The sequence below is a fragment of the Mytilus edulis genome, chromosome 12, assembly GCF_963676685.1.
Source record: "Mytilus edulis chromosome 12, xbMytEdul2.2, whole genome shotgun sequence".
NCBI classification, from domain to species: Eukaryota; Metazoa; Mollusca; class Bivalvia; order Mytilida; family Mytilidae; genus Mytilus; species Mytilus edulis.
In genome coordinates this window covers 72026246-72087072 of record NC_092355.1, presented here as the reverse complement: position 1 = coordinate 72087072, position 60827 = coordinate 72026246, and the positions used below count along the sequence as shown (strand labels likewise).

Here is a 60827-nt window from a genome sequence, read left to right as displayed (position 1 = left end):
CTGGACAATGTTGTGTAATAAATATAAATAAAATATATATCAAATGAATCAGTGGTCAAAACTGAATAAAATGACCAGTCATACTTGTATTTATATTGTATATAAACAATAAATAAACATGTTTTGTTGTAAAATGTCAAAACTTCCATAAAACCTGATATCTTAAAAAAATATTTTTTTCAAGAAATGTGTAAAAGAATTATATCAATGGATTCAGTAGAACAAAACAAACAAAATGAGATCCCACTTTATATGATTCTTACAAATATTTGTTTATTAAATCTGTCTGATTACCAACAGGAATTAGTGTAGATTCAGTATAATCATTCATTTTAATAAAAAAAAAAATTAAGAAACATGAAAAAAAGTTATATTTTCTGATTCAGAACAATAATACAAGTAAAATGAGACCCCACTTGATATAATTATTACAAATATTTGTTCATTAAACCTGTCTAATTAACAACATGATTTAGTGTAGATTAATAGTAATGTGATCAGACTAAGTAGATAACATACTGCTGTGATGTGGATCTTACATCCTCTATCAATGAGGAGTTTACAGATCTCCAGGCGTCCTCCCCAGGCAGCCTTCATTAATGCTGTCCATCCATATCTCTGGAATAATACAACTGACATCAAAACTTGTCTGATAAACTGGACAATGTTGTGTAATAAATATAAACAAAATATATATCACATGAATCAGTGGTCAAAACTGAATAAAATGACCAGTCACACTTGTATTTATATTGTATATAAAAATAAATAAACATGTTTTGTTGTGAAATGTCAAAACTTCCATTAAACCTGATATCTTAAAAAAAAAAAAATTTCAAGGAATGTGTAAAATAATTATATCAATGGATTCAGTAGAACAAAACAAACAAAATGAGACCCCACTTTATATGATTCTTACAAATATTTGTTTATTAAAACTGTCTGATTAACAACAGGATTTAGTGTAGATTCAGTATAATTATTCATTTTAATAAAAAAAATAATTTTAAAGAAACTTAAAAAAGTTATATTTTCTGATTCAGAACAATAATACGAGTAAAAGGAGACCCCACTTTATATAATTATTACAAATATTTGTTCATTAATCCTGTCTAATTAACAACATGATTTAGTGTAGATTCAGTATAATCATTCATTAAAATAAAATAATTTTTTAAAGAAAAATGAAAAACAGTTTTATTTTCTGATTCAGAACAATAAAATGATTAAAAAGGAATTACAGGTTATATGAATTTAACATTTTGTGCCTGTACCCAGACCATGTGTTGTTAGTTGTTGAATTTGTTTGTCTATTTACTCGAAGCAGTCAGGTATTTGTGGTTGGTGTGGTTTGTTTATTTACTCGGAGTAGTCAGGTATTTGTGGTTGGTGTGGTTTGTTTATTTACTGGAAGTAGTCAGGTGTTTGTGGTTGGTGTGGTTTGTCTATTTACTCTGAGTAGTCAGGTATTTGTGGTTGGTGTGGTTTGTTTATTTACTCAGAGTAGTCAGGTGTTTGTGGTTGGTGTGGTTTGTCTATTTACTCAGAGTCAGGTGTTTGTGGTTGGTATGGTTTGTCTATTTACTCTGAGTAGTCAGGTATTTGTGGTTGGTGTGGTTTGTCTATTTACTCAGAGTAGTCAGGTGTTTGTAGTTGGTGTGGTTTGTCTATTTACTCGGAGTAGTCAGGTGTTTGTGGTTGGTATGGTTTGTCTATTTACTCAGAGTAGTCAGGTGTTTGTGGTTGGAGTGGTTTGTCTATTTACTCGGAGTAGTCAGGTGTTTGTGGTTGGTGTGGTTTGTTTATTTACTCGGAGTAGTCAGGTGTTTGTGGTTGGTGTGTTTTGTTTATTTACTCGGAGTAGTCAGGTGTTTGTAGTTGGTGTGGTTTGTTTATTTACTCGGAGCAGTCAGGTATTTGTGGTTGGTGTGGTTTGTCTATTTACTCGGAGTAGTTAGGTATTTGTGGTTGGTGTGGTTTGTCTATTTACTCGGAGTAGTCAGGTGTTTGTGGTTGGTGTGGTTTGTCTATTTACTCGGAGTAGTCAGGTGTTTGTGGTTGGTGTGGTTTGTCTATTTACTCGGAGTAGTCAGGTGTTTGTAGTTGGTGTGGTTTGTTTATTTACTCGGAGCAGTCAGGTATTTGTGGTTGGTGTGGTTTGTCTATTTACTCGGAGTAGTTAGGTATTTGTGGTTGGTGTGGTTTGTCTATTTACTCGGAGTAGTCAGGTATTTGTGGTTGGTTAGGTTTGTCTATTTACTCGAAGTAGTCAGGTGTTTGTGTTTGGTGTGGTTTGTCTATTTACTCGGAGCAATGAGGTGTTTGTGGTTGGTGTGGTTTGTCTATTTACTCTGAGTAGTCAGGTATTTGTGGTTGGTGTGGTTTGTGTATTTACTCGAAGTAGTCAGGTGTTTGTGTTTGGTGTGGTTTGTCTATTTACTCAGAGCAGTCAGGTGTTTGTGGTTGGTGTGGTTTGTCTATTTCCTGGAAGTAGTCAGGTATTGTTTGTCTATTTACTCGGAGTAGTCAGGTGTTTGTGGTTGGTGTGGTTTGTCTATTTACTCAGAGCAGTCAGGTGTTTGTGGTTGGAGTGGTTTGTCTATTTACTCGGAGTAGTCAGGTATTTGTGGTTGGAGTGGTTTGTCCATTTACTCAGAGCAGTCAGGTGTTTGTGGTTGGAGTGATTTGTCTATTTACTGGAAGTAGTCAGGTATTTGTGGTTGGTGTGGTTTGTCTATTTACTCGAAGTAGTCAGGTATTTGTGGTTGGTGTGGTTTGTCTATTTACTCAGAGTAGTCAGATGTTTGTGGTTGGTGTGGTTTGTCTATTTACTCGGAGTAGTCAGGTATTTGTGGTTGGTGTGGTTTGTCTATTTACTCGGAGTAGTCAGGTGTTTGTGGTTGGTGTGGTTTGTCTATTTACTCAGAGTAGTCAGGTATTTGTGGTTGGTGTGGTTTGTCTATTTACTCGAAGTAGTCAGGTATTTGTGGTTGGTGTGGTTTGTTTATTTACTCGGAGTAGTCAGGTGTTTGTGGTTGGTGTGGTTTGTCTATTTACTCGAAGTAGTCAGGTGTTTGTGGTTGGTGTGGTTTGTCTATTTACTCAGAGTAGTCAGGTATTTGTGGTTGGTGTGGTTTGTCTATTTACTCGGAGTAGTCAGGTATTTGTGGTTGGTGTGGTTTGTCTATTTACTCGGAGTAGTCAGGTGTTTGTGGTTGATGTGGTTTGTCTATTTACTCGTAGCAGTCAGGTGTTTGTGGTTGGTGTTGTTTGTCTATTTACTCGGAGTAGTCGGGTGTTTGTGGTAGGTGTGGTTTGTCTATTTACTCAATGTAGTCAGGTATTTGTGGTTGGTGTGGTTTGTCTATTTATTCGGAGTAGTCAGGTGTTTGTGGTTGGTGTGGTTTGTCTATTTACTCAATGTAGTCAGGTATTTGTGGTTGGTGTGGTTTGTCTATTTACTCGGAGTAGTCAGGTGTTTGTGGTTGGTGTGGTTTGTTTATTTACTCAATGTAGTCAGGTATTTGTGGTTGGTGTGGTTTGTCTATTTATTCGGAGTAGTCAGGTGTTTGTGGTTCGTGTGGTTTGTCTATTTACTCAATGTTGGTGCGGTTTGTTGTAATATTCTATATTTAGACATTCCTGATACCCACTTATATATCAATGAATTATCAAAATAATAACAATTTCAAGAAAGTCAAACTCATTTTGAGTGTTGTTTTTATTAATGTTGGAAAGTAGTAACTAGTTTACACCGTTGTACTTTGATTACATATATGTTTTACATTTAGTGTTGTGCTTTGATTACATGTATACTTCACATTCAGTGATGTGCTTTGATTACAGGTATGTTTCACATTCAGTGATGTGCTTTGATTACAGGTATGTTTTACATTCAGTATTGTGCTTTGATTACAGGTATGTTTCACATTCAGTGTTGTTTAGATTACAGGTTTGCTTCACATTCAGTGTTGTTTAGATTATATGTATGCTTTGATCACATTCAGTGATGTGCTTTGATTACAGGAATGTGTCACATTCAGTGTTGTGCTTTTCTTACATAGTGCTTTGATTACATGTATGTTACACATTCAGTGTTGTGCTTTCCTTACATAGTGCTTTGATTAGAATAATGTTTCACATTCAGTGTTGTCCTTTTGATTACAGGAATATAGTGATGTTCTTTGATTACAGGAATGTTTTACATTCAGTGTTGTTCTTTTGATTACAGGAATGTTTCACATTCAGTGTTGTTCTCTTGATTACAGGAATGTTTCACATTCAGTGTTGTTCTTTGATTACAGGAATGTTTCACATTCAGTGTTGTGCTTTGATTACAAGAATGTGTCACATTCAGTGATGTGCTTTGATTACAGGTTTGTGTCACATTCAATGATGTGCTTTGATTACAAGAATGTGTCACATTCAGTGATGTGCTTTGATTACAGGTTTATGTCACATTCAGTGGTGTGCTTTGATTACAGGTTTGTGTCACATTTAGTGATGTGCTTTGATTACATGTATGTTTAACATTTAGTGATGTGCTTTGATTACAGGTATGTTTCACATTCAGTGTTGTTTAGATTACAGGTTTACTTCACATTCAGTGTTGTTTAAATTATATGTATGCTTCCCATTCAGTGTTGTGCTTTGATTACAGGAATGTGTCTCATTCAGTGATGTGCTTTGATTATAGGAATGTTTCACATTCAGTGTTGTTCTTTTGATTACAGGAATATAGTGATGTGCTTTGATTAAAATGTGCTTTGATTAAAATAATGTTTCACATTCAGTGTTGTTCTTTGATTACAGGAATGTTTCACATTCAGTGTTGTGCTTTGATTACAGGAATGTTTCACATTCAGTGTTGTTCTTTGATTACAGGAATGTTTCACATTCAGTGTTGTTCTTTGATTACAGGAATGTTTCACATTCAGTGTTGTTCTCCTGATTACAGGAATGTTTCACATTCAGTGTTGTTCTCTTGATTACAGGAATATTTCACATCATTGTTGTTCTTTGATTACAGGAATGTTTCACATTCAGTGTTGTGCTTTGATTACAGGAATGTTTCACATTCAGTGTTGTTCTCCTGATTACAGGAATGTTTCACATTCAGTGTTTTGTTCTTTTGATTACAGGAATGTTTCACATTCAGTGTTGTTCTTTGATTACAGGAATGTTTCACATTCAGTGTTGTTCTCTTGATTACAGGAATGTTTCACATTCAGTGTTGTTCTTTGATTACAGGAATGTTTCACATTCAGTGTTGTTCTTTGATTACAGGAATGTTTCACATTCAGTGTTGTTCTTTGATTACAGGAATGTTTCACATTCAGTGTTGTTCTTTGATTACAGGAATGTTTCACATTCAGTGTTGTTCTTTGATTACAGGAATGTTTCACATTCAGTGTTGTTCTTTTGATTACAGAAATATTTCACATCATTGTTGTTCTCTTGATTACAGGAATATAGTGATGTGCTTTGATTAAAATAATGTTTCACATTCAGTGTTGTTCTTTGATTACAGGAATGTTTCACATTCAGTGTTGTTCTCTTGATTACAGGAATATTTCACATCATTGTTGTTCTCTTGATTACAGAAATATTTCACATTCAGTGTTGTTCTCTTGATTACAGGAATGTTTCACATTCCGTGTTGTTCTTTGATTAAAGGAATGTTTCACATTCAGTGTTGTTCTTTGATTACAGGAATGTTTCACATTCAGTGTTGTTCTCTTGATTACAGGAATGTTTTACATTCAGTGTTGTTCTTTGAGTGTTGTTTTTATTAATGTTAGAAAGTAGTAACTAGTTTATACCGTTGTACTTTGATTACATATATGCTTCTCATTTAGTGTTGTGCTTTGAATCACAGGTATGTTTTACATTCAGTGTTGTGTAAACATTGTTATTTTTGAAGTATCTTATAGTTGGGTGTTTTATTCTGTTTATGCATGTTTTTACTGTCATGTTTTGAAGTGACTTTTAGTCATGTGTTTTATTCTGCTTATGTTCTTACTGTCATGTTTTGAAGTGACTTTTAGTCATGTGTTTTATTCTGCTTATGTTCTTACTGTCATGTTTTAAAGTGAATTATAGTTGTGTGTTTTATTTGGTTAATGTTGTATCTATCAAGTTTTGAAGTGACTAACAGGTGTGTTTTGTTGTTCAAGTTCTTGCTCTTGTGTTTTGAAGTGACTAACAGGTGTGTTTTGTTGTTCAAGTTCTTGCTCTTGTGTTTTGAAGTGACTAACAGGTGTGTTTTGTTGTTTAAGTTCTTGTTCTTGTGTTTTGAAGTGACTAACAGGTGTGTTTTGATGTTTAAGTTCTTGCTCTTGTGTTTTGAAGTGACTAACAGGTGTGTTTTGTTGTTTAAGTTCTTGCTCTTGTGTTTTGAAGTGACTAACAGGTGTGTTTTGTTGTTTAAGTTCTTGCTCTTGTGTTTTGAAGTAACTAATAGGTGTGTTTTGTTGTTTAAGTTCTTGCTCTTGTGTTTTGAAGTGACTAACAGGTGTGTTTTGTTGTTTAAGTTCTTGCTCTTGTGTTTTGAAGTGACTAACAGGTGTGTTTTGTTGTTTAAGTTCTTGCTCTTGTGTTTTGAAGTGACTAACAGGTGTGTTTTGTTGTTTAAGTTCTTGCTCTTGTGTTTTGAAGTGACTTATAGTTGTGTGTTTATTCTGTTAAAATTCTTATTGTCATGTTTTGTAGTGACTTATAGTTGTGTTTAAGTTATTTAAAGTACATGTTTTATACTGTTTATGTTCAACTGTCAGGTTTTAAAGTAACATGCAATTGTATTTCATTCTGTTACAATTTGCTGTATTTTGAAGTAACATGTAGTTATGTGATTTATATTGCTTAAGTAAGATCTACTATGTTCTGAAACTATCTGTAGGTGTATGCTTTTTTTACTGTACATAATTAATTTGCTCTAGTACTAATTTGGATGTTACTACTGTACCTAATGAGATGTTTTTACTTACATCTTGATAATCAATGTCTGCTTTATTCTCAAGACATTTTTTCACATCGTTTACATTTCCAGTCACAGCAGCTGTATGAAGTTTCTGTAAGTAAAAAATAGATTTTACATTTAATAGATTGTAATGAAAAATGAATGAAAGGGCTGTTAAATAAAGCAATAATTATTTATTCTCCTGCATGGCAAATAACTATATAAATCGTGGGTATCCTCACCTCAAATAAGTCATACTATCAAGCTTTTTTTATGGGAGCAGAGTGAATGAGTTCAGAGGTTTCATATTGTGTCGAGCAGTTGACAGTTTACAATATAAATATCATCAAAATGATGACAATCTGAAAATCGATTCAAAAGATAGTATTTGTGTATTTTGCATTATAGAAACAAATATTTTCTTTGTTTCACCAGTAAACTGGAAAATGACTTGATAAGTCGGGTCAAACTTATCAAAGTCGGTTCATTCATTATGCATTGTTATATTATTGGTGATATGTAGTTGTATTTGTCATTCATTAAAACCTTTAGTTGTCCCCTTGGTACTTTCTCATCATTTTCTTACTAATTTTATATCAGATAGTAGAAATACCACCATGCTTACTTATTGATAAAATTACATATGTAGAGTAAGACTGGATAAAAAGAGATGTTGATAATAAAATAAAGAGACAGTAACCTAACAAGAAAGCTAGACAAAGTGATGCCTCCACACTCCACTCTGAAGTAACTGTATTAAAACAAAGTCAATATATGACTTTCCTTGAGATATTATGGTGTCTGGGAGACACAAATTATCACATACATGTATTTTTGGTAAGAAAATGGAAATAAAAAGTCACATGACAATTGGCCTTAAATAGTAAATCTTACCGTATTCCAATTTTCCATTATAACCTAAAAATAGAAATAAAAACTATGTGTAGTTGTCATTGAGTTACAATTGTTAATGCCAGTTGAATATACATGATCCTTATGGACTTGTGAATTACTGACCTAATATTTTCAGATATGAATCTAATCCAAATACATGAAATACTAACATCTAAAAGACTATGTCCACTTTTCTGCACTATTTTGTGTCGCTCACCTGGTAAAAATATCACTAGCTTGCTAACTCAGTTTTTATATGCGCATACTGGTTACTCTTTGTGTTGCTGATAATTTTTGCAATTTACATATTTAACCTAATTCCTATACTGCTATAGTTTCTTAGTTAACAGCCAAAACTGCAAATATGAGTGCATACGCTGAAATTTCTCGCCTACTTTACTGACCATTTATGTTGATATTCCTAAATATAAAGTTTTACTACAAGTATCACATATATAAACTTAATATGATCAAATCAAAAATTAGGTCAAGGTTAGATAAACAAAGCCAGAAATACATGTAAACCTTACAATCATTCCATACACCAAATATAGTTGATCTTTTGCTAGTAGTATACAAGAAGCAGACAAAATCATTAAAATACTATATTGACCAAAGAACCATGAAAATTAAGTAAAGGTCAGATGATCCCTGTCAGACTGACATGTTCACCTTACAATCATTCCATACATCAAATAGAGTTGACCTATTGCATATAGTATTTTAAAAGAAACAAACTAAACAAAGAAAACTTCATAATGACCAATGAACCATGAAAATGAGGTCAACGTCAGATGATGCCTAGCAGTTGGACATGTACACCTTACAATCATTCCATGCACCAAATGCTTATTTCTGAGATATGGACTTGACCAAAAAACTTAACCTTGTCCACTAATCTGTGAAATGAGGTCAAGGTCAATTGAAAACTGTCCGACAGGCATGAGGACAGAAGTCGCAGGCAAAAACCTGTAAAAATCAATATTTCAGGGGCAATAACTCCAAAACTGGAAAATCTGAGTAAAAAGATCTCGTCATGCTGATCGTATTATAGTTTACACTTATAACCTATAGCTAGCTCCTATTTTTTTTAAATAACAGGCAAAAAGGGGAAAAAGTATCTTTCAGGGGCAATAACTCAAAAACACAAAATTTAAGTTGTTTACTTTAAAAATTTAGATCATAGATGATCGTTAATTGCATTTTTGCAGTAATCAGATATACCGCACGTTGCTATCCTTAACATGAAGAAAAACACCAGAGAAGGCCCAAAAATATATAGGTGGTGCTCCTGTCATTGGAAGGAACACAACACAGTTTTGTACACAAATATAGTGACACTAAACACGATGGGAAATTCATTTTAATAGATCTAAACATTTAGATACAAACCTGAAAATATTGTGCGCCACACTGGCGCTGACATTTGCAACTCTATCAGGGATGATTCCACTATAGAGGCCCCTCATGGGGGGGTCCTAGTAATCACATAATCACCATTTTTTTTGCCAATATAATCACATAATCATTAAATATTTGCTTATCTTTAGTAATCAAATAATCATAAACTAAAAATACAGTCCTAGGTAATCAAATAATCATGAAATATTTGGCTTAATAATCAAATAATCATTAAAAAAACGGCCAAGTAATCACATAATCAAAAACCCCATGTGGGCCCTCACTATATAGTTTAGGGCCGCTTAGCGGTCCCAAAAAAAATGTACATTAGGCCTAAAATAAAATTTCATTTGTTTGGCATTGCCGCCCGACCCACTGAAAAACTTGCCGCCCAAATAATTTTATTTGCGTTTCAGAAATTTTTTTATTTTTATTTAAAAAAATCGAAATTGTGCCGGAAATTGACCGTATCCGCCGAGTTTGTTCCTGGCTTTACTTATTTCAAATCACGATCTTAAAAGCGCTTGCCTTACACTGTATTGGGAGCAAACATTTAAATGACATGGAATAGAAAAAGTCTGCCAAAAGTAATGTCAAAGGGAAAACGGTACTATTTATTCTGCCATAGGCGACAATGTTAACATTTTCTAAATTTACCACTTTTTAAGATAAAAACCTGGATAAAACAGTTATATGTTGTGTTAGTACTTTATTATTCTGTTTTAAAAATTAAAGCCAAATAGTATCATGACCAACTTCCAACGGAGCTTGTTTATGTTATCCATGCCCACCGTCATTTTGCACCAAATTTATGAACATGATGAAATTTTGCAAGTCTTTTCGAATAATTCTCTAGAAAATATTTCAATAGGTTTTAAAATTTATATTGTAAATATACACACTGCAGTTATTCATAGATAAATAAAAAATATATTGTACCCTTACATCCAATCACAGCGCTCTTAATTTGACTTCCTTCACCTGCCTTGGGTACACAAAAGGCCAACCTAATGCTGGGAAAATTTAATACTACCGTTTTCCCCAAAGAGGCTGGCAGGGGAAGGCATCTCCTTATGCTGCAATGCATTGGTTAAGGGAGATGAATTTTATCAAAAATCAAATTTCAGCTATTCTTTGAAAGAAACGTTCTGAGAGACCTTGTAGAGGACTCAATTTTATCTTTAGTAAAGCAGAAACAGATGATTTCTGCTTGACTTTGTCGCTTCATGAGATAGAAGTTTTTCACCGGGACATCACGGAACAAATATGCGTGGCTCTTACATTTGTTGAACTTATTAAATATTTGAAATTTATCATTGACAAATTTTCCCTTGAACCAGAGAACAAAGTATCTACTATAGTCAGAACCACAATGATGCATTCAAGATAATTATGGCTGTAAGCACCAAAGCTTAAAGATCAAAATGATTTACAGGTTTATAGTAGTTTTGTAACAGTAGATGCTAGCCTGGAACAAAACATACATATTTTAAAGACTAGCATCTTGTGTCAATTGAAGTACTTCCCCCTTTTCTTGCCTTTCTTCTTAACACATAACATTCTTAAAACATAAAAGATACTGACAGAAACATATTTATAAATGTATCCAGTGTACTAGTGATGAATAAAATCCCCTCCTTTTCCACAATTCTAAGGGCTCATTAATGTATCTGTATTCATGTAATGCATGTCCAGATTTCTGTAAATCAAACAAGCATTACAACCTATAATTTATTTATCTGCAAAAATTGTCTGTCCTGCATATTTCCATTTTGAATTTATCATACGTTTTAAACCTATCCCTGAAAAACCTTGCACTTGGATAATATGAGTATAAACACCATGTCTATTTGTGCCAACCTTCCAAATTTTTAACATTTTGCTATCCTAATTTGGAACAGATCCTTTATCCTCAAAACTTATCAGGGGAAGTAGGCACGTTTGTATGGTAGTTCGTCACACCTTACATGTACATGTATGATTACTAGCCTCCAGGTATTGGTTTGAGCCCTAGTTGGGCAGTTGCAAAATTAAGGTTTGATTTTCATGTCAGATGTGATAAGGTTAGTCAGTTTCCTCCCACAGGTTGGCATTTTCCTTCTAGTACTACGGTTTAGTATGGCACTAAAACTGACTGCCATGAAATTACCCATATGGTGTAGAAAGTGATGTTTATAAAACCAAAGCAAAGTTTTAAATCTTTGTCCATTTGTACAAGGACCCGTAGTGGTTGAGCCATTTAACTTGTGGTAATTTTACCAAACTGACCACAACTTCAAGATGTGACATCAGGCCTCTGTTCAATGGGCAGTCCCACAATAAAAGTTCAATTTTCACGTCATACATTTTATATGGTTAATTTGTCAGTTTCCTGCCTCAGTTCTGTGTTTTTTTCTGGGTACTTTGGTTAACTTTGCCAATAAAACTGACTGTCTTACGTGAAATTATCCATATGATGTAGAATGTGACATTGATGGTTGACCCCTTTCAAAGAAACCACCAGCATGTACACAGAACAATACTGCAATGCTTTAGACAACATTGATCTGGAGACTTCATGATTTACATGTATAAGGCAAGAATGTGTCCTCAGTACACGAATGCCCCACTCGCACTATCATTTTCCATGTTCAGTGGACCGTGAAATTGGGGTAAAAACTCTAATTTGGCATTAAAATTAGAAAGATCATATCATAGGGGACATGTGTACTAAGTTTGAAGTCGATTGGACTTAAACTTTATCAAAAACTACCTTGACCAAAAACTTTAACCTGAAGCGGGACAGACGGACGGACGAACGAACGGACAGACGCACAGACGGACACACAGACCAGAAAACATAATGCCCCTCTACTATCGTAGGTGGGGCATAAAAATCCCTACCTACCTACCCACCTGCTGATAGTGTGGGTCGGCAATGCCAAACAAACAATTTTTTAAGGGTGGCCTTAAAATGAATTCCCAATTCAGGAAAATAAAATAAAAATCGATATTTCTGGAAAAGTTTCTGTCACCGATTAAGGCAACTATAACTTTTTCATAGTTTGTTGTCAAAACGTTTAAAAATTTGAATAAGAATGCTGTTTATGATCGCATCTTCGTAACAACGATTTAATTATGTCAACATGTGGGAAACAATTTAAGCAGCCGAATAGATTGATTACTATGTTATGGGAGTATTGGATCTTGTAAAAGCAGATCGCCCAGCAGGTTGATAAAAATGGATGTCAAAGGAGACCTCGGAAGAGAGCAAATTAAAATTTTGATATAACATTGATGGATAAGGTTTAATGGACGCCAATCTCGTAAAAGCAGATCGCCCAGCAAAGCCGGTTATATAATATGATGAAAATTTGTTTTGTAAAAGAAATTATTTCCTCAAAAGACAAAAGTTTGAGTGTTTTTTGAAAATAATGTTGATAATAGACCATTCATGAAATACGATGTCATCCTTTTTGAACTATTTCAAAAGTTTTGAAGATGATCCAAATAATTTTAAAGAACACTGGTTCAATGCTTTAAATATCTTATCAATTAAGTATATGAACTTTTGTAATTGCTTTTCTGAATTCCACAATTGACCAGTTCAATTTGAAATCCATTTGAATTAAGGTAAATTTATAGAGATGACCTGCTGTTGAAAAAATACCTGATGAATGATTTTTTTCAGTGGTTTATGTTAGCTGAAATATATATGTTTTTGTAATAGGAATAGGTAACTATAGCTAAGATGATAGACTAGTGCATCATGTTCAATGATATTCATGTAATAACAGTAGCCGATCCAGAATTATTCAAAATGTTACAACTTACATGAACATCAGTGTACATGTTAAAATTAATAATACACATTTTCCGTTTTTCAGGAAAATAATGTTATTTCGTCTTAGATTTTATGCTTAAAAAATTCCCAATTAGAATAAAAATTCCCAATTTGATGTTCAAGGGACCCATTTGAAAACAACTGGAATCATCCCTGTCTATGCGCCATTTCTCGTCAAAATGGGCAATTTGTGCAAGGCGCACGGCTTTGCCGATCACAGCAATAACTCAAAATAGGGTTGTCTGATTGGTTTGAAATTTTCGTTGCAGATAAATCTTTACATGCTTATCATTTTTATTTAGGTCACTTTTTGGTCTGGTGTTTTCAGAGAAGATCTCTGAAAAAGTTTACACTGGAAGAAAGACAGATGACCAACGCAAAGGGATGGCCAAAGCTCACATCACCTTTTAGGCCAGGTGAGCTAAAAACTAAACTCAAAAGCTTGTATATCTGATTACTTACCTAAATGAGGTATTCTACAAACAGGGAGTGATTTTTTCCATCAAACACAAGAACATCAATTGCACTTCCGCAGACCTAAAAATTTCAAAAGTTTTATTTACCAGCATTAAAACAATATTAAATTCATTAATTTCAAGCCTCTCTAAACTGTCAACAAATAAGCAAGGAAATGATGGCAATTACATTAAACAATTGATCTGTTTACAATCTGATTATGTGCCTGTCGAGGAACCTGTAGTGTAGTTGTTGGTAGCTGTATCCCCTGTCCATATCGAGGAACCTGTAGTGTAGTGGTTGTTGTTTGTAGCTGTATTCCCCAACCCTCTTCATTGTTGTAATAGGCTGTTGATTTTCTCTTTTGAATTGTTTCACATTTTATCATATCAGTGCTTAATTATCTACAAAGTTTCATGAAATTCTGTTGTGTGGTTTTAGAGAAGTTGATATGACAAGAACAGGACTAAGGGACAGATGGACTGACTAACAGACTGACAGATGAGTAAAAAACAGTATACCCTACAGACGTTTGTTCCATAGGGTATAATTATTAAATAATAAAATGATATAATACCAATAATAGATGTTCTTACTGAAAACATAAATGTTTCTATTTTCAGATTGAAATAATTATTTCAAATTTGTCTTTCCTTCATAAGACAATTTAGATAACATGTTATATTGTCTATTGTTGAAGACCATTTGACATGTATTTTTTATTGACAAATGGGACCATTTTGACATGTTTCATTGATTGGTTACTGTCTCATTGACATATGGGACCATTTTGACATGTTTCATTGATTGGTTACTGTCTCATTGACATATGGGACCATTTTGACATGTTTCATTGATTGGTTACTGTCTCATTGACATATAGGACCATTTTGACATGTTTCTTTGACTGGTTACTATCTCATTGACAAATGGGACCATTTTAACATGTTTCTTTCATTGGTTATTGTCTCATTGACATATGGAACCATTTTGACATGTTTCATTGATTGGTTGTTGTCTCATTGACATATGGGACCATTTTGACATGTTTCACTGATGGTTACTGTCTCATTGACATATGGGACCATTTTGACATGTTTCACTGATTGGTTACTGTCTCATTGACATATGGGACCATTTTGACATGTTTCACTGATTGGTTACTGTCTCATTGACATATGGGACCACTTTGACATGTTTCTTTAATTGGTTACTGTCTCATTGACATATGGGACCATTTTGACATGTTTCATTGATTGGTTATTGTCTCATTGACATATGGGACCATTTTGACATGTTTCATTGATTGGTTACTGTCTCATTGACATATGGAACCATTTTGACATGTTTCATTGATTGGTTACTGTCTCATTGACATATGGGACTATTTTGACATGTTTCATTGATTGGTTATTGTCTCATTGACATATGGGACCATTTTGACATGTTTCACTGATTGGTTACTGTCTCATTGACATATAGGACCATTTTGACATGTTTCATTGATTGGTTATTGTCTCATTGACATATGGAACCATTTTGACATGTTTCATTGATTGGTTATTGTCTCATTGACATATGGGACCATTTTGACATGTTTCACTGATTGGTTACTGTCTCATTGACATATGGGACCATTTTGACATGTTTCACTGATTGGTTACTGTCTCATTGACATATATTTCACTTTTTTTTTCATCTAGCATAAGTTCAATGCTAATGTTCAACCAATCTATATTTGTAGGAATATAATTTTGTAATTATTCTTTTAGCTTTTTTGGGTCTTGTTTAATGTCATGAATGTAACAGTGTTTTGAGTGAGAAAAAAAAACTATATGTTGATTATCCTTTTAGAGTTGAGACACTCTTACATTTCAAACAAATTTCAGTTGTAAATAGTCCTGCATATGGGACAACATCCCTAATGCGCCTTGAAATGAGGAACTCAAAAGTCACGTGTAAAGAAAAAATCACTGTGTAGTGATATTGGACATGTTTCTATTTTTAACAAATGACTGAACTTTATTATTTGTGGTGATTAGGAAAGTAGAGGAACATAGAATAAATATGTAAAAACTATGGAGCTATTGAATGTGTTCACAGTATTAAATTTTCAAAGAACTTATTGTGTTAAAAAGGGGATATTTTACCACATGGAGCCGCATCACAACAGTATGTTCGGGGTTTGCTAATTTACGGAAAAAGTAATCTCACTTTGACCCCGAAAATTTAACCACATATATGTGAAAATGTCACAGCTTCGAAACGAGCTATCATACATATCCAAGTTTACGATATGGACTGAGCTACAGGAGAAAACGTTACCATTACCGCCTATGGAAAAACAATTAAAGATTTTGAGCCAAATTACAAGAAGATTTTCAGAAGTTTACAGAGTGATCTATGGATGATTTCACCTTGTACACCAGAGAAAATTGTGAAATTTATGGTTAGTACTTTTTTATTTATACCTAGGTATCCCAGATGTTTTCAGATAAACATTATGGATGAATACCAGCAAATACTCAATGAAATTTTCACTTTTAAAATGCATTGCTGGCACGGGGCTGAACACTTTTTTTAGGCACAACTTTGTTTACCTCCGAGAGATCCGAAAGGAATTTGTTTATTAATTGAAAAAGGCATGAACTAACATAGTAGTTTTAGCTGTAAGTAAACATGACACAATACAGTCTTTGTTATGTAATTATCACTCCGGTTTACAGGAGTAACTGATAATCAAGGGAGATAACACACTTCATACGAGTAAAGTGAGATTCATCACCACATGTGCCTCTATGCAATAATTTGACCCCTGGTCAGTAGATTTCTTATGCAAATAAATAAACAGACAAACATGTACATGTATTAAGAAAATCATGAATTATTATTTCTTATGCACACTAGCAATCACAAGATATTGTCTTTTCTCGGTGAAAAAGGGGGAGGGTCAAAACTTTTGAAAACAATATTGCTGCACCTTTTCAACTTTAAAGCTAGTTAGCTTCCACTCATTGCTTCTAAATATAAAAGATTTAAATGAAGGTTGATAAGCCACAAGGGAGAAGGATTTTTCTTTCTTTGCAATAAAACTTTCAAGAATTTGATTTTTGGTCTCTCAATAATACTTTTGTATCTAAACCTAATAATAACACAGCCTGAGTAATTTTTTTGTCTTATTTCAGTTCCAGACATATCATTACTTTTTAACCTGAGATGGCAAACTAGAGGTTTTAAAAAGTCCTGAATAACTGGTAAGCATTTTGTTATATTTGGCAAGCTCTAAATTGTTTATTTATGGTATTTATGCATGTTACGCAATTGCAATTACAGTCCGTATGTTAAAAATATACTGATATGAAAACTGTTGCTATGGTCTTGGTATTAAATGAAAACGCTCGGTTACTGATCTTTTCGACTCCATATTTTAAGTTAAACCTTGCGGCAACTGTTCCTCATGTAACACTGCAAACTATAATTAGCATTATTTTGATATGTCGTTATTTAATGACGCCATATATCGTGTGATGTCACAATGTTTCCTTTAAAACCTCATGTCAATTTCTCAATGATAAAAGATTTTCACTGAAATACATGTAAAAAACATTTTATCTCAAATAGAATTATGTGAAAAAACAAGTTTTGAAAATTTGTACTTCATTGCACTCTAATTATATGACTCAAATGACTTTTACAGTAGTTTATAGTGGTTTCTACAGTATAAAATACAAGGTTTCCACTGGCTAGAATAATTAAGTTTTTTTGTGTTTTTTTGATGAAATCTTCATTTTTGCATAATTTGTCTGTCAAAATGCACTTTTCGGCACCAGAATATTTTATTGAATGCTTTAACAGGATCTGTGTGTTGTAATTTGGGGTTACATTCAGATGTTTTGTCCTTCTTTTGACTAGTGAAGGTATACTGGAAGAAATTAATTATGCATACACATTGTATTCAAAATAAATAAATATAGCGATAAAAGTGTAATTGCCTTATAGTGCTGAAACAACTTTATTTTTTTTTCAGAAATGGACAAAAATACACAGATTTATTCAGAATGTCATACCGATGAAGATCACATAAAAATATTTGGAAAAATCAGAACTATGGATTTCAATATGGGACAACATCCCTAATGCGCCTTGAAATGAGGAACTCAAAAGTCACGTGTAAAGAAACAAGAGTGCACACGCTGAAATGTCTCGCCTTCTATACTAATCATTGATATTATGTTGATAGTCCTAGGTATAAAGCTAAGCTTTATTACAACTGTCACATAAACTTAACATTAACCAAGATAACTAAACAAAGACCAATGAACCTTGAAAATGAGGTCAAGGTCAGATGAAACATGCCAGGCAGACATGTACAGCTAACAATGCTTCTATACAACATATATATAGTTGACCCATTACTTAAAGTTTAAGAAAAATAGACCAAAACACAAAAACTTAACACTGTGCAATGAACTGTGAAAATGAGGTCAGGGTTAAATAAAACCTGCGTGACTGACATAAAGATCATAATATATTTCCATACACCAAATATAGTTAACCTATGGCATATAGTATTAGATAAAAAGCCCAAAACTCAAAAACTTAACTTTGACCACTGAACCATGAAAATGAGGTCAGGGTCACATGACATCTGCCCGCTAGACATGTACACCTTACAATCATTCCATACAACAAATATAGTAGACCTATTGCATATAGTATGAGAAAAACAGACCAAAACACAAAAAATTAACTATAACCACTGAACCATGAAAATGAGGTCAAGGTCAGATGACACCTACCAGTTAGACATGTACACCTTACAGTCCTTCCATACACCGAATATACTAGCCCTATTGCTTATAGTATCTGAGATATGGACTTGACCACCAAAACTTAACCTTGTTCACTGATCCATGAAATGAGGTCGAGGTCAAGTGAAAACTGTCTGACAGACATGAGGACCTTGCAAGGTACGCACATATCAAATATAGTTATCCTATTACTTATAATAAGAGAGAATTCAACATTACAAAAAATTTGAACTTTTTTTTCAAGTGGTCACTGAACCATGAAAATGAGGTCAAGGACATTGGACATGTGACTGACGGAAACTTCGTAACATGAAGCATCTATATACAAAGTATGAAGTATCCAGGTCTTCTACCTTCTAAAATATAAAGCTTTTAAGAAGTGAGCTAACGCCGCCGCCGTAGCCGCCGTAGCCGCCGCCGCCGCCGGATCACTATCCCTATGTCGAGCTTTCTGCAACAAAAGTTGCAGGCTCGACAAAAATCACTGTGTAGTGATATTGGACATGTTTCTATTTTTAACAAATGACTGAACTTTATTATTTGTGGTGATTAGGAAAGTAGAGGAACATAGAATAAGTATGTAAAAACTATGGAGCTATTGAATGTGTTCAAAGTATTAAATTTTCAAAGAACTTATTGTGTTAAAAAGGGGATATTTTACCACATGGAGCCGCATCACAACAGGATGTTCGGGGTTTGCTAATTTACGGAAAAAGTAATCTCACTTCGTACCCCGAAAATTTAACCACATATGTGAAAATGTCACAGCTTCGAAACGAGCTATCATACATATCCAAGTTTACGATATGGACTGAGCTACAGGAGAAAACGTTACCATTACCGCCTATGGAAAAACAATTAAAGATTTTGAGCCATATCATGCATATAGTTCACGTATAGTAATGTACACTTACCTTAAATAGCAACTAGACTGCATCAGGTTCACATTGACTGGACAGTTATCTAATTGACTGGACAAGGATCAAACAAATTCAAACAATAGATGTTCAATCTGGAAATATAAATGTTTCATTTCAATTAGAAAAAAAATAACACTTTATAATTGTTTGATTGATTAATGTTTAATGCCACTTTCGTCACCATTGTGCTATTTTGTGGAAGTCAGTGCCTGGAGAGAACCACCAAACTTCAGTAGAAAATCTGACAATCATAGTCAATTAAAATTGGAGTCGAGTGCTCCAGCCTCATGTAGGCAGTCAGTGCCTGGAGAGAACCACCAACCTTCAGTAGAAAAACTGACAATCCTAGTCAATTAAGATTGGAGTCCAGTGCTCCAGCCTCATGTAGGCAGTCAGTGCCTGGAGAGAACCACCAACCTTCAGTAGAAAAACTGACAATCCTAGTCAATTAAGATTGGAGTCGAGTGCTCCAGCCCCATGTAGGCAGTCAGTGCCTGGAGAGAACCACCAACCTTCAGTAGAAAAACTGAAATTCCTAGTCAATTAAGATTGGAGTAACCACCAAACTTCAGTAGAGAAACTGACATTCCTAGTCAATTAAGATTAGAGTAACCACCAACCTTCACATGCTTCAGTAGAATAACTGACAATCCTAGTCAATTAAGATTGGAGTCGAGTGCTCCAGCCTCATGTGGGAACTGAACTCCCAACCTCAGTGTTAACAGGCTAGTGATACAGTAAGTCGAGTGCTCCAGCCTCATGTGGGAACTGAACTCCCAACCTCAGTGTTGACAGGCTAGTGATACAGTAGGTCGAGTGCTTCAGCCCCATGTGGGAACTGAACTCCCAACCTCAGTGTTGACAGGCTAGTGATACAGTAGGTCGAGTGCTCCAGCCCCATGTAGGAACTGAACTCCCAACCTCAGTGTTGACAGGCTAGTGATACTGTAGGTCGAGTGCTCCAGCCCCATGTAGGAACTGAACTCCCAACCTCAGTGTTGACAGGCTAGTGATACTGTAGGTCGAGTGCTCCAGCCCCATGTAGGAACTGAACTCCCAACCTCAGTGTTGACAGGCTAGTGATACAGAAGGTCGAGTGCTCCAGCCCCATGTAGGAACTGAACTCCTAACCTCAGTGTTGACAGGCTAGTGATACAGTAAGTCGAGTGCTCCAGCCCCATGTAGGAACTGAACTCCTAACCTCAGTGTTGACAGGCTAGTGATACAGTAAGTCGAGTGCTCCAGCCCCATGTAGGAACTGAACTCCCAACCTCAGTGTTGACAGGCTAGTGATACAGTAGGTCGAGTGCTCCAGCCCCATGTAGGAACCGAACTCCCAACCTCAGTGTTGACAGGCTAGTGATACAGTAGGTTGAGTGCTTCAGCCCCATGTGGGAACTGAACTCCCAACCTCAGTGTTGACAGGCTAGTGATACAGTAGGTCGAGTGCTCCAGCCCCATGTAGGAACTGAACTCCCAACCTCAGTGTTGACAGGCTAGTGATACAGTAAGTCGAGTGCTCCAGCCCCATGTAGGAACTGAACTCCCAACCTCAGTGTTGACAGGCTAGTGATACAGTAAGTCGAGTGCTCCAGCCCCATGTAGGAACTGAACTCCTAACCTCAGTGTTGACAGGCTAGTGATACAGTAAGTCGAGTGCTCCAGCCTCATGTAGGAACTGAACTCCTAACCTCAGTGTTGACAGGCTAGTGATACAGTAAGTCGAGTGCTCCAGCCTCATGTAGGAACTGAACTCCTAACCTCAGTGTTGACAGGCTAGTGATACAGTAGGTCGAGTGCTCCAGCCCCATGTAGGAACTGAACTCCCAACCTCAGTGTTGACAGGCTAGTGATACAGTAGGTCGAGTGCTCCAGCCTCATGTAGGAACTGAACTCCCAACCTCAGTGTTGACAGGCTAGTGATACAGTAGGTCGAGTGCTCCAGCCCCATGTAGGAACTGAACTCCCAACCTCAGTGTTGACAGGCTAGTGATACAGTAAGTCGAGTGCTCCAGCCCCATGTAGGAACTGAACTCCCAACCTCAGTGTTGACAGGCTAGTGATACAGTAGGTCGAGTGCTCCAGCCCCATGTAGGAACTGAACTCCCAACCTCAGTGTTGACAGGCTAGTGATACAGTAAGTCGAGTGCTCCAGCCCCATGTAGGAACTGAACTCCCAACCTCAGTGTTGACAGGCTAGTGATACAGTAGGTCGAGTGCTCCAGCCCCATGTAGGAACTGAACTCCCAACCTCAGTGTTGACAGGTTAGTGATACAGTAGGTCGAGTGCTCCAGCCCCATGTAGGAACTGAACTCCCAACCTCAGTGTTGACAGGCTAGTGATACAGTAAGTCGAGTGCTCCAGCCCCATGTAGGAACTGAACTCCCAACCTCAGTGTTGACAGGCTAGTGATACAGTAAGTCGAGTGCTTCAGCCCCATGTAGGAACTGAACTCCCAACCTCAGTGTTGACAGGCTAGTGATACAGTAGGTCGAGTGCTCCAGCCCCATGTAGGAACTGAACTCCCAACCTCAGTGTTGACAGGCTAGTGATACAGTAGGTCGAGTGCTCCAGCCCCATGTAGGAACTGAACTCCTAACATCAGTGTTGACAGGCTAGTGATACAGTAAGTCGAGTGCTCCAGCCCCATGTAGGAACTGAACTCCCAACCTTAGTGTTGACAGGCTAGTGATACTGTAGGTCGAGTGCTCCAGCCCCATGTAGGAACTGAACTCCCAACCTCAGTGTTGACAGGCTAGTGATACAGTAGGTCGAGTGCTCCAGCCCCATGTAGGAACTGAACTCCCAACCTCAGTGTTGACAGGCTAGTGATACAGTAGGTCGAGTGCTCCAGCCTCATGTAGGAACTGAACTCCCAACCTCAGTGTTGACAGGCTAGTGATACAGTAGGTCGAGTGCTCCAGCCCCATGTAGGAACTGAACTCCCAACCTCAGTGTTGACAGGCTAGTGATACAGTAAGTCGAGTGCTTCAGCCCCATGTAGGAACTGAACTCCCAACCTCAGTGTTGACAGGTTAGTGATACAGTAGGTCGAGTGCTCCAGCCCCATGTAGGAACTGAACTCCCAACCTCAGTGTTGACAGGCTAGTGATACAGTAAGTCGAGTGCTCCAGCCCCATGTAGGAACTGAACTCCCAACCTCAGTGTTGACAGGCTAGTGATACAGTAAGTCGAGTGCTCCAGCCCCATGTAGGAACTGAACTCCCAACCTCAGTGTTGACAGGCTAGTGATACAGTCGGTCGAGTGCTTCAGCCCCATGTAGGAACTGAACTCCCAACCTCAGTGTTGACAGGCTAGTGATACAGTAGGTCGAGTGCTCCAGCCCCATGTAGGAACTGAACTCCCAACCTCAGTGTTGACAGGCTAGTGATACAGTAGGTCGAGGGCTCCAGCCCCATGTAGGAACTGAACTCCCAACCTCAGTGTTGACAGGCTAGTGATACAGTAGGTCAACTACTTAGACCACTTGGACACCAAGGTCGCACAATTTTATCAAGAAGGGAATCTATTGTTGAATACCATTTTGACCTGTCTCATTGATTGGTTGCTGTCTGTTTGACATAAACCTCATAGGGTTCTGACTAAGAACTTTTAAAGAGGAGTCCAGGGAATCTATTGTTGAATACCATTTTGACCTGTCTCATTGATTGGTTGCTGTCTGTTTGACATAAACCTCATAGGGTTCTGACTAAGAACTTTTAAAGAGGAGTCCAGGGAATCTATTGTTGAATACCATTTTGACCTGTCTCATTGATTGGTTGCTGTCTGTTTTACATAGACCTCCTAGGGTTCTGACTAAGGACTTTTTAAGGGGAGTCCAGGGAATCTATTGTTGAATACCATTTTGACCTGTCTCATTGATTGGTTGCTGTCTGTTTGACATAAACCTCATAGGGTTCTGACTAAGAACTTTTAAAGAGGAGTCCAGGGAATCTATTGTTGAATACCATTTTGACCTGTCTCATTGATTGGTTGCTGTCTGTTTTACATAGACCTCCTAGGGTTCTGACTAAGGACTTTTAAAGGAGAGTCCAGGGAATCTATTGTTGAATACCATTTTGACCTGTCTCATTGATTGGTTGCTGTCTGTTTGACATAAACCTCATAGGGTTCTGACTAAGAACTTTTAAAGAGGAGTCCAGGGAATCTATTGTTGAATACCATTTAGACCTGTCTCATTGATTGGTTGCTGTCTGTTTTACATAGACCTCCTAGGGTTCTGACTAAGGACTTTTAAAGGAGAGTCTAGGGAATCTATTGTTGAATACCATTTTGACCTGTCTCATTGATTGGTTGCTGTCTGTTTGACATAAACCTCATAGGGTTCTGACTAAGAACTTTTAAAGAGGAGTCCAGGGAATCTATTGTTGAATACCATTTTGACCTGTCTCATTGATTGGTTGCTGTCTGTTTTACATAGACCTCCTAGGGTTCTGACTAAGGACTTTTTAAGGGGAGTCCAGGGAATCTATTGTTGAATACCATTTTGACCTGTCTCATTGATTGGTTGCTGTCTGTTTTACATAGACCTCCTAGGGTTCTATCTAAAGACTTTTAATTGATTGATTGATTGTTGGTTGCTTAACATCCAGTGGCAAATATTTCATGCATATTCAGGACGAGAACAAGTTCACAATAAATACAATAGGTAGGTTGTTGTAATAGAGGCCATCTAGGATGATGGTCTGGGAAATTTGGACTGCCACTGGAAAATTAGGGTATATTGGATAGGTACAGAAATTTTGCCTTGCAACAGGCCACCTACGGACCCCTCAAAGAGTTGTTGCAAGGTTCTTAACGTGCAAAGAGCATGGCATTCTCTTTACACGAGGCATCGGATTTAATGTCCCCAATCTGACCGGACGTGACTGCGAACTTGATACATCCCGCACAGCCAAACGGACGCCCCACTTCGGCAAGCGTTTTACTGCCGGTCGGGAGAAGACCAAAGAACCATATTTCTATACCCCAGTCACCCTTGGGGGTTAAAGACTTTTAAAGGGGAGTCCAGGGAATCCATTGTTGAATACCATTTTGACCTGTCTCATTGATTGGTTGCTGTCTGTTTTACATAGACCTCCTAGGGTTCTGACTAAGAACTTTTACAAGGGAGTCCAGTGAATCTATTATTGAATACCTTTTTGACCTGTCTCATTGATTGGTTGATGTCTGTTTTACATATAACTCCTATGGTTCTAAGGATTTTTGAAGGGGAGTCCAGGGAATTGTCATTAATGACCATGGCGAGTTCCAGCAGTGAGAAGAAATCGTATTGCTATGTAATTATTGTTTTAGTCTTCATGATAAAAAAGAGCACAGAAATTACATCAAATTTAAATAATTTTTAAATATTTAAATTTGCTATAAAATGGTGATATATGTATGTTCGCTTAGTTGATCTACAAAATTTTACAATCCTTATGCATCTTTAGGCTCAGCAGTTTTGAAAAGACGAGTCTAGATAGATGTTCAAGAGTTCATGACTACTTGACTGCCTTATTGAGAACCCTGTCTTCCATCTTTTATTCATACAGCTGATTTCTTTGTTAACAACTCTATTTTTATATACAATTTATATTGTATGATTGCAATGTTTTATTAGTTTTTTACTCTAACATCCAATTAATTTTGTAATTTGGTCATCATGGTCATGTTATTTTTGTTTAAAAGTTGCTGAATGAAAAATGTTAATCCTGTTAAAAAAGAATTAAAAAGCACTGGTGTAAATGAACCAGCTAGTTCTTGATTATCTCCCCTTTTAGAAAGTTAACATGTACATGTACATTGTAGTTCATAAGTTAAACTGGGGTATTTACCACCCTACCTTGTTATACATACCGGTATCTTTTATATTACAACCAGGTGCTCCGCAGGGCGCAGCTTTATACGACCGCAGAGGTCGAACCCTGAACAGTTGGGGCAAGTATGGACAAAACATTCAAGCGTGATACACAAAACAAATGTCAAGATTTTACAAATCAATTAAAGATTTCTTCTTCAAACTTTTTAAATCTAAAATTAAATAGTTGACACAGCATAGGTTTCTGACACAGAATGAATGTGGTCTAATGAACTTAAAAGTTTTTTTTTGCCTTTGAGCAATTCACTATGCTGTTGAATATTAATCCTCTCAAACAAATGTTTGAAGAAATTTTCTTTTTATTTATGAAATCTGAAATGAGAAAAATTTAACCCCCCCCCCTTTTTTTTCACATCCCCGTTTCCCTTTTTCCCAGGGCTTTCCATTGAAGCCGGTAGCCAGCGGAAATCCGCCGCTTACGGTGGCTTCAAGTGCTGGCTACTTCACTGACAAAAATATAAATTCAAAAAGAAAAAAATATCTTTTTCAAATGTTTACAGGCAGCCGAGAGACGTATATTGTCGCAAAGTCGCAGTCACGATAAACAAGGATGAAAAGTCAGTGTTTACCTTGGGCTAAATATAGTTCACATGAATACAGGTCACTGATTGGTTGTCTATTTAAAGTCAGAATGCGGGTTACACTAATGACTGGACCGAATGACAGGACCGAATGACAGGACCAAATGAAAAATGCTAATAACTTTTTCATTTCTCAAAGGATTGATCTCAAATTTGAAATATAATAAGATTTCATCATTTGATAAATAGATTTAAGAAAAAAAAGAAAAAAAATTGTAAGAAACTTTAGAAAACGTGACATGAACCAACTCTGATAATGACAGGACCAACATCTAGAATGACAGGACCAAATAAAAATGCTAATAACTTTTTTATTTTTCAAAGGAATTATCTCAGATTTGAAATATAAAATGATATGTCATATTCTGAAACCAAAATGTTATAAAAAATATAGATTTATTTTCAAAAACTTTCAAAAACGTGACATGACCATCGCTGACTGACATGACCAACCTCGACAATGACAGGACCAGATGAAATTGCTAATTTCTCTTTTATTTCTCAAAATATTTTTTTTGAAATTTGAAATATAATAAGATTTCATCATTTGATAAATAGATTTAAGAATAAAATAAAAAAAATTGTAAGAAACTTTAGAAAACGTAACATGACCAACTCTGATAATGACAGGACCAACTTCGACAATGACAGGACCAAATAAAAATGCTAATTACTTTTTTATTTTTCAAAAGAATTATCTCAGATTTGAAACATATAATGATATGTCACATTTTGAAACATTAATGTTATAAAAAATTTAGATTTATTTACAAAAACTTTCAAAAACGTGACATGACCATCGCTGACTGACATGACCAACCTCGACAATGACCGGAACAAATGAAATTGCTAATTATTCTTTTATTTCTCAATATAATAAAAGGGGGGTCATTTGTTTTCAAATGCACGTAGTTATGCAAAATAAATCGATCAAGATTTCTAACAAACCGGATGATTATTTAAATAAAACTCTTTTAAAAGTAAATAAATTTTAAGCATAAGGTAATGAAAATAAAAAACTAACATAAAAAAAAATGAAATTTCTTTCGTTTTTTTTTTTTTTTTTTTCTTTCTTTAATTTCATACATAAAAAATGGTCATTTGAAAGATTAAATTAGGTGCCAGGAGATTGCGAGAATGCAGGCTTTTGCTCTATTTATGCCAGAGTTTCTGGGGGCCTTGAGCGGCCCCCAGACCCCCTGCCGTAAGGCACCAAGCTTACAGCTTGGTGGGCGTCCGGCTTCGCCGTACGCATCTTATAGCCGCCTATAATTTTAATTGAGCCTTCTACTTCAATTTCAATGGAAAGCCCTGTTTTCCAAAACTGATATCAATTCAAATTTCTAATGGAGTTTGCAACAAAAACTACTCTTTTAAATACATCATAAAATATTAAAATGTAAAATAAAGTGCTTGTTATCACTGAATGGTAAAGATTGGTTGGTAGTAAAAGTGAATATACATTGTTTATTGTATAAAACAATAAAAAAAACTTCATCAGCAACATTTTATATTGGCAAATTTCCAATGAAGTTATTTACATAAAGTTATTGGCAAATAAAAATAGAAAATGACATCATAGTCATGTCTGGCATTTGTCCAACATACATTATCTAAAAACATTTTAGATAAGATAAGGAAAACAAGCTTCATCAGCAACATTTTATATTGGCAAATTTCCAATGAAGTTATTTACATAACATGCATAAAGTTATTGGCAAATAAAAATAGAAAATGACATCATAGTCATGTCTGGCAAATTTCCAACATATATTATCAACTACTATTCTATACAAAGAAAGATAACTCCAATTGAAAATTAATTGCTATTGCACAATATTGTGCAATTAGATATTTCTTGCTATTGTGCAATACTGTGCAATTGAAAATTTCTTGCTATTGCACAATACTTGATATGAAATCCTGATTTGGACCAACTTGAAAACTGGGCCCATAATCAAAAATCAAAGTACTACATATTTAGATAAAGCATATCAAATAAGCCCAAGAATTTAATTTTTGTTAAAATCAAACTTAGTTTAAAGTCATAAGAAACCTCAAATTAAAAAAAAATATGCATATGTTTTTTATAACTAAATGGATAGTTTTCATTATACAACTTATGTACATATACTTTTTTCTGAGGAAAATTCTTTAATTTGTCCACATTTAGAAGAAGTTTACTTATTTTTAATTGCTTGCTTCCAGGAAGCAATTCGCCGACATATTTTCCGTATGCATAGTGACCCGAGCGTAACCCTCCTCGTAAAAATCCGGTGACCACAATACGCATGGATCTGTCATTGAAATAAACAAATATCTGATTATACATGTTAAACACGTGCTCATGCAATACCCATGCTTTTTGTGATTTGTTTACTATAAGGTGACAATCGGTAAAACTCGGCTTCAAAACATGGCATTTAATGAGCAGCCATATTTGATAAATCATAACAAACAGAGAGAAAACAAATTGACGATTATATGATATATTTGCGAAAATAATGATAAAATCGTGCACAGAGGACTAAGTTTATGATGTATACATGCATTGGTTCAATAATAGGACAAACATTATTTTTCACCACTTACTCGTTTCATATGACTTTAATTTTGGACCCTTTGGACCTTAATGTAGACCAATTTGAAAACTGGACCAAAAATTATGAATCTACATACACAGTTATATTTGGCATATCAAAGAACCCATTTATTCAATTTTTGATGAAATCAAACAAAGTTTAATTTTGGACCCCCATTTGGACCAACTTGAAAACTAGGCCAATAATTAAAAATCTAAGTACATTTTTAAATTCAGCATATCAAAGAACCCCAAGGATTCAATTTTTGTTAAAATCAAACTAAGTTTAATTTTGGACCCTTTGGACCTTAATTTAGACCAATTTGAAAACGGGACCAAAAATTAAGAATCTACATACATAGTTAGATTCGGCATATCAAAGAACCCCAATTATTCAATTTTTGATGAAATCACACAAAGTTCAATTTTGGACCCCCATTTGGACCAACCTTATTCCTAAACTGTTAGGACCAAAATTTCCAAAATCAAACCCAACCTTCCTTTTATGGTCATAAACCTTGTGTTTAAATTTCATAGATTTCTATTTACTTATACTAAAGTTATGGTGCAAAAACCAAAAATAATGCTTATTTGGGCCCCTTTTTGGCCCCTTATTCATAAACTGTTGTGACCTCAACTCCAAAAATCAATCCCAACCTTCCTTTTGTGGTCATAAACCTTGTGTTAAAATTTCATTGATTTCTATTTACTTATACTAAAGTTATTGTGCGAAAACCAAGAATAATGCTTATTTGGGCCCTTTTTTGGCCCTTAATTCCTAAACTGTTGGAACCAAAACTCCCAAAATCAATCCCAACCTTCCTTTTGTGGTCATAAACCTTGTGTCAAAAATTTCATAGATTTCTATTCACTTAAACTAAAGTTATAGTGCGAAAACCAAGAAAATGCTTATTTGGGCCCTTTTTTACCCCTAATTCCTAAAATGTTGGGACCAAAACTCCCAAAATCAATCCCAACCTTCCTTTTGTGGTCATAAACCTTGTGTTAAAATTTCATTGATTTCTATTCACTTTTACTAAAGTTAGAGTGCGAAAACTAAAAGTATTCGGACGACGACGACGACGACGCCAACGTGATAGCAATATACGACCAAAAACTTAAAATTTTTGCGGTCGTATAAAAACATGTGCTTCACCGAGCGCAGCTGGATACGACCGCAGAGGTCCAACCCTGAACAGTTGGGGCAAAAATGTTCACACAATATTCAAGCTTGAAACAGGTCTGAATTTGGATTGTAATAAATTTTTTGACAAATTATAGGTTTCTGACATCGAATAAATGTAGTCAAAGAAATTGGTTATAGGATTTGAATTCATATATTCAATTGAAGATTTCTTGCTGTTGTGTAATACCAGGGATGATTCCACTATATAGTTTAGGGCCGCTAAGCGGCCCTTAAATCTGCCAGCGGCCCCAAACAAATGTTTGTGAATAATAAATTCCCAATTCAGGAAAATAAAATTAAAAAACGGAATTTCCCTAAAAGTTTCAGGTCACAGATTACATCAACTATAATTTTTCATAGTTCGTCGTCAAAACGTAGTAAAATCCGGATAAGAATGCTGACTACGATCGCATTAGCAGCCGGATTTAATTGAATAGGTTGATCAAAAACATGCTTTTTTTTCAAAATTGGTGTCAAAGCAGACCTCGGCAAAGAACAAATTCAAATTTTGATATAACATTGATGAATAAATTTTAATGGGCGCAGATCTTCTAAAAGCAGATTGCCCAGCAGAGCCGGTTATGTAACTTGATTCAAACTTGTTTTGTAAAAGAAGTTTCCTCTATTTCCTCAAAAGACAAAAGTTTTTGAAAATACTATTGATGATAGACCATTCCTGAAATGAGCCCCCCCCCCTGAAATACGATGTCATCTTTATGGAACTGTAAGATATAAAAATGATCCAAATAATTTTAAGGTTCACTGGTGCCTGGTGCAATTGTTTTAAATATCTTATCAAGTATATAACCTTTTGTAATTGCTTTTCTGATTTCGACAATTGGCCAGTTCAATTTGAAATCCATTTGAATCAAGGTAAGTTTATAAAGATGATCTGTTGAAAAAATACCCAATGGATGATTTTTTCAGTGGTTAATATGGCGAGCCGTTTTGCTATTTAATCTGACTTCAAGATATCTTATATAATAGTTCATAAGATATCTTATATAGTTTGTAAGATATCTTATAAAGTTTATAAGATATCTTACATGATAGTTCATGAGATATGTTATAAAATTTATGAGAAATCTTTTATAGTTTATAAGATATCTCATATTTTTCTTATAATCGATATTAGATATCCTCTTTATTATATAAGATATCTTATAAACATAGATTATTTAAGATATCTTTTTCATTATATAAGATATCTTATAAAAATAGATTATTTAAGATATCTTATATATCATATAGACATCGTATAGAAATTATAAGACAATTCATATAATATATCTTATATAATTTTCTTAAGATGATATCCAATAAACTGAATAAGATATCTTGTATAAAAAATATTTATAAGATATTTCATATACTTAATGAGATATCTTATAAACTTTAGAAGATATCTTATAAAGTATATAAGATATCTTATAAGTATATATACGATATCTTATAAGTATATATATATATAAGATATCTAAGTATAAAACATATAAGATATCTTATAAAGTTTTTAAACTTTATAAGATATCTTATTAAATGTATAAGATATCTCATATAATATATAAGATACCTCATATATATATAAGATATCTCATATAATATATAAGATAGCTTTAAAAAATTTAATTATATAAGATATCTCATATATTAAATGAGATATCTTATAAAAATCGTATATGTTATGTAAGATATCTTATATAGTTAGTTATAAGTGTTAGTTATTGTCCCAAAATTGGAAAATCCCCCCTTTTTTAAGCATAAAAATTCATAACACGGAAATGTAAAATCTGAAATTTATAAAAATTGAAAGGGAGCTTACATCAATAGATATAAACAATTCACCAAAGTTTCATGGACATTGGTGAAAGCCTTTTTGAGTTATTGTCGGAAGTGTTGAAAATCCCCCTTTTTTTATGAATAAAGCCCCATAAATAACGAAACTTAAAATCTGAAATTTATAAAAATTGAAAGGGAGCTTACATCAATAGATATAAACAATTCACCAAAGTTTCATGGACATTGGTGAAAGCCTTTTTGAGTTATTGTCCGAAGTGTTGAAAATCCCCCTTTTTTTATGAATAAAGGCCCCATAAATCCAAAACTTAAAATCTGAAATTTATAAAAATTGAAAGGGAGCTTACATCAATAGATATAAACAATTCACCAAAGTTTCATGGACATTGATGAAAGCCTTTTTGAGTTATTGTCGAAGTGTTGAAAATCCCCCCTTTTTTATGAATAAAGCCCCATAAATCAAAAACTTAAAATCTGAAATTAAAAAACAAGAGTGCACACGCTGAAATGTCTCGCCTTCTATACTAATCATTGATATTATGTTGATAGTTCAAAGTATAAAGCTAAGTTTATTACAATTGTCACATAAACTTAACATTAACCAAGATAACTAAACAAAGACCAATGAACCTTGAAAATGAGGTCAAGGTCAGATGAACCATGCCAGGCAGACAGTTAACAGCTAACAATGCTTCTATACAACATATATAGTTGACCCATTACTTATACTGAGTTTAAGAAAAATAGACCAAAACACAAAAACTGAACACTGTGCAATGAACCGTGAAAATGAGGTCACCGTCAAATAAAACCTGCGCGACTGACATAAAGATCATAAAATATTTCCATACACCAAATATAGTTGACCTATGGCATATAGTACTATATAAAAAGATCAAAACTCAAAAACTTACCTTTGACCACTGAACCATGAAAATGAGGTCAGGGTCACATGACATCTGCCCGCTAGACATGTACACCTTACAATCATTCCATACAACAAATATAGTAGACCTATTGCATATAGTATGAGAAAAACAGACAAAAACACAAAAATTTAACTATAACCACTGAACCATGAATGAGGTCAAGGTCAGATGACACTTGCCAGTTGGACATGTACACCTTACAGTCCTTCCATACACCGAATATACTAGCCCTATTGCTTATAGTATCTGAGATATGGACTTGACCACCAAAACTTAACCTTGTTCACTGATCCATGAAATGAGGTCGAGGTCAAGTGAAAACTGTCTGACAGACATGAGGACCTTGTAAGGTACGCACATATCAAATATAGTTATCCTATTACTTATAATAAGAGAGAATTCAACATTACAAAAAATTTGAACTTTTTTTTCAAGTGCCAGGTCACTGAACCATGAAAATGAGGTCAAGGACATTGAACATATGACTGACGGAAACTTCGTAACATGAAGCATCTATATACAAAGTATGAAGTATCCAGGTCTTCTACCTTCTAAAATATAAAGCTTTTAAGAAGTGAGCTAACGCCGCCGCCGTAGGCGCCGGATCACTATCCCTATGTCGAGCTTTCTGCAACAAAAGTTGCAGGCTCGACAAAAACGAAAGGGAGCTTTAAGTCAATAGATATAAACAATTCACTTAAGTTTCATGGAAATTGGTGAAAGTGTTTTTGAGTTATTGTCCGAAGTGTGGACGACGGACGGACGGACAGACGGACAACGGTATACCATAATATGTCCCGTCTAAAAGACGACGGGCGTATAAAAACTACCTTGACCAAAAACTTTAACCTGATACTCCCACTTTCATTTTCTATGTTCAGTGGACCGTGAAATTGGGGTCAAAAGTCTAATTTGGCTTTAAAATTAGAAAGATCATATCATAAGCAACAAGTGTACTATGTTTCAAGTTGATTGGACTTCAGCTTCATCAAAAACTACCTTGACCAAAAACTTTAACCTGAAACTCCCACTTTCATTTTCTATGTTCAGTGGACCGTGAAATTGGGGTCAAAAGTCTAATTTGGCTTTACAATTAAAAAGATCATATCATAAGCAACAAGTGTACTAAGTTTCAAGTTGATTGGACTTCAGCTTCATCGAAAACTACCTTGACCAAAAACTTTAACCTGAACGGACGAACGGACGCACAGACGGACGGAGCCACAGACCAGAAAACATAATGCCCCTCTACTATTGTAGGTGGGGCATAAAAACTAGAAAAATGCTTGCTTTGGCCCCTTTTTGGCCCCTTATTCCTGAACCGTTTGGGCAATTACCACCAAAATGAATCCCAACCTTCTACTTGTGGTATAGAACCTTATGGTACAATTTCAGAGCAATCAAAATACATATACACAAGTTATTGTCCTGGAACTAGACAAATGCTTGTTTTGGTCCCCTTTTTTTGGTCCCTTATTCTTAACAGTTTGTACCATCACCCCCAAAAACAATTAATTCCAACCTTGCTTTTGTGGTATTGAACCTTTCGGTTAAATTTTATAGAAATCCATACACTTAAACTAAAGCTATTGTCTGGAAACCAAATGTCTTTGGATGCCGACAATGACGATGTGATAGCAATATATATATATATACTAATGCAAATTTTGTGTGGTCGTATAAAAGCTCGGCTATTTTCTTGAAAAGTTTATTTTCTTAACTTATATTTATAATTAACTAGCTATTATAAATATTAAAAATCACATAAATACAAACTGAAATACAAGTACATGTACAATTAAAACAATAACACTTTATTACGTGACTTGAACGCATGTTTCTTTATAGATAATTTATTTGAAATAATTTAAATTTCCTGTCGCTTTAAATTTGTTTTCTTGTCATTAAATTAGTCTTCTTGTTGTTATTTATTAAACAAGAATGTGTCCTCAGTACACGAATGCCCCACTCGCACTTTCATTTTCTATGTTCAGTGGACCGTGACATTGGGATAAAAACTCTAATTTGGCATTAAAATTAGAAAGATCATATCATAGGGAACATGTGTACTAAGTTTGAAGTTGATTGGACTTCAACTTCATCAAAAACTACCTTGACCAAAAACTTTAACCTGAAGCGGGACAGACGGACGAACGGACGGACGAACAGACGGACGAACGGACGCACAGACCAGAAAACATAATGCCCCTCTACTATCGTAGGTGGGGCATAAAAACAAGAATGCTCACACTAAAATGTCTCGCTTGCTATACTAACCATGATTGATTTTATGCTGATAGTCCTTAAGATAATGTTTAACTACAAGTATTGCATCAATCTTTTATCAATGATCCGTCAGGAGTGTGGAATTGCTATGCCCGGCTCGTACATTTGAACAACCGGACAAGTAAATTTTTTGAACTAGGTTGCCCATGGACAAGTAAAAAATTACCCTGGATAAAATTCAATTTAATAAAAAATATAGAAATATTTTCACAACTTATCAAGGTGTACTACTTTGACCTACTTTATGTAAAAGAAATCAATAACCAACACGTGAACAATATATATTTAAGTCAAAACATCAATGTTCACGAAAAATCAGGAAATAGATCGATAACCAAAATAAAAAGTATAATCTAGATCTCATTCACTTGAGTTATTTTTCTCCATTGACCCCAGATCTTTCTCCATTGACCCCAGATCTTTCTCCTTTGACCCCAGATCTTTCTCCATTGACCCCAGATCTTTCTCCATTGACCCCAGATCTTTCTCCATTTTCTCCATTGACCCCAGATCTTTCTCCATTGACCCCAGATCTTTCTCCATTGACCCCAAGATCTTTCTCCTTTGACCCCAGATCTTTCTCCCCAGATCTTTCTCCATTGACCCAAAGATCTTTCTCCATTTACCCCAGATCTTTCTCCATTGACCCCAGATCTTTCTCCATTGACCCCAGATCTTTCTCCGTTGACCCCAGATCTTTCTCCATTGACCCCAGATCTTTGATTTGATTTTATTTGCCATCTAACGGTTCCAAGTGTTATTTAAATTTTTACATGATTGAGTTTTATCGAGATGAATAAATATCTGATAAAAACACCTGACCGGGTAATCAAGACGAAAGGAATGAAAAATAACGATGACGAAAAGAAGAAAAATAAAACAAACTAGAGGCTCTAAAGAGCCTGTGTCGCTCACCTTGGTCTATGTGAATATTAAACAAAGGAAGCAGATGGATTCATGACAAAATTGTGTTTTGGTGATGGTGATGTGTTTGTACATCTTACTTTACTGATCATTCTTGCTGCTTACAATTATCTCTATTTATAATGAACTTGGCCCAGTAGTTTCAGAGGAGAAGATTTTTGTAAAAGATACATTTTTTTTAACTAAGATTTACGAAAAATGGTTAAAAATTGACTATAAAGGGCAATAACTCCTAAAGAGGTCAACTGACCATTTCGGTCATGTTGACTTATTTGTAGATCTTACTTTGCCGACATTTATTGCTTTTTACAGTTTATCTCTATCTGTAATAATATTCAAGATAATAACCAAAAACAGCAAAATTTCCTTAAAATTACCAATTCAGGAGCAGAAACCCAACAACAGGTTGTCCGATTCATCTGAAAATTTCAGGGCAGATAGATCTTGACCTGATAATCAATTTTATACCATATCAGAATTGCTCTAAATGCTTTGGTTTTTTAGTTATAAGCCAAAAACTGCATTTTACCCCTATGTTCTATTTTTAGCTGTGGCGGCCATCTTGGTTGGTTGGACGGGTCACGCCACACATTTTTTAAACAAGAAACCCCAATGATGATTGTGGCCAAGTTTGGTTTAATTTGGCCCAGTAGTTTCAGAGGAGAAGATTTTTGTAAAAGATTACTAAGATTTACGAAAAATGGTTAAAAATTGACTATAAAGAGCAATAACTCCTAAAGGGGTCAACTGACCATTTCGGTCATGTTGACTTATTTGTAAATCTTACTTTACTGAACATTATTGCTGTTTACAGTATATCTCTATCTATAATAATATTCAAGATAATAACCAAAAACAGCAAAATTTCCTTAAAAATTACCAATTCAGGGGCAGCAACCCAACAACGGCTTGTCCGATTCATCTGACAATTTCAGGGCAGATAGATCTTGACCTGATAAACAATTTTACCTATGTCAGATTTGCTCTAAATGCTTTCGTTTTTGAGTTATAAGCCAAAAACTGCATTTTACCCCTATGTTCTATTTTTAGCCATGGCAGCCATCTTGGTTAGTTGACCAGGTCACCAGACACATTTTTTTAAACTAGATATCCCAATGATGATAGTGGCCAAGTTTGGTTTAATTTGGCCCAGTAGTTTCAGAGGAGAAGATTTTTGTAAAAGTTAACGACGACGACAGACGACGGACCACGACGGACGCCGGACGCAAAGTGATGGCCTTTGGGATCAATATTCTTCTGTCAGCTGTTCCATCCGTGCGTCCTTAGTAATTATTGTAAAAGTACGGATTTCGGTCATAGCTGGTCCGGTTCAGATCCGTAGTTTAGAAATCGGTCAATGGCGGATGAATGAAAAAAAATTTACAAAAATAAACGATGTTTGACAAGTTATTTGGAAAGGAACATGACGTTTTTAATGCAATAAATGGATTAAACATTTACAGGAGGCAACTTTTATCACGTTTAAATGAAGTAACAAACTTATTTTGCCGCCGAAATTTAGGTTGATGTACATTTTCAAGTAACAAGCACCGGAACTTGCGGAAATGCAAGAAGTGATAAAAAGTTGTATTTTTATCAAATAACCTGCTACACACTGCGAAGACAAATTTATTTTGCTTCAACCACTTTTCTAAAGATAATGAATCGTTTATGTCTGAATTTCTTTAATTATCAATAAAAAATTGATGTTTCATCAACTTGGTAAAAATTGAAAATGTCCGATGCCGGAAGCAACTGAAAGCGAGTATCGTCAAGAACAGGGCGACTAGTTTTCGCTTTTGGGGGTAGGGGAAAGCGAAGTGACGGTCGGGAAGGCGACTTCTTCGCCCAAGTCGCCTGGTAGCATGAGGCCTGATGGGAAAAGCTCACTTGGTCCTTCGTTATGGAATATGGCAACAAGAATTCCACACGTCGCAGCTTACAAATGACTAGTTGAAGAAGAAAAAATTGGAAAATGAAGGTGGCAAATTCAAAAGACAGGGAATGTGGAAAAATCAAAGTGCCGGATAGCCATGATAGCACCTTTTTGCAATTTTTTGGTATTGCAAACATCGTCATGTGAGGTAGTAATAACAGGGATTGTATTTCAGATAGATGTATAACGTTTCAGAATCAAAAACTTTATATTATACCTATAATTTTAATTTCCGTATATCTTAATATTCAGAAATAATGACTTCACAAACTAAACGGAATAATTTCTATACGTTCGTCTTAGTTGGGAAATATGATGGTATAAAGAAGTCCGTCCATGCTTTTGTGTGTTCGTCTGTCAACAGTAGCAAATGAGTTCGTTACGGCAAACTTCTGAAATTGATGCGAAAAAAAACACACACATATCTCGTTTACATTCATGTACTGAATGCTCATTTACTTCGTGACACGATAAAGTTGTCAATCAAAACAAAAAAATCAATAATCCGCTACCGGGGCAATGAAATCTAAAAAGATCGATCAGCTTCCAGTCCCGTTAGTATAATAGTCCCAGTTCAAACTAAAGAGTACATCACACTGGTGGATCCAGATACTTTCATAAGGGGGGACCCACTGACTGACCTAAAAGAGGGCCCTCTCCAGTCATGCCTCAGTGATTCCCAATATAATTAACAAATTTCTCCCACAAAAGGAGGGCACCCCCCCCCCCCCCCCCCCCCCCCCTTGGATCTGCCTATGTCACCATTAAGGGGAGACAGTCATAAAGATCAGCTGTTTGAAAGAACTACATATCACAGGCACTTGTCTTGTTACATTTACTGGGGGGGTGTTACTATCCACACTCATACGGAAGTGGATAGAAACCCCCATTGACAGAAACAAGTGTCGAAGTGCCTGTGCTACATATATGACAACCTATGATTTCCTCACAAGCACTTGTTTCTATCCTTTGGAAGGTCGACTATCCAATAGAAGCTTCCATTTATATGGATAGTCGACCGACCGTGCAAGGGCTGTATAGCCAGTCAAGGTCGTTAAACACTTCCATTTGTTTTGGATAGTCGACCTTCCAATGGAGAGAAACAGGTGCCTGTGGATTTGCTATATATCGGGTTGTGGGACCAATATTTTCAAAATGCACGTCTTATTTTAACAATATAAATAACATACTTCCTTGTGTTGTCACAAAACCTGATCTTGGTGTTGTCATTTCTGTGAAGCCGTCAATCGTAACTGGAAAAATATCTTGACATGAGGCGGGAAACCTATGTACATAATATACAAATCGTTTCAGGAATTGTTTCCGGAAATTTTTATCACAAGCAAGGGAGACACAGATGGCGTACGCCGCCCTTTGATAAAAACATTTCTCATGTTTCTCACGATTTATATGATATTTTTAACGTTAAAAAAATGTCTCTTTGCACCTAAGTCTTGAATTGAATGCTCTATATTCTAATATGTTAAACAGCTGATCTTCAAAAATAACAATACAATGCTCAGTTCACAGACTATATTTGGGAAGCACTAATGACAGGACGATTGCCCGGATACTAGTGACAGGACGGTTGACCGGACGAGATATAAATAGTCATAACTTGTTTGTTATTCAGTAGATTTGTTTAATATTTGTAGATCTTAAAGATATTAAAATATATTTTATGAAAATCAAACAAAATAAGTGAAAAAAAAATATTTTTGAGTATATAAAGTTGACCGGACGGTATTCACACTCGATCGCCGTTAAACGCTATACATATATTCAACTGGTCGGCAACAAGTGTTAATATCTCTTTTGTTTTACAATATTTGTCAACAAAATTCCGGAATCTGTGAGAATAATTAATATTAGATACGAAAATATAAATTTCAAAGTAAAAGAAATTGTTTTTCTCCATAAAAAGATGACCGGACGGTATTCACATTCGCCGATGTACGCGTTAATTATATTGAACTGATAAAAAAAAAGTGTTAATATCTTATTTGTTTTACAATATTTTTACACGAAACTAAGAAATCTACGAAATCAATTAATACTTGATATGAAAATATAAACTTTATAGTACATACAAATGTTTTTCTTCAAAAAATGTTGACCGGACGGAATTCACATTCGCCGATATAGATAGATCTATGCTTTAAAAATATATTGAAATGATCGACACAAATGTTAATATCTCTTTTATTTTACCCTATTTGTCCATAAAATTAAGAAATTTTGGAGATTTATAAATATGTTATACGAAAATATTAAATTTATAGTAAAAAAAATATTTTTGAGCAAATAAAGTTGACCGGACGGAATTCACATTTGCCCATATGCTTTAAATATATTGTACTGATCGACACATGTTTTAAAAATATCTATCCATGAAATTAAGGAATCTGTGAGCTCTATAAATATGCACTTTATAATCAAAACTTTGAGCCCAAAATGTTGACCTGAGTAAGTTCAACAGCACACTAGAAGAACTGATATTTAAAATATTTATTATTTAATTAAGATTATGTACTATCTAATTTTGACACCTGTCGTAATCACCAATCAAGCCAATAATCATGTCAGTTAAGTTTTCACACCTGATCGAGACATTAATTGAATTAACTTATATAATCAAGTTGGTAATTAGAATCCAATCAAAGATTACAGTGAATTGCAAGCACATTTTATTAAACAATACAAAATCTCAGATAAAACTAGATAGCTGACATGGATTAAATTAAAGTGAGATCACCAATCTCCTGGTATCAAATCATTTGAAAAAAATAACAACAATGTATTGCAATATGACCTATATATAAGTCGTGTTCTGACCCTTTATAATAGAAAATAAAGGAACATGGATTCCCTTGCACGGGCATCGAACACAAAGTTACTTTAGTATAATAATGCACTGTCGCTAACTAGTCTGTCACTATATTTAAATTTAGTTATAAAAAAAAATCACCTTCTAGTCTTTCATTTTCTCTTCGAAAGCATTCGAAATTTGATTACTATAGAATTCGTTTCTACTGTATCCAGGGACTTATAACTAGATTCTTTTAAAAGTGAGGCAAGATGTATTCGCCATTTGGTGAGGGATCTGTCGGCCGTTCAAGACCCCGACCCAGAAGCTATGAACAAATATTTAATTTACGCAAAATCGTGAATCCTGAGAGTTTCGCGGACTCTTAGGAGGCACAATTATTTGAATGTCCCTACCCTTGGAACCTCAGTCCGGTCATTTTTTTTTTCAAGAAAGTTTATATTTACATATCATATATTTATTGATGTCGCAGATTTCTCAAGTTTCATGACTTAAATCAGCTGCTTAAATATTGTTAATCCTTAATTTTTATTTATTAACATACATGTATAATCAACGTGTACATCGGCGAATGTCACACACAACACCGTCCGGTTAATTTTTTTGGAAGAAAAACATTTTTGTTTATCATAAAGTTTATATTTTCGTATAAAATATTTATAAATCTCATAGATTCCAGAATTTCATGGACGAATATTGTAAAACAAAAGAGATATTAACATTTATTTGTGTTGATCATTTCAATATATTTAAAGCATATATCGGCGAATGTGAATACCATCCGGTCAACTTTTTTAGCAGAAAAACTTTTTTTTTTACTATAAATTTATATTTTCGTATCTAATATTTATTATTCTCACAGATTCCGGAATTTTGTTGACAATTATTGTAAAACAAAAGAGGTATTAACACTTGTTGCCGACCAGTTGAATATATGTATAGCGTTTAACGGCGAGTGTGAATACCGTCCGGTCAACTTTATTTGCTTATAAATATTTTTTTCACTTATTTTGTTTCATTTTCATAAAATATATTTAAATACCTTTAAGGTCTACAAATATTAAACATATCTACTGAACAACAAAAAGTTATGACTATATTTATATGTCGTCCGGTCAACCGTCCTGTCACTATCCGGGCAGTCGTCCTGTCATTAGTGCAACCCACTATATTTTTCATTTACAAATTTTTATGTAATAATATGATCATATGACCAGTCTTCTAGTCGGACATCTGACCAGGCAAATGAAAAATGTAGCCTGACCAAAACATTATTTGCAGAAATAAAGATTACATAGAATTTTTTTTTTTAAATGTCAGTATGTATGTACTGGTAAATGCCTCCGATATCCGAAGAACCCCTCGAAAGCTGCGAGGGTACAGTGGCATCCATGTACACTCCCTATCGGGATTAATGGAGATGTGTCACTAACGTATATTTATACGACAATTATTTTTACAAGGACAACTCAATCCCACCCAACACCAAGGGAGTGCTAGGACACCGGGAAGTCTGTTATTATGGTGGAGGAAGCCGAAGTACTCGGAGAGAACCACCGGACGACTCAGTGGAAACAGACAAACCAGAGAGATATCAGAAGATTGATCTCCAGGTCAAGTAGGGAACAACTTTGACAAACCGAGGCCCCCAAAGTACCCATTCTAGTTTAAACTCCGGTCTGGGTACCAGAGATGTGTGTGAGAGGGTGAAAATTACCCTTCTGATGTACTGATATTTTTAGCACCCCGAGTGAGAATCGAACTCGGGACCTTCAGCACTGTACAGCCATCGGTCTTAACCACTAGACCACGAACTCACACATGTCAGGTTAACATTGCAGTGGCCGTCAATCGGCAATACTTTATACAAATAAGTTCTGAAGCCGCGGTATGGTTCACAGCGAGACACTGACTCTCCACCAGAGACCAAAATGACCAACTGAGAACGCTTAACACTGTTTTATAGTAATCTCAGATATGACGCAAAAGTTAGAAACTATAGGTCACCGTACGGCCTTCAATGATAAGCAAAACCTACACATTTGTATAGAAACCCTATTAAATAGCGAAAACTTTCTTCAGTTTGTATAATATCAATCAAATCGCCAATCACCAATATATAAATTTTATTTTAAATTTATATATTAATGATACAAATATTTCCGTTTTAATGATGTAAAATAATAACACAGTTCAAAGTTTAAGTTTAAGTTTCAATTTCTATTTCCGTCCTCCTTCATTTGTCCATGATAAAATGTTTCCGCTTCTCCAGGAATTAGTTCTTTTCTCATGAATCGATGTAAAACAAATTTTGATAAATAAAAATTTCTCTTGACAATCATGTCAATATACCAGGTTTTGACAGGGTTTAGAAATTTTCTGATCTATAAACTTGCAGCTTCTTTTACGCCTTCCCCGATAGGAGAGAGACTTTATCATAAATAATTCATTCTTTTCCTGTGTGTATAAATTGATGTGATATACTTTGGATATATACTAATAAGTAATGAATAATTTTCTTGATGAATACATAAATGTTTTTTTACTTGGTCTTAGTTTATTAGTCATTTTTAGGCCGTGATATCAATTTAAAAATTGTAAATTCTAACATATTGTCGTCAATCAAATCTTCAAGTTGTCTTTTCGATCATTGTGATTTTGTATTTAAAAAAATCATCATAATTTTTATTTCATTTATATAAGGTTTAGAAATCAGTTTTATGCAGATCCTTCCTATGTTTAGTCTTTCTTCAGAAACGTTTGAAAATAGTGCATTTGTAACCATCCAATTTTCTCACGGTTTTAAAGGTCTTTTAATTATCTTTCTTAAAAGTTAAAAAAAAGTATCAACTACATAGTGAGGGAAGATGATCATATAACTAATCATATTTACCTTTCTGAGCAGTACATAAGAACAACGCCTTGTTGCCTTAAAAGGCCTCAGTTCGGTTAGTAATGAACACAGGAAGAGAAAACATGTAGTGAAAACGAGACAAGTAATAAAAGCACTGACGTACTGTTAACTCGGAAGACCTCAAATATCTTGGTTGCCTTGGCACTCTTCAAGCACAAAGGATTGTACGTGTCTTTATATGTATATTAAGGAGAGGAGGGCTTCAATATAGGTTTTCATTGTTTTAATTTATGATTTTTGTAATTTTTTTAAATAAAACGTAAACATTTTATTTTAGTTGCCAGAAATGCAATTTTGTTGTTACATTTTTGCACTAATACAGAATTGATAAGATTTCATATGGAAATGAAATTCAAAACTCTATGACAAAAAGAATTGATACATAACAGTCGTTTAAACTCATTCTCCATTCAACGGGAACCAGTCTGCACAAATAAACCCGTGCTTAAAATCATGTAGTGTTAATATTTAAAAAGGAAAGAAGAACTTATTCAAAATAAACCGCACAATCAGAAGACATTTTTAATTGGCTCTCTTTTTCTCTCTCTCTTTACATATAAAATCAAGTTTACACAAAACTTCTATAGCCTGATGTTCTCGTTGGGTGAGTGTCTTATTGATGTCTAGCCTTGTTCTCGTTGGGTGGCTGTCTTATTGATGTCTAGCCTTGTTCTCGTTGGGTGGCTGTCTTATTGACGTCTAGCCTCGTTCTCGTTGGGTTGCTGTCTTGTTGACGTCTAGCCTCCTTCTCGTTTTATTTATATCAATTATTGTACCCAACAGGAGTATCAATTAAAGAAGCGAATCGTGTTACCCATGCACATTAGTTATTTTCATAGCGGTGTAGAAAATCAAGAGAAACTATAGGAATAAAAAGACAGCTACCTCAAAACAACTCAGAAAAGTCCTTTACATTTGATATTATATTCATTCAATGTTCATGGTGCAGTCTAATAGATTAAAAATATCTTGAAAAATATTCAACTTTAGATGAATGTCGTTTTCTTCTACTTTTATTTTTTCTTGGAATAGTGTATCAAAGACTTCCTTTGTCAGAAATAATAAAGTGACAGATAAATCAAAATGGGATATCTATAGAATGAGATAAATATTTGGAAAACAATCAGTTGTATGTCATGAACATTGGACATTTTTATACTGGTGTTGAAACAACAAAGTATAGATTCTGTAGTCTTTGACATATAGTAAAGACACTTGGGTATTGTCGAAGACTCAGTATATTAACCTCTAGATGTCATTTGCCTTTTTATGTAGCTAGGTTGCTGTCTTTCAACGTATACCCAACATTTTCTTGATTCATACTGGATCAATCTTGACTAAAATATGATTGAGATAGAAAAAATAGAAATCATTTCATATAAAACTTTTAAAAAAACCCACCACAAAACACAAAACCAAAAGCGACCATCATAATACTGAGACACTTGTATATCAACATAGTGTACCACAATAACATATGAAAGGGTAATATAGTAGATTGTTACTCCGGGAAAACATTATCAACCAAGGAAAAGCCGATCAATATCATATGATAGGGTAATAGTCTAAGAGTATATTGTTACCCCGAGAAAAACATTGTCAAGCGAGGCAAAAGCTATCCTGACAATGTTTTTTTTTTTGTTCAAGGACAAGATATTTTAGACTAAGATAGATGCTTTTTCTATTAGTTGCTATTGTATGGCTTTGAAATAGCTGTCACTTAGTAACTGCGAGTACTCTCAGATATGTACTTGGTGTCTTTTTTTTTGTGGTTAGGGATGAGGGATGGATAAATACCCTGCCACGTCCGGTCTGTGTTTTTGTTTGATGTTTTTCTGATTGTATCGGTCTGCTGAGTAAGCCCTATTCAATTGATTTTTTACAGTTTGTTCTAATGGTGTGCTGTTACACCACTGTCCGATGTTAGGGGAGGGTTGAGCGCTCACAAATATGTTTAACTCGCCACACTCTTTATGTGCCTCTTCCAATTCATGATCTTGTAGTTCAGTGGTTGTCGTTGGTTCCTCTCTGTCATATTTGTTTTTCGTAAATTATTTTAGTTAATTTGGTCACTTGGGGTTTTCTCGTTGTTTAAGGCAGTACGGTTGCCTACAATTGCTTACATCCACATTATTTGAACTTTGGTGGATAGTTTTCTCGTTGAAAATCATAACACATCTCCTAATTTTTATATTATTAGCAGTCTGCTGTTTCCCCTTTCACCCATTCGCTATCTTCCTTTCTGATTTAGTGGACAACACAGGACGTACGAGTAAACAAATATGTGGGATATACTTCAATGACACAACAATCCAACAACACAAATAACCAATAGACATCTAGTGGACAACTCACAAAGTACGAGCAAAAGGAGGTGTGGGATATACGTCAATGAGACAACGATCCAACATCACAAATAACCAATAGGCATCTAGTGGACAACTCACAAAGTACGAGCAAAAGGAGGTGTGGGATATACGTCAATGAGACAACGATCCAACAACACAAATACCTAATAGATGTCTAGTGAACAACACACAACATACAAGTAAAAGGAGGTGTTGGATATACTTCAATGAGACAACAATCCAACAACACAAATAACCAATAGACATCAAGTGGACAACTCACAAAGTACGAGTAAAAGGAGGTGTGGGATATATGTCAATGACACAACGATCCAACAACACAAATAATCAATAGATGTCTAGTGGCCAACACACAGCGTACGAGTAAAAGGAGGTGTGGGATATATGTCAATGACACAACAATTAAACAACACAAATAACCAATAGACATCAAGTGGACAACACACAACGTACGAGTAAAAGGAGGTGTGGGATATACTTCAATTACACAACAATCCATCAACACAAATACCCAATAGACATCTAGTGGACAACACACAACGTACAAGTAAAAGGAGATGTGGGATAAACGTCAATGACACAACAATCCAACAACACAAATAACCAATAGACATCTAGTGGACAAAACACAACTTATGAGTAAAAGGAGGCGTGGGACATACGTCAATGACAACAATCCAACAACACAAATAACGAATAGACATCTAGTGGGCAACACACAGCGTACAAGTAAAAGGAGGTGTGGGATATACGTCAATGACACAACAATCCAACAACACAAAAAACCAGTAGACATCTAGTGGACAACACACAACGTACAAGTAAAAGGAGGTGTGGGATATACGTCAATCACACAACAATCCAACAACACAAATAACCAATAGACATCTAGTGGGCAACTCACAGCGTACAAGTAAAAGGAGATGTGGGATATACGTCAATGAGACAACGATCCAACAACACAAATAACCAATAGGCATCTAGTGGACAACACACAACGTACGAATAAAAGGAGGTGTGGGATATACGTCAATGACACAACAATCCAACAACACAAATAACCAATAGACATCTAGTGGACAACACACAACATACAAGTTAAAGGAGGTGTGGGATATACGTCAATGACACAACAATCCAACAACATAAATACCCAATAGACATCTAGTGGACAACACACAACATACAAGTAAAAGGAGGTGTGGGATATACGTCAATGACACAACAATCCAACAACATAAATACCCAATAGACATCTAGTGGACAACACACAACATACAAGTTAAAGGAAGTGTGGGATATACGTCAATGACACAACAATCCAACAACACAAATAACCAATAGATGACTAGTGGACAACAAACAACGTACAAGTAAAAGGAGGTGTGGGATATACGTCAATGACACAACAATCCAACAACACAAATAATCAATAGATGTCTAGTGGCCAACACACAGCGTACAAGTAAAAGGAGGTGTGGGATATACGTCAATGACACAACAATCCAACAACACAAATAATCAATAGATGTCTAGTGGACAACACACAACGTACAAGTAAAAGGAGGTGTGGGATATACGTCAATGACACAACAATCCAACAACATAAATACCCAATAGACATCTAGTGGACAACACACAACATACAAGTAAAAGGAGGTGTGGGATATACGTCAATGACACAACAATCCAACAACATAAATACCCAATAGACATCTAGTGGACAACACACAACATACAAGTTAAAGGAGGTGTGGGATATACGTCAATGACACAACAATCCAACAACACAAATAACCAATAGATGACTAGTGGACAACAAACAACGTACAAGTAAAAGGAGGTGTGGGATATACGTCAATGACACAACAATCCAACAACACAAATAACCAATAGATGTCTAGTGGATAACATACAACGTACAAGTAAAAGGAGATGTGGGATATACGTCAATGAGACAATAATCCAACAACACAAATAATCAATAGATGTCTAGTGGACAACACACAACGTACGAGTAAAAGGAGGTGTGGGATATACGTCAATGAGACAACGATCCAACAACATAAATACCCAATAGACATCTAGTGGACAACACACAACATACAAGTTAAAGGAGGTGTGGGATATACGTCAATGACACAACAATCCAACAACACAAATAACCAATAGATGACTAGTGGACAACAAACAACGTACAAGTAAAAGGAGGTGTGGGATATACGTCAATGACACAACAATCCAACAACACAAATAACCAATAGACATCTAGTGGACAACACACAACTTATGAGTAAAAGGAGGTGTGGGATATACGTCAATGACACAACAATCCAACAACACAAATAACCAATAGATGTCTAGTGGATAACATACAATGTACGAGTAAAAGGAGATGTGGGATATACGTCAATGAGACAATAATCCAACAACACAAATAATCAATAGATGTCTAGTGGACAACACACAACGTACGAGTAAAAGGAGGTGTGGGATATACGTCAATGACACAACAATCCAACAACACAAATAATCAATAGACATCTAGTGGACAACACACAACGTACAAGTAAAAGGAGGTGTGGGATATACGTCAATGACACAACAATCCAACAACACAAATAATCAATAGACATCTAGTGGACAACATACAACGTACAAGTAAAAGGAGGTGTGGGATCTACGTCAATGACACAACAATCCAACAACACAAAAAACCAATAGACATCTAGTGGGCAACACACAGCGTACAAATAAAAGGAGATGTGGGATATACTTCAATGAGACAATAATCCAACAATACAAATAATCAATAGATGTCTAGTGGACAACACACAACGTACAAGTAAAAGGAGGTGTGGGATATACTTCAATGACACAACAATACAACAACACAAATAATCAATAGACATCTAGTGGACAACACACAACGTACGAGTAAAAGGAGATGTGGGATATACGTCAATGACACAACAATCCAACAACACAAATAACCAATAGACATCTAGTGGACAACACACAACGTACGAGTAAAAGGAGATGTGGGATATACGTCAATGACACAACAATACAACAACACAAATAATCAATAGACATCTAGTGGATAACACACAACGTACGAGTAAAAGGAGGTGTGGGATATACGTCAATGACACAACAATCCAACAACACAAAAAACCAGTAGACATCTAGTGGACAACACACAACGTACAAGTAAAAGGAGGTGTGGGATATACGTCAATGACACAACAATCCAACAACACAAAAAACCAGTAGACATCTAGTGGGCAACACACAGCGTACAAATAAAAGGAGATGTGGGATATACTTCAATGAGACAATAATCCAACAACACAAATAACCAATAGACATCTAGTGGATAACACACAACGTACGAGTAAAAGGAGATGTGGGATATACGTCAATGACACAACAATCCAACAACACAAATAACCAATAGACATCTAGTGGATAACACACAACGTAAGAGTAAAAGGAGGTGTGGGATGTACTTCAATGACACAACAATCCAACAACACAAATAACCAATAGACATCTAGTGGGCAACACACAGCGTACAAATAAAAGGAGATGTGGGATATACGTCAATGAGACAACAATCCAACAACACAAATAATCAATAGACATCTAGTGGACAACACACAACGTACGAGTAAAAGGAGGTGTGGGATATACGTCAATGAGACAACAATCCAACAACACAAATAATCAATAGACATCTAGTGGACAACACACAACGTACAAGTAAAAGGAGGTGTGGGATATACGTCAATGACACAACAATCCAACAACACAAATAACCAATAGACATCTAGTGGACAACACACAACGTACGAGTAAAAGGAGATGTGGGATATACGTCAATGACACAACAATCCAACAACACAAATAACCAATAGACATCTAGTGGATAACACACAACGTACGAGTAAAAGGAGGTGTGGGATATACTTCAATGACACAACAATCCAACAACACAAATAACCAATAGACATCTAGTGGATAACACACAACGTACGAGTAAAAGGAGGTGTGGGATATACGTCAATGACACAACAATCCAACAACACAAATAACCAATAGACATCTAGTGGGCAACACACAACGTACAAGTAAAAGGAGGTGTGGGATATACTTCAATGAGACAATAATCCAACAACACAAATAACCAATAGACATCTAGTGGACAACACACAACTTATGAGTAAAAGGAGGTGTGGGATATACGTCAATGACACAACAATCCAACAACACAAAAAACCAGTAGACATCTAGTGGACAACACAACGTACAAGTAAAAGGAGGTGTGGGATATACGTCAATGACACAACAATCCAACAACACAAAAAACCAGTAGACATCTAGTGGACAACACACAACGTACTAGTAAAAGGAGATGTGGGATATACGTCAATGAGACTACAATCCAACAACACAAAAAACCAGTAGACATCTAGTGGACAACACACAACGTACTAGTAAAAGGAGGTGTGGGATATACGTCAATGATACAACAATCCAACAACACAAATAACCAAAAGACATATAGTGGACAACACACAACGTACAAGTAAAAGGAGGTGTGGGATATACGTCAATGACACAGCAATCCAACAACACAAATAATCAATAGACATCTAGTGGACAACACACAACGTACTAGTAAAAGGAGGTGTGGGATATACGTCAATGATACAACAATCCAACAACACAAATAATCAATAGACATCTAGTGGACAACACACAACGTACAAGTAAAAGGAGGTGTGGGATATACGTCAATGACACAGCAATCCAACAACACAAAAAACCAGTAGACATCTAGTTGCTTCATTTGAACTCTGATGGGTAGTTGCTTACATCTACTTCATTTGAACTCTGGTGGATAGTAACTTACATCTACTTCATTTGAACTCTGGTGGATAGTTGCTTACATCTACTTCATTTGAACTCTGGTGGATAGTTGCTTACATCTACTTCATTTAAACTCTGGTGGATAATTGCTTACATCTACTTCATTTAAACTCTGGTGGATAATTGCTTACATCTACTTCATTTGAACTCTGATGTATAGTAACTTACATCTACCTCATTTAAACTCTGGTGGATAATTGCTTAAATCTACTTCATTTGAACTCTGGTGGATAATTGCTTACATCTACTTCATTTGAACTCTGATGTATAGTAACTTACATCTACTGTAGTACTTCATTTGAACTCTGGTGGATAGTTGCTTACATTTACTTCATTTGAACTCTGGTGGATAGTAACTTACATCTACTTCATTTAAACTCTGGTGGATAGTTGCTTACATCTACTTCATTTGAACTCTGGTGGATAGTGACTTACATCTACTTCATTTGAACTCTGGTGGATAGTTGCTTACATCTACTTCATTTAAACTCTGGTGGATAATTGCTTACATCTACTTCATTTAAACTCTGGTGGATAATTGCTTACATCTACTTCATTTGAACTCTGATGTATAGTAACTTACATCTACCTCATTTAAACTCTGGTGGATAATTGCTTAAATCTACTTCATTTGAACTCTGGTGGATAATTGCTTACATCTACTTCATTTGAACTCTGATGTATAGTAACTTACATCTACTTCATTTGAACTCTGGTGGATAGTTGCTTACATTTACTTCATTTGAACTCTGGTGGATAGTAACTTACATCTACTTCATTTAAACTCTGGTGGATAGTTGCTTACATCTACTTCATTTGAACTCTGGTGGATAGTAACTTACATCTACTTCATTTGAACTCTGGTGGATAGTTGCTTACATCTACTTCATTTGAACTCTGGTGGATAGTTACTTACATCTACTTCATTTGAACTCTGGTGGATAGTTACTTACATCTACTTCATTTGAACTCTGGTGGATAGTTGCTTACATCTACTTCATTTGAACTCTAGTGGATAGTAACTTACATCTACTTCATTTGAACTCTGGTGGATAGTTGCTTACATCTACTTCATTTGAACTCTAGTGGATAGTAACTTACATCTACTTCATTTGAACTCTGGTGGATAGTAACTTACATCTACTTCATTTGAACTCTGGTGGATAGTTGCTTACATCTACTTCATTTGAACTCTGGTGGATAGTTGCTTACATCTACTTCATTTAAACTCTGGTGGATAATTGCTTACATCTACTTCATTTAAACTCTGGTGGATAATTGCTTACATCTACTTCATTTGAACTCTGATGTATAGTAACTTACATCTACCTCATTTAAACTCTGGTGGATAATTGCTTAAATCTACTTCATTTGAACTCTGGTGGATAATTGCTTACATCTACTTCATTTGAACTCTGATGTATAGTAACTTACATCTACTTCATTTGAACTCTGGTGGATAGTTGCTTACATTTACTTCATTTGAACTCTGGTGGATAGTAACTTACATCTACTTCATTTAAACTCTGGTGGATAGTTGCTTACATCTACTTCATTTGAACTCTGGTGGATAGTGACTTACATCTACTTCATTTGAACTCTGGTGGATAGTTGCTTACATCTACTTCATTTAAACTCTGGTGGATAATTGCTTACATCTACTTCATTTAAACTCTGGTGGATAATTGCTTACATCTACTTCATTTGAACTCTGATGTATAGTAACTTACATCTACCTCATTTAAACTCTGGTGGATAATTGCTTAAATCTACTTCATTTGAACTCTGGTGGATAATTGCTAACATCTACTTCATTTGAACTCTGATGTATAGTAACTTACATCTACTTCATTTGAACTCTGGTGGATAGTTGCTTACATTTACTTCATTTGAACTCTGGTGGATAGTAACTTACATCTACTTCATTTAAACTCTGGTGGATAGTTGCTTACATCTACTTCATTTGAACTCTGGTGGATAGTAACTTACATCTACTTCATTTGAACTCTGGTGGATAGTTGCTTACATCTACTTCATTTGAACTCTGGTGGATAGTTACTTACATCTACTTCATTTGAACTCTGGTGGATAGTTACTTACATCTACTTCATTTGAACTCTGGTGGATGGTTGCTTACATCTACTTCATTTGAACTCAAGTGGATAGTAACTTACATCTACTTCATTTGAACTCTGGTAGATAGTTGCTTACATCTACTTCATTTGAACTCTGGTGGATAGTTACTTACATCTACTTCATTTGAAATCTGGTGGATAGTTGCTTACATCTACTTCATTTGAACTCTGGTGGATAATTGCATACATCTTCTTCATTTGAACTCTGGTGGATAGTAACTTACATCTACTTCATTTGAACTCTGGTAGATAGTTGCTTACATCTACTTCATTTGAACTCTGGTGGATAATTGCATACATCTACTTCATTTAAACTCTGGTGGATAGTAACTTACATCTACTTCATTTGAACTCTGGTAGATAGTTGCTTACATCTACTTCATTTGAACTCTGGTGGATAATTGCATACATCTACTTCATTTGAACACTTGTGGATAGTAACTTACATCTACTTCATTTGAACTCTGGTAGATAGTTGCTTACATCTACTTCATTTGAACTCTGGTGGATAATTGCTTATATCTACTTCATTTGAACTCTGGTGGATAGTAACTTACATCTACTTCATTTGAACTCTGGTAGATAGTTGCTTACATCTACTTCATTTGAACTCTGGTGGATAATTGCATACATCTACTTCATTTGAACTCTGGTGGATAATTGCTTACATCTACTTCATTTGAACTCTGGTGGATAGTAACTTACATCTACTTCATTTGAACTCTGGTAGATAATTGCATACATCTACTTTATTTGAACTCTGGTGGATAATTGCATACATCTACTTCATTTTAACTCTGGTGGATAGTAACTTACATCTACTTCATTTGAACTGTGGTGGATAGTTGCTTACATTTACTTCATTTGAACTCTAGTGGATAGTAACTTACATCTACTTCATTTGAACTCTGGTAGATAGTTGCTTACATCTACTTCATTTGAACTCTAGTGGATAGTAACTTACATCTACTTCATTTGAACTCTGGTGGATAGTTGCTTACATCTACTTCATTTGAACTCTAGTGGATAGTAACTTACATCTACTTCATTTGAACTCTGGTGGATAGTTACTTACATCTACTTCATTTGAACTCTGGTGGATAGTAACTTACATCTACTTCATTTAAACTCTTGTGGATAATTGCATACATCTACTTCATTTGAACTCTGGTGGATAATTGCATACATCTACTTCATTTGAACTCTGGTGGATAGTTGCTTTATAAACAATCATGTACCACATTTCCTTATTTTTATATAATATAACTAACCTTTAAACTCCTGATCTTGCATGAAATATTTGTCACTAGGCGTTTTAAATATCCATTCAATAATCCATCAATTTAAACTCGTGTTAAACATGTTACATGTACATAAGGGGAAATCCGTTTAAAATAATTTTTATTTTATTCTTCTTTTTCTGGGGGTTGGGAGGAGGTTTTAAATATGAATATGTTGACCTGGTTAGAGCTGAAAAAAACATGCTGCTTCCATACTATAAAAACGTTAATCACACAGCTCACATTCTTAGTATTATATCTGCATTCATTTATTTGTTATTTCGATTTAAATAAACAACGCCATATTTATTATGTGCCTATATCTTTCTTTGATTGATACAAAAAGATGTCCGACACAAAAACTCTTGTCAGTGATTTTAATAGAGAAATAATTGACCGTCGTCTCATTTGTTTAACTTATTCACATTTTGATAATGACTTAATCACACATGAAATTATTAACGTGTTGTTTAATAATTTTTTTTTATAAAGTTTATACTATTTAGAGCTTGCTAGAATGAAATTCAAAACAGTGTGGCTGTGGCCATTGATTGACACATTAAATTCATCCATTGACTGGGACAATTTACGTGAACGTTTGTCTGTAACGACCACTGTTCACGACGTACCTACGAGAGACATTTAAACTGTGGGGTCACCAAAGGTTTCTTAACGCCTTTAATTATAAAATAATTCGAAAAATTAATCAGGAGTAACCTTTATGTTTTGATTTATATAATTGATATAAATCAAAACATCGTGTTATTTCTGATTAATTTTTCGAATTACTTTATTAAGGTGTTTAGAACCTTTGGTGACCCGATAGTTTAAATGTCTTTAAAAAGTACATAGTTAGCAGTGGTCGTTACATACAAACGTTCACCTAAATTGTCCCAGTCAATGGATGAATTTAATGTGTCAATCAATGGCCACAGCCACACTGTTTTGAATTTCATTCTATATTCTATCATGTTTATATACTCCAGTATTTTGAATACTACTTGCTGTTAGTATGGCATTTTCATGTTTTGGTTGTTTTTTGTTTTTTTTTGTCGTTCGGTTGCTGTCATACTTACATGTAACCCACAGAAATGCTTAACTACCTAACCTTATGCCGATATATTATTCATCCTGTTAAACAGCAAATGAACAATTTTACCCTTTTTGGAAACTTGAAAATTGTCACATAAATAAGATGCTGTTGTTTGTCTGTTGTCTTTTTCTTTTATTATAGCCATGGCATTGGCAGTTTATTTTTCAACTTGCATGTATGAGTTTAAATGCCCCCTTTGGTATCCTTCGCCTTTCCTCTCTTATAAAATTGTAAAATCAAATTTGAGAGTGGCAGTTTGACACTCGTCGGATCTTTAATGGTATTTATATAGAAGACGATGAAGAAGACGATGCTTTATTTCCATAAAATGGGCTCACAAGGAGCATAATATAATATTATTATTTTACAAATATAATAAACAATACAGTATACATAGTAACAAACACAAATAAGAAACATCAGTTTTCATAAATTGTGATTATTGAACCAGAGATTGTACATCGACCGTATGTTACTACACGTAACATCTATCTCATTTGATCTCTGGTTAATAGTTATCTCACTGGCACTAATACCCCATCTCTTATTTAATATCATACAAGTTATCTCACTGGCACTAATACCACATCTCTTATTTAATATCATACAAGTTATCTCACTGGCACCCATACCACATCTCTTATTTAATATCATACAAGTTATCTCACTGGCACCCATACCACATCTCTTATTTAATATCATACAAGTTATCTCACTGGCACCCATACCACATCTCTTATTCAATATCATACAAGTTATCTCACTGGCACTCAATACCACATCTTTTATTTAATATCATACAAGTTATCTCACTGGCACTCATACCACATCTCTTATTTAATATCATACAAGTTATCTCACTGGCACCCATACCACATCTCTTATTTAATATCATACAAGTTATCTCACTGGCACTCATACCAGATCTCTTATTTAATATCATACAAGTTCTCCCACTGGCACTCATACCACATCTCTTATTTAATATCATACAAGTTATCTCACTGGCACCCATACCACATCTCTTATTTAATATCATACAAGTTATCTCACTGGCACTCATACCAGATCTCTTATTTAATATCATACAAGTTATCTCACTGGCACTCATACCACATCTCTTATTTAATATCATACAAGTTATCTCACTGGCACTCATACCACATCTCTTATTTAATATCATACAAGTTATCTCACTGGCACTCATACCACATCTCTTATTTAATATCATACAAGTTATCTCACTGGCACTCATACCACATCTCTTATTTAATATCATACAAGTTATCTCACTGGCACTCATACCACATCTCTTATTTCAGGGGCGGATGCAGGAATTTTCGAAAGAGGGGGTGCTAACCCAGGGCAAAGGGGGGGGGGGGGGTGCAGGGGGGTGCAAAACATATGTCCCGATACAAATGCATTGATCGGCAAAAATAAAGGGGGGGTGCCAACCCCCGGAACCCCCCCCCCCTGGATCCGCCACTGTATTTAATATCATACAAGTTATCTCACTGGCACTCATACCACATCTCTTATCTAATATCATACAAGTTATCTCACTGGCACCCATACCACATCTCTTATTTAATATCATACAAGTTATCTCACTGGCACCCATACCACATCTCTTATTCAATATCATACAAGTTATCTCACTGGCACCCATACCACATCTCTTATTTAATATCATACAAGTTATCTCACTGGCACTCATACCACATCTCTTATTTAATATCATACAAGTTATCTCACTGGCACTCATACCACATCTCTTATTTAATATCAGTACAAATTATCTCACTGGCACCCATACCACATCTCTTATTTAATAGCATACAAGTTATCTCACTGGCACTCATACCACATCTCTTATCTAATATCATACAAGTTATCTCACTGGCACCCATACCACATCTCTTATTTAATATCATACAAGTTATCTCACTGGCACCCATACCACATCTCTTATTCAATATCATACAAGTTATCTCACTGGCACCCATACCACATCTCTTATTTAATATCATACAAGTTATCTCACTGGCACTCATACCACATCTCTTATTTAATATCATACAAGTTATCTCACTGGCACTCATACCACATCTCTTATTTAATATCAGTACAAATTATCTCACTGGCACCCATACCACATCTCTTATTTAATAGCATACAAGTTATCTCACTGGCACTCATACCACATCTCTTATCTAATATCATACAAGTTATCTCACTGGCACCCATACCACATCTCTTATTTAATATCATACAAGTTATCTCACTGGCACCCATACCACATCTCTTATTCAATATCATACAAGTTATCTCACTGGCACCCATACCACATCTCTTATTTAATATCATACAAGTTATCTCACTGGCACTCATACCACATCTCTTATTTAATATCATACAAGTTATCTCACTGGCACTCATACCACATCTCTTATTTAATATCAGTACAAATTATCTCACTGGCACCCATACCACATCTCTTATTTAATATCAGTACAAGTTATCTCACTGGCACCCATACCACATCTCTTATTTAATATCAGTACAAGTTATCTCACTGGCACCCATACCACATCTCTTATCTAATATCATGCAAGTTATCTCACTGGCACTCATACCACATCTCTTATTTAATATCATACAAGTTATCTCACTGGCACCCATACCACATGTCTTATTTAATATCATACAAGTTATCTCACTGGCACTCATAGCACATCTCTTATCTAATATCATACAAGTTATCTCACTGGCACTCATACCAGATCTCTTATTTAATATCAGTACAAGTTATCTCACTGGCACTCATACCACATCTCTTATTTAATATCATACAAGTTATCTCACTGGCACCCATACCACATCTCTTATCTAATATCATACAAGTTATCTCACTGGCACTCATACCAGATCTCTTATTTAATATCATACAAGTTATCTCACTGACATCCATGATACCACATCTCTTATTTAATATCAGTACAAGTTATCTCACTGGCACTCATACCACATCTCTTATTTAATATCAGTACAAGTTATTTCACTGGCACTCATACCACATCTCTTATTTAATATCAGTACAAGTTATTTCACTGGCACTCATACCACATCTCTTATTTAATATCAGTACAAGTTATTTCACTGGCACTCATACCACATCTCTTATTTAATATCATACAAGTTATCTCACTGGCATTCATACCACATCTCTTATTTAATATCAGTACAAGTTATCTCACTGGCACCCATACCACATCTCTTATTTAATATCATACAAGTTATCTCACTGGCACTCATACCACATCTCTTATTCAATATCAGTACAAGTTATCTCACTGGCACTCATACCAGATCTCTTATTTAATATCATACAAGTTATCTCACTGGCACCCATACCACATCTCTTATTTAATATCATACAAGTTATCTCACTGGCACTCTTACCACATCTCTTATTTAATAGCATACAAGTTATCTCACTGGCACTCATACCAGATCTCTTATTTAATATCAGTACAAGTTATCTCACTGGCACTCATACCACATCTCTTATTTAATATCATACAAGTTATCTCACTGGCACCCATACCACATCTCTTATCTAATATCATACAAGTTATCTCACTGGCACCCATACCACATCTCTTATCTAATATCATACAAGTTATCTCACTGGCACTCATACCACATCTCTTATTTAATATCATACAAGTTATCTCACTGGCACCCATACCACATCTCTTATCTAATATCATACAAGTTATCTCACTGGCACCCATACCACATCTCTTATCTAATATCATACAAGTTATTTCACTAGCACTCATACCACATCTCTTATTTAATATCATACAAGTTATCTCACTGGTACCCATACCACATCTCTTATCTAATATCATACAAGTTATCTCACTGGCACCCATACCACATCTCTTATCTAATATCATACAAGTTATCTCACTGGCACTCATACCAGATCTCTTATTTAATATCAGTACAAGTTATCTCACTGGCACCCATGATACCACATCTTTTATCTAATATTATACAAGTTATCTCACTGGCACTCATACCACATCTCTTATTTAATATCATACAAGTTATCTCACTGGCACTCATACCACATGTCTTATTTAATATCATACAAGTTATCTCACTGGCACTCATAGCACATCTCTTATCTAATATCATACAAGTTATCTCACTGGCACTCATACCAGATCTCTTATTTAATATCAGTACAAGTTATCTCACTGGCACTCATACCACATCTCTTATTTAATATCATACAAGTTATCTCACTGGCACCCATACCACATCTCTTATCTAATATCATACAAGTTATCTCACTGGCACTCATACCAGATCTCTTATTTAATATCAGTACAAGTTATCTCACTGGCACCCATACCACATCTCTTATTTAATATCATACAAGTTATCTCACTGGCACCCATACCACATCTCTTATCTAATATCATACAAGTTATCTCACTGGCACCCATACCACATCTCTTATCTAATATCATACAAGTTATCTCACTGGCACCCATACCACATCTCTTATCTAATATCATACAAGTTATCTCACTGGCACTCATACCAGATCTCTTATTTAATATCAGTACAAGTTATCTCACTGGCACCCATACCACATCTCTTATCTAATATCATACAAGTTATCTCACTGGCACTCTTACCACATCTCTTATTTAATAGCATACAAGTTATCTCACTGGCACTCATACCAGATCTCTTATTTAATATCATACAAGTTATCTCACTGGCACTCATACCACATCTCTTATTTAATATCAGTACAAGTTATCTCACTGGCACTCATACCACATCTCTTATTTAATATCATACAAGTTATCTCACCTGCACCCATACCACATCTCTTATCTAATATCATACAAGTTATCTCACTGGCACTCATACCAGATCTCTTATTTAATATCAGTACAAGTTATCTCACTGGCACCCGTACCACATCTCTTATTTAATATCATACAAGTTATCTCACTGGCACTCATACCACATCTCTTATTTAATATCATACAAGTTATCTCACTGGCACCCATACCACATCTCATATCTAATATCATACAAGTTATCTCACTGGCACTCATACCAGATCTCTTATTTAATATCAGTACAAGTTATCTCACTGGCACCCATACCACATCTCTTAATTAATATCATACAAGTTATCTCACTGGCTCCCATGATACCACATCTTTTATTTAACATCAGTAGAAGATATCTCACTGGCACCATTACCACATCTTTTATTTAATATCATACAAGTTATCTCACTGGCACCCATGATACCACATCTCTTATTTAATATAATACAAGTTATCTCACTGGCACCCATACCACATCTCTTATTTAATATCAGTACAAGTTATCTCACTGACACCCATACCACATCTCTTATTTAATATCATACAAGTTATCTCACTGGCACCCATACCACATCTCTTATTTAATATCATACAAGTTATCTCACTGGCACTCATACCACATCTCTTATTTAATATCATACAAGTTATCTCACTGGCACCCATACCACATCTCTTATTTAATATCAGTACAAGTTATCTCACTGGCACCCATACCACATCTCTTATTTCATATCATACAAGTTATCTCACTGGCACCCATGATACCACATCTCTTATTTAATATCATACAAGTTATCTCACTGGCACTCATACCACATCTCTTATTTAATATCAGTACAAGTTATCTCACTGGCACCCATACCACATCTCTTATTTAATATCATACAAGTTATCTCACTGGCACCCATACCACATCTCTTATTTAATATCATACAAGTTATCTCACTGGCACTCATACCACATCTCTTATTTAATATCAT

The 60827-nt window shown here is 35.1% G+C and overlaps 1 long non-coding RNA gene across 1 annotated transcript; it reads right to left on the bottom strand.

The window, feature by feature from the left end:
* Nucleotides 1–6294: 6294 nt before the first annotated feature.
* On the bottom strand, nucleotides 6295–43154 carry LOC139499076 (uncharacterized). Its single transcript, XR_011658093.1, has 5 exons — nucleotides 43087–43154; nucleotides 19258–19355; nucleotides 13539–13613; nucleotides 7853–7876; nucleotides 6295–7070 (listed from the first exon to the last, which is right to left on the bottom strand). It is a non-coding gene; the product is annotated as an uncharacterized lncRNA (long non-coding RNA).
* Between the last annotated feature and the right edge of the window lie 17673 nt (nucleotides 43155–60827).